Here is a 72,089-nt window from a genome sequence, read left to right as displayed (position 1 = left end):
AAATGCCTCAGCAGAGAGTTTTGGCATGGCCACTGGCACAGAACTAATCATCAAACTTGGGAAGCTACAAAACCTGCTAGAAATTATGATTTATCTAAAAAGGTGGCTTGACCTGTAAGGTGGACACATTTCAGGCTTTCTAAGCCAAATACTAATTTTAAATTTATTTTATTTTATTTTAATGTTGAAGAGAGTAGGATGGATCAAGAACAAAAGCACCACAGCCCTAGTGAGTCGATGGAAGCTTTGGCTGGCGTCCATAAATGCTTATTGTAGAGAGCATTTTAAAAGCAATCTTACATTTGTTTGAATGCTTACATTTGCAGAATGCTTAGAATGTTGATTTCTTTTATCTCTATATCTATTGGAATGAGAGAACAGAACTAAGGGGGAAAACTAATTTTACTTTCAAATATGTATTATTCTGCAAATTAGTTTTAAAACTACAAATAAATACTGGTTTGGAATGAGAAGTTTGAAAGAATGAAGAACTCTTCACTTCTAGACTGTAAATTCCTTTAGGGCAGGGTCTGTACCACATTCATCTTTGAATCCTCGGAACTGAGCATAGATCCTGACAATAATAATTATCCAGAATTATTGTTTTTAAAAATTTATTTTAATTAATTTATTTTTCTAGAGATGGTGTCTCGCTACATTGCATGGCCTGAAGTGCAGTGGCTATTCATAGGTGCAATTGTAGTGTTCTATAGCCTTGAACTCCTGGGCTCAAGAAATCCTCCTGCCTCAGCCTCCTGAGTATCTGGGACTACAGGTGTGGGCCACCATGCCCAGCTCATATTGTTTTTTTTTTTTTTGTCATGAATTAAGAAATACAGTCTCTTGAGTAAGAAAAACATCAAATAGCTTATTTTAGTAAAGAGACCAAAAATAATTAATTAGCTAAAGCTTTCATTTTTATAGATTATTTTGATATTGTAGATATAACCAGGAAAAGTCAACCAAAATAAAATGAAAAAATTTTAATTAGATTGCATTATAATATATATTTACAGCTTGCCTACCTCTGTAAGAAAATCATGCAATAAAATAAAACATACAAAACAAAACCATAAAAGGGAAACTAGAGAAGAAAATTACATTAAGAAAACATCCTTGAGAAAAGTCATAGCAATTTAACATGACACTTGGCTCTGAGTTTCCTGTAAGCCACCGTGAAGAGGAAAACATGATGAAATACACACTTCTTATTGTCCAATAGAAGGAAAGATTGTAGTCCAACAGGAGAGACAAAGTTTTTCCTGGCCCTGAGATAATTTATCATATCTGTACTTATATAGATGACATGGAGAAAAATAGAAACAAGATCTTGAATGTCAATTTTACAAATAAAGATGAAAGACAAAATATATGTGAGACCATTTCTGTTTTCAGGAGTGAGTGAGAGATGAGGACGTAACATTCAGTCATGGTGCTACAAAAGCTGTTTCCTAAAGGTAAGATGGAGTAGTTTTGTTTCTTTGGAATGATACGATGTAAAACTTGGAGAAGATTAAGAACCAAATATTGGCCAGGCATGGCAGCATGTCCCTATAATCTCCACACTTTGGGAGGCTGAGGAGGGAGAATCACTTGAGGCCAAGAGTTCAAGATCAGTCTGGGCAACATAGCAAGACCCTGCCTCTCAATTAAAAAATTAGCCAGGCTTGGTGGCACACTCCTGTAATTCCAGCTACTCAGGAGGCTGAGGCAGGAGGATCCCTTGAGCCCAGGATTAGGAGGCTGCAGTGAGCTATGGTTGCACCAGTGCAACCATAGCCTGGGAGATAGAGTGAGATCCTGCTGCTTATAAAAAAGAAAGAAACACAATATTTTGTATCTTCCTTGGTTATGTGTATCTTGAAGTACCAGGGCCAGTCAAAGTGCATCAGAAGCTAGGGGTGGGGTGGTGCATGAGTTCGTAGAGGCTTGGAGGGTGTAGGGAGAAATAGGCCATGGGGCAGAGCTCTGAGCCTTCGTCTCTACTCCTGTCTCTGCTCCAACCAGTGATGTTTCTCTCTTCCAGGTTTTAAATTTTCAGGTCCTTGTAAGATTTCCTTTGAAAGGAAAGGTCTGCTGGAAGATGGGTGAATCTGCAGTATTAGACATGTTTATTGATGAAGCTTTCCCTGACCACCCTATTTAAAAAGCACCCACCTGCCCTGGTCCAGCACTCCTTATCTGCTTTCTCTGCTTTGTTTTTCTCAACAAAGCTTACCAACATTCAATTTACTATATAATTTACTTCTTTATTTTGTGTATGGGTCAGGGTTAGAACAGGAAACAGTACCCTCAAACTGGATGACTTGGGATAGTGTAATAAAAGAGTGGTTAACAAAGGTGTGGGCAAGGTTTAGGGAAGCTTCAGAGGGCTGCGGTAATGTGATGGGACCAGCAACTATGATGGTGGTGGTGAGAGAACAGTTAGTTACCAGGACAGAGAGAGGCACCTAGAAAGGATAGCAATGTGGAGCGGGCTGCCTCTGGGAGAAGGATGCAGCCATCCCTTGATGAGTCAACTCAACTTGTCAACTCCTCTTGTTCTCTGATCTCTTGCAAGTTCCTCCCATTGGCTAAATCTACCTGGAGGCAGAAGAGAAAGTGAGCTTATGGATGCAGTCTATACAGATGGGCCACGCAGGGCACAGATCAGAGTGGAGAGTGGACCAGGAGGTGCAAACAGACGATGTCTTCTATATTTCATATGTCTTTTTCCTCCCACTAAAACATAATTTCTATGAAGGATGGGATTTTTTTTTTTTTAGATGGGGTCTCGCTCTTGTTGCCTAGGCTAGAGTGTGGTGGCAGTCATAGTTCACTGCAGCCTCAAACTCCTGGGCTCAAACAATCCTCCCACCTCGGCTTCCCAAAGCACTGGGATTACAGGTTATCTGCTTCCATCTCTTGCATACCTTGTGCTTGGATGAGTGCCTGGCTCAGAGTTGGCGCTTGATAAATATTTCTTCAGTAAAGGAATATCAGTTGTTGTCATGTGAGTTTCAAAACTCAACTACAGTAGTGTAGTCACCACAGTCTATTTATATCACCACAGGAGACACTTTTTTAATTTGTTCTGTCTCCCTGATTTATATGAGTAATGGTTAACACTCTCTTCCCTCTCTCTCTCTCTCTATATATATATATATATACACACACACACAGATATATATACTTATATATGTATGTATGTATATAGTTTGTGTGTGTGCTTGTAGCCCCCAAATTAGTGTATATAAAATTATTATATTATTAGCTCTTTTGAAATGGTCTTCAGCTAGATTTTGAGTAACCATATTTAGAAGAAAAACCTCCTACACAGGTATTTTCTGTTTATTAACATAATTCAAGTCATTAAATCATCTTTATTTCACATGTTTCTCATGCTGCCAAGGACAGCATTATCTTCTTAAGTCCTATGCCTTTCAATACAGAAATAATCATAGCATAAAACATCAAGTACAACAACATTTATCCTATTAAACTCTTAAAGATTTATCACAGAAACAGCTGTTTTGAACATCCTTCTGCTAGGGCAAAAAACAAAAAATAAAAACAAAGGTCAGTGATTTATTTGAATGGACAGATGGGTCATAGTGTATTCCTTCACAGTGATCTAATTTGGTCTGTGACAGGCTGTAAAAAGAAGTGACTCGGAATACAACGTCCTTCATTGACAGAAATGTGGGGCTCCAGGGGACAGGCTTCTCTACCTACCCTGCCCCAGGGGCTGGGCAAGTGATGAGGTCTCCCTCTTTAGATACAAATATCAGACAGTCTGGGAATTATAAAGACCAGGAGCAACACCTTGAGTCACCTCAGGGAGTCTCTAGGAAACCAGTGGCATCTGTCAGTGTCAGAGAGGCTCAATTCAATATGGCAGGCATGGCTGAGAAAATGAGCAGGTGTCTGCTGCTCTGGCAGAATCTGCGGAAGAGTCTCGAGACTGGGGCTCCATAGATGGCACTCCCTCTAAGGCAATTTGGGAATATCATGACAGGTCTCTATCAAAGTGAGTGTGGTAGATTGTATTATTGTTCTAAATGTGTGCTGCCTCTCAATGGGGTACTGCCCCCCAACACTGCCTCTCGATGGGGTACTGCTCCCCAAAGGAGGATTTCACATTCTCTCTCTGTTGATATCAGGAATGATCATGTGACTTGTGTTGCTGGTGAAGTGGGGACAGATGTTTCTGTTCTGCGTGCTTCATTTTGTTACTGAAACACCAGGGGTTTGATCTAGGTCCTGCTGCTTGCCTCACAGAAAGCCAATCATTGAGACAATGAGTATTGTCAGGGAAGAAGGTTTTGAGTGCTGCAGCCGAGGAGATGGGAGATCACTCTAAAATACATCTCCCTGACTAAGATCAGGGATTTATATAGCAGGAAAGAAATGTAATTACATGCAGGAAAACAAGGATTAAGGAGGGGTAAGAAAGAGGAGTTGGTCAACAGGAAACAGGTAGTTGGTTAGGTGATCATGACGGTGAAATGTCTGGTGTCTCATTGTCCAGATGTGGTGATCTGGTGAGTTTCAGTTCCCCGATACTATCTGAGAGGCCTGATGGTTGGTTTCCTGAGAAAGGAACTCAAATAAGACAATTGTGACTTTCTCAAATTTGAAGGCTGGGAGGGTCAATTTCTATGTTTATTCAAAAGAAACCATAAACATTAGTTTGATGGAACAATTGTCCAGTTTCAATTTGCCTCTGCCAAAGACAATGTTCCTCAGGGAGTTTGTTTTATTAGCTGAGGTCCTGAAGTAAAGACACATGCCCACCCACAATGAACATATAATATGAATGGGAAATAAACCTTTATCGTTGTAAGACACTGAGATTTTGGGGGTCAGTTGTTGCCACAGCATAACTTAGGCTATGCTGACTGATACAAGGAAGTCACGTCTCTCTCTGTCCCTATTTGTTCATCCTCTGGCAGGTAACGGTTATCATGGGTAAATAACTTGTGGAGCTCACTAGCCATATAAAATGATAACACAATGAAGGCTGAGGAAGATGAAGCAGGAACTGTCAGGTTAATGGAGAGTTAGCAAGACACAATCATTTCCTACCAAGAAATAATTTTAACTTGAAAGTAGCCTGAGCCAGGGTATGTTGCTTGCTTCAGAGGCTGTAATTGGTTCCTGCTGATCATTTGAGGTTTTTGGATGATGCATTGAAAGGAGGACAGCAGGGAACTGTTACAGCAGTCTATGCCCAAGACATGGAAAGCACTAGCATTCTTGGGCAATAAGTACTGGCACAATGTAACAATAACATCTGGAATGGGCACTTCAGAAGCACAAACACTGGAAGCTGCAGGAGGTGGAAGCATTAAAAACTGTCAAGTACAGGTAAGACAGGATAGCTTAATAGGTGAGCTCAGTCCTCTCCGGGGCTGATAAGTCCTATCACTCTCCCTTTCTACAGTCACTCCTCCTAAGAGACATATAAATCCTATCCAATGACCTAATACAATAATAAGATTTGTCTGAGTTTTGACAACAGAAAATAATAGAGGACCTCAAATTCAGAGGGAGAGAAATAGGAGGCATTTTAAAACTGCTGTCTCACCAGAATAGGGGAAATCTAGAGATGGACAAAAAGTTATCCTCTATCCACAAGTTGTCAGTTTTCTGAAAATACCTACAAATCTGTGATACTTCATAGAAGATACAGAAAAGAGGTTCAGTGAGATTGCTTTGCTGCTATACATTGTTTCTGTGAGGTGCTTGAATGGTCTTTTTCTGGTATGAGATTAATTTATTGGAGATTAAACTTTCTTTCTTTCTTTTTCTCTCTCTTTCTTTCCTTTTCTCTCTCTTTCTTTCCTTGCTTTTTTTTTTTTTTTTTGCATTGTGGCATGTGGAAAGAGTGGGTTTTTAAGTGAAGCCATCTGAGTTTGAATCCCAGCTCTGCTTTCTAGGCCCATGACATTGGCAAGGTACTTAATTTCCCTGAGTCAGTTTCTTCAATAGTGTTGTTATGAGCAATTCAATGAAACAATGTAGTAAGGTACTTTGCAAAGAGCCTGACACTTAAGAGCTCAATCCTTGTTGGTTTCCTTCTTTAGTCTTTTAGCAATATTTAAAGATCAGAGAGGATTTATATTGCTAGTATATGTTACTCCTGGTATGTTGACTGTAAGGTGCATTTGGTAATCATTAGAATTAAAAGAATAGGTGACTACTGAGTATACTGATTGCTCCATTAGTTTATCTACATGACCCACCCAGTCCAGTGCTCTGTTGCCAGATATGATGTGTTACAATGATACCTGTTGTTACTCACTAGGAGCTGGAAGTTTGTGTCACTAGTTAACATCTATCAAGTTCAATAAGTAGTTGAGTCCCTATTAGAGGCAAGGCATTGGGATAATTTAACCCACTGTCTCTGATCCCAGTTCTCCTGCCATCTTCTCTCCAGTTAATAGAAGAGAAAGCGTTGCTATTCCTGTTCTACTTGTGTTCACAATTCTATTTTTCCAGACCCTTGGGGAACTTGCTTTATCAGTGATTTCTTCCTTACTGTCAATTTCTTCCCTTCTGATGGTTCCTTCTCCTCTGCTGGGATGAGAAAAGAATAAACAATACTCAAAATACTCTTAGGAGCACTCTTACCCAGGAGTAAGACAGCCTTAGAATACTTCAGCTCAGTGCATGAGAATGAAGCGGGGATAAGTATTTAGAGCAGTTATCAGGATAAATTACTGCATTCAAAGGAGCTGGGCAAGTTGGCCCCTCTTCTCCATACTGAGCAGCTGGGAGCAAGAAAGCTGGTTGCCTCCAGATTAAAGCTGTAACAATTTCTTCTTAAATAAAGTGAATTAAATTTGTGGTGTTATTAGAGGAAAAAAATCAGAGTCATCTAGAACTGTACAATAATTAGAGGGAGGAAAGAGGAAAAAGGAAAAGAGACTTCAGCATGTTCTTCTAGCATAAAATCATAATGGAGTTCAGTAAGCGTTCTGACATGGGGGATACCCAGGGGGACCAAAGAAGAACAAGGACTCAAACTTTTAGTGGACCAGCCACCAGTGGACTCTGCCATTTTGGAGGTTGGACTCCTGTTAAATCACAGGAGGTGAAGAGAGTTGTGACTTTTGAATGCAAGTTTAAAAATAGATCTAGTAGTGCCATTTTTCTTGACAAGTTAAGAAAATTATTGCTGCTATGGTCCGAATGTTTGTGCACCTCCAAATATTCTCATATGTTGAAACCTAATGCTCAGGGTGATAGTATTAGGAGGTAAGGCCTCTAGGAGGTGATTACATCATGAGGGTAGAGGCCTCATAAATGGGATGAGTGCCCTTATTAAAAACCCCAGCGAGCTGCCTCACCCCTTCCACCATGTGAAGATATCATGTGCCTCACCCCTTCCACCATGTGAAGACATCACGTGCCTTGCCCCTTCCACCATGTGAAGGAACTGCCTTGCCCTTCAACCACATGAATTCTGGAGGTACACAAACATTCAGACCATAGCAGGAATAATTTTCTTCACTTGTCCAAAAAAATGGAACTACTAGATCTATTTTTAAAATTTCATCCAAATGTTACAACTCTCTCCAACTCCTGTGATTTAAGAGAGGTCCAGCCTCCAAAATGGCAGAGTACACTGGTGGCTGGTCTACTGAAAGTGAGAGTTCCCTGTTCTTCTTTGTTCTTTCTCATGGTCCCACCATGACAAGGCACCATCTATGAACCAGGAAATGGGCTCTCACTAGAGACATCTGTTAGCACCTTAATAGTGGCTTCCAAGCCTCCAGAACTATGAGAAATAAAATTTGTTGTTTGTAACTTATACAGTTTATGGTGTTTTTTTAGTTATAGCAGCCCAAATAGACTAAGACAGTTGCCAATTTTCCACAATTCCCATTCATATTTTGAAGCTGCAGCCCCCAATGTGATGATGGGATTTGGAAATGGGACATTGGGAAGTAATTAGGTTTAGATGAGGTCATGATGGCAGGGCCCTCACAATGGAATTAGTGCACTTATAAGAAGAGACTCCAGGGAGCTTGTTTTCTCTCTCTCCACCATGGGAGAATACAAGGAGAAGGTGGCCATCTGCAAGCCAGAAAGAGACCCTTACCAGAACCTGACCATGTTGGCACCCTGATCTCAGACTTTGATCCCCCAAAACTGTGAGAACATAAGTTTCTGTTGTTTAAGTCATCCAGACTGTGGTAATCCATTACGGCAGCCTGAGTAGACTAAGACAATGATCAAGTGGGAAAGGGTCAAGTGTTCTACCATTGTGCTATTGGCTTCATCTTATTAAAAATTCTAATATCTTATTTTTCATATTAAGTCCTAAAGTAATAGGTTCGGGATATTCAAGATACTACATATATCACACAAGCCATTCAAAATAATAAACGATGGTTTTTAAAATTCATAAAATCAATTCCATCCTTTACTCAAGATAGTTTTGAGTATCCTAGATCCTTTGCATTTCCATATAGATCTAAGAATCAGTTTATCAATTACCACTCTTACTCTTTAATGGAACACTCTTGACCCACTGATCCATTTTGTTGAACTTGAGCTATAATATGAATAGCAAAATGAAAATATGGAAAATGTAAACAATGAAATATACATAGCGCAAATATGTGAATAATGTGCAAATAATGTGGACATCCGCAAATCTCCATAGGTAGAAAACACAGGAATAACACAGATAGAAGTTGTCACCACTTTATTCTGGAGGCAAATGGGCTGTCTAGTATGCAGGAGAGAAAAGGTACAAATTGTCTAGCTCCTTTGGATGCAGTCCTTTAATTCAGAGGTTCCCAACTCAGGGGCCAGGGACCAGTCTGTGGCCTGTTAGGAATGGGGCCGCACAGCAGGAGGTGTGTGGCTGGCAAGCGAACATTACCACCTGAGCTCCACCTCCTGTCAGATCAGCGGAGGCTGACCGGCGCGGTGGCTCACGCTGGTAATCCCAGCACTTTGGGAGGCCGAAGCGAGTGGATCGTCTGAGGTCAGGAGTAGGAGAACAGCCTGGCCAACATAGCGAAACCCCGTCTCTACTAAAAATACAAAAATTAGCCGGGAGTGGTGGCGTGCCCCTGTAATCCCAGCTACTCCAGAGGCTGAGGTAGGAGAATTGCTTGAACCCAGGAGGTGGAGGTTGCAGTGAGCCGAGATGGCGCCACTGCACTTCAGCCTGGGTGACAGAGCAAGAGTCCGTCTCAAAAAAAAAAAAAAAAAATCAGCGGAGGCATTAGATTCTCATAGGAGCTTGGACTCTATTGTGAATTGCATATTGGAAGGATCTAGGTTGTGTACTCTGCATGAGAATCTAATCGTCCCTCCCCGGTCCATTGAAAAATGGTCTTCCATTAAACCAGTCCCTGGTGGCAAAGAGGTGGGGACTGCAGCTTTAATTAATAAAAATGTGCAAATCTGCAAATAACTGAGAACTTTGTGCTATTAACTTAGTGTTAACCGAAATGAATTCACTTATGTCCTTTCACTACTTGCACAAACTTTGAAAAACTCATGGTTGTTAGAATGTGATGGGATTTCTGTGAAAATGTCTTAGTCTCGGCTGCTATAACAAAATACCTTAGAATGGGTAATTCATAAACAACAGAAATTTATTGCACACAGTTCTAGAGACTGGGATGTCCAAGATCAAGACACCCGCAGATTTGGTGTCTGCTGAGGGCCTATTCCTCATAGATGGCACCTTCTAGAGGACACAATGTGTCTTCGCATGGTGGAAGGAGCAAACGGCCCTTGCACTGCTTTCATAAGGCCACTAATCCCTTTTATGAGGGCTCTGCCCTTGCAACTTCATCACTTCCTAAAAGACCCCACCTCTTAATACTATCACATTGGCAATTAAGTTTCAAATTTGAATTTTGAGAGGATTCATTATTAACCTAACATTTCAAATTGGGGAAATGTATGTGAACAAAATGGTTTCAACCCCTTTTCCTCTAAAATTGTCAAACTCCTAGCAGACCATTTGATAGATCCCTGGAGACCACCAATTATCAATGAACTGTAACAAACTCCAAAAGTCAAGGTGACAATGTTAATTTCAGACAAGGTAGAATTTAAGGTTGAGAAATGCTATGCTGGAAGAATAAAGATATGTAACTTTCAGCCCATTAGAGGAAATAAATTTGAATAAAGAAAACAACATAAGCATTTTCTCATGTCATAAAAATCTCTTCAGAACCTTTCCTTTAATTGGCTGCTTAATATTCCATTGTGTTGTTGACCAGCAAACTGAATTCAAAAGTATAGTAAAAGATTTCTCCGCCATAACAACACAACAGTGATTTATTATTAGGACTTTTATTAACACTATAAATCAAATCAATAGGTTCAAGGAAAAATAACAATAATGGATAACAAAAAGGCACTTTAAAAAATCAACATCAAATTCATATTTTGCTATTTTCTTTAATAATTTTCTATAGCATGGAGATTTCTGTTTCTTTGAAAATATGTAAGAGCTAACTAATAAATCCTTTCAAAAGCCTTTTATTTTTAAGATAATTATTTGATAACTTGCATTTCTTGGTTATTGATGATTATTAATCTATTCAGATTTTGTTGAGCTTTATAAGTCCATTTTATTCTTTTAAGTTTTCAGAGAAGATTGTCTATTTTTTAATACTAAAATGTATGGGCACGGAATTAGGAATAGTCCTCTACTATCATTTATTATTCTCCTTTCTAGCTTTTATAATAGTTTCCTTTTTGTCTCTATTTTTGTTTGTGATTTTCTACTTTCATTGGTCGGGTTTACCAGAAGTTTGTCTGTTGTATTTTTTCATCAAAATTTTCTTCATATATTTATAAAAGGTACTTTAAAAAATTCATTAATTTCTGTTTTTATCTTTATTATTTTTCTGTCTGTATTATTTAGGAATTTTATTCATTTGTTTGTTTGCCTGATTGCTGTTTACGTCTTTCAACTTGAGTTGGATTATAATATTTTGTTTTAAAAATGTTAATAATAAAAGTTAAAATTATATATTTGCCTTTTAGGGCAATTATTAGTTTATTCAACAGTCTTACTGAATGTTGGCTGGGGGCCAGGCAGTATTTCAGGTGCTGGGGATAGAACAGTGAACAAAACAGACAAAAATCCCTAGCTTCATGGAGCTTATATTCTAGTAGGAGATGGTGAAAATTAAATTAAAGATGTAGTACATTATGTAGTATATGAGAAAGTGATAAATTCTAGGAAAATAATAACAGCAGAAATGGGAGATAAGGAATTCTGGAGAGTACAATTTTAACATAATTAATGCTATAATTTTATTTTTGTCTAAATAGTATGAATTTGCATTTTTTGCTTCTCCTTTGCCAATATTTATTGAAAAGAATGCTTTAAATTTTCTAAATGGATTTTAAAACTCTTATGATTTATTTCTAGCTTTGTTGAATTGTGGTTGGAGGATGTGGCTTGTGCAGATTTTGCGTTGGTGTATTTATTAGTGTTTTCTTTGTGGCTGGGCTGTGTCAGTTTGCGTTGTTCTCAGTGCAAGTGCCTGAAAACCCAGCTGAGGGGCTTGAATGACTAAGGGGCTGATTTGTGCCCTAAGACAAGTCCACAGGAGAAAGCCCAGGACTGCCTTGGAGGAAGCAGGCTCTTTCTGTTTTCCTGCTCTGCCAACTTATGGAGATGGTGCTGCTGCATCTTGGGCATCCTGTGTATGGTCCAAGCAGGAAGGAAGAGGAACAGGAAGAGGAGGCACATGTAGATTTGTGTTTCTGTCTCTTTGGCAAGAACTGAACCACATGGGCACTGCCAGCCACAAGGCAGCCTAGCTGGGCTTGTTTTCAGTTTTCTAATCTCTATCTTAGAGCATAAAATTTATAATGATTGTTAGATAGGCCAACCTAATGAATCTAGTACAATATCAATTTTCATATATGTAACAAAGATACAGAAACTATATATTTTTTGTAGGGGGTCCTTTGCTCTCCTATATTAAAAACTATTTATGTCATTGTTTATTTTTTGCATACTTGACCTGTCAAAAGCTAAAAATGGTCTAATAAAGTCTTGTGGAATAAACATATTTTTGTTTCTGCTTTTATTTTAAATAATTCTTACTTCCTATATTTTAACACCATTTTATTGAGTGCTTAAAGGCCAATGGTAGCTCTTTATTGTGGACTGATGCCTTTTATCCTATTTCTTTGTTTTTGACTTGAATACTCTTTTATGCAATTTATGGCATAAAATAAATTGTGCTTTATTTTAATTTGCACTGGGCTGGGACATCTTGGCCCATTCTTTAATTGTGTTTAGTTAATTGTCTTTAATTGATTTTCATATTTCCAACTAAACTTTTTACCTCTTATTTTCATCATATACTTCCTCATTTATTTATTCACTCATCCATCATAAATATTTGCTGAGAAACTATGATGTGCCAAGCAGTTATTGATGTTGGAGATACAATAGGAAAAAAAACCAAAGACTATAATTGTGAGACTATTACATTACATTGAACAAGTATGATCTAAGGAAAGTAATAATTAAATAACTTTATGAAGTTGAATGGACACCATTCAACTTCATAACTATGGGCCTAGTTTTATCCTGGCCCATTTCATCTTCTCCTTCCCCTGGCTCCAACATAATTGAGTCAAAAGAACTAGCTTAGCAGATGGGGAGGGGCAGTAGCAGTGTCAGGAAAGAGACAAGAAGCCAGGGAAGCAGGATAAATTGTGTAAAGGAGCATCACGTCAAAAAGAAAGAAAGAGGATAAAAGGCATCAGTCCACAATAAAGAGCTACCATTGGCCTTTAAGCACTCAATAAATGCCATGAGAGAAAGGAGGAGGAAAGGGCTAGGTTATGTTTGTCCTGTTTCATTTCAAACTCACCAAGCAGATACGTTTCTACACTTCTTTGGTGGAGGAGTTAAAGGAGAGAGCAAAGGGAGACCAGGAGTGTTATTTTAGAAAAACAAGGAAGGAACCATGGGGAGTGAGAAGTGCTTTTTCTTATGCAATTCATCTTTGTAAGGCTGTTTCCCACATTTCCTTTTCTCTCTCCAATCTTCTGGCATGTGCTCATAGCTTAGCTTTCACCTGGGGCAGACCAATCAGGTCTTTTGCTTTTCAGATCATTCCCAGATGGCTTTCATCTACCACCAGGCTGGATCTCTATTGAACCTGTACGTTGTAATCTTGTGTTTTTATTCTCATTTGCTGTGGACTTGAGGCCTTGTGGGTGTGCATACCAGAAAAGTTGAGAGAGAGAGTGTCTGCAGTGCAAATTATGGTCAAAAGTAAACACTTCAAAAATCAATTACTCTATCCATTCAGGAAATTTAAGTGACTTGTCCTCAACCCCACAACTCAAAAGTGGAAGAATCAGAATTCTAAGAAAGAGTTTCTTACTTTTGGTTTTGTGCTCAGTCTACAAGCAATATCTCATTTTTTAGTGTTTCTTTTTAAACATTTCCTCCTTTTTTTCAATGTTTCTTGATTTCCTAGCCTATTTCTCTTTAGCCTGCAGATGAGATTAGAGAATGCCAGAGGAATTCTAGAGGACAGACATAGTTGAGAATGGCTTTTCTTGTATGTTTGAGAGAATTTGTATAAAAGTACTTTGATGGTTGTGTGCACATTCCTTGTTTGATAGGTGCTGTTATCTTCTAAATGCACAGTCCCTGATAGTTCACACTGGAGTGTGGACAAGTGGGTTGGAACAGAAAGAAGCAGTCTATTTCCTGAAGATTCTTTTTTAACTGGTAAATCTCCCCATGAGGACAGACATTTTTTTTCCACCTTCTTTTGGGTAGATTCATTGGCCAATACAGTTGACCCTTGAACAATAGGGTTTGAAATGCATGGGTCCAATTATATGCAGATTTTTTTTTCAGCTAAACATGGATGGAAATACAGTCTTGTAGGCTATGACATGCACTTATACCAAGGACCGACTGTAAGACTTGAGTATGTGAGGACTTTGGATTGTCCTGGACCCAATCCTCCTTGAACGATGAGGCATGACTGTAATACTTTTTCCAGCTGGAGGGTCTTAGTACTAACTTCTGCTTCATTTCCTCGTCATCCACACCCTCACCTGAACCCACCTCCCTTAGTTTCAGGCTCAGTCTTGCCCAGTTCCAGAATTTTTTTTTTAAACCATTAACTTTTGAGAAAAAAGTACTATAAAACATTTCTTTTTTTTAATACTTTAAATTCTGGGGTACATGTGCAGAACATGCAGGTTTGTTACATAGGTATACATGTGCCATGGGGATTTGCTGTACCCATCAACCCATCATCTACATTAGGTATTTCTGCTAATGCTATCCCTCCTGTAGACCCCTAGCCCCCAACAGGCCCCGGTGTGTGATGTCCCCCTCCCTGTGTCCATGTGTTTTCATTGTTCAACTCCCACTTATGAGTGAGAACATGTGGTGTTTGGTTTTCTGTTCTTGTATTAGTTTGCTGAGAATGATGATTTCCAGTGTCATTCATGTCCCTGCAAAGGACATGAACTCACACCTATTGCTTGTTTTTCTCAGGTTTGTCAAAGATCAGATGGTTGTAGATGTGTGGCGTTATTTCTGAGGCCTCTGTTCTGTTCCATTGGTCTATATATCTGTTTTGGTACCAGTACCATGCTGTTTTGGTTACTGTAGCCTTGTGGTATAGTTTGAAGTCAGGTAGCGTGATGCCTCCAGCTTTGTTCTTTTGGCTTAGGATTGTCTTGGCTACGCAGGCTCTTTTTTGGTTCCATATGAAATTTAAAGTAGTTTTTCCAATTCTTTGAAGAAAGTCAATGGTAGCTTGATCGGGATAGCATTGAATCTATGAATCACTTTGGGCAGTATGGCCATTTTGAGGATATTGATTCTTCCTATCCATAAGCATGGAGTGTTTTTCCATTTGTTTGTGTCCTCTCTTATTTCCTTGAGCAGTGGTTTGTAGTTCTCCTTGAAGAGGTCCTTCACATCCCTTGTGAATTGGATTCCTAGGTATTTTATTCTTTTTGTAGCAATTGTGAATGGGAGTTCAGTCATGATTTGGATCTCTGTTTTTCTGTTATTGGTGTATAGGAATGCTTGTGGTTTTTCACATTGATTTTGTATCCTGAAACTTTGCTGAATTTACTTATCAGCTTAAGGAGATTTTGGGCTGAGACAACGGGGTTTTCTAAATATATAATCATGTCATCTGCAAATGGAGACAATTTGACTTCCTCTTTTCCTACTTGCATACCCTTTATTTCTTTCTCTTGCCTGATTGCCCTGGCCAGAAATTCCAATACTACGTTGAATAGGAGCAGTGAGAGAGGGCATCCTTGTCTTGTGCCGGTTTTCAAAGGGAATGCTTCCAGTTTTTGGCCATTTAGTATTATATTGGCTGTGGGTTTGTCATAAATAGCTCATTATTTTGAGATACGTTCCATCAATGCCTAGTTTATTGAGAGTTTTTTAGCATGAAGGGGTGTTGAATTTTATTGAAGGCCTTTTCTGCATCTATTGAGATAATCATGTGGTTTTTGTCATTGGTTCTGTTTGTGTGATGGATTACGTTTATTGATTTGTGTATGTTGAACCAGCCTTGCATCCCAGGGATGAAGCTCACTTGATCATGCTGGATAAGCTCTTTGATGTGCTGCTGGATTCAGTTTGCCAGTATTTTATTGAGGATTTTTGCATTGATGTTCATCAGGGATATTTGCCTGAAATTTTCTTTCTTTGTTGTGTCTCTGCCAGGTTTTGGTATCAGGGTGATGCTAGCCTCATCAAATGAGTTAGGGAGGATTCCCTCTTTTTCTATTCTTTGGAATAGTTTCAGAAGGAATGGTACCAGATCCTCTTTGTACCTCTGATAGAATTTGGCTGTGAATCCATCTGGTCTTGGACTTTTCTTGATTGGTAGGGTATTAATTGCTGCCTCAATTTCAGAACTTGTTGTTGGTCTATTCAGGGATTCAACTTCTTCCTGGTTAGTCTTCGGAGGGTGTCTGTGTCCAGGAATTTATCCATTTGTTGTAGATTTTCTAGTTTATTTGCGTAGAGGTGTTTATAGTATTCTCTGATGGTAGTTTGTATTTCTGTGAGATTGGTGGTGATATCCCCTTTATCATTTCTTACTGTGTCTATTTGATTCTTCTCTCTTTTCTTCTTTATTAGTCTGGCTAGCAGTCTATCTATTTTGTTGGTCTTTTCAAAAATCCAGCTCCTGGATTCATTGATTTTTTGAAGGGTTTTTCATGTCTCTATCTCCTTCAGTTCTGCTCTGATCTTAGTTGTTTCTTGCCTTCTGCTAGCTTTTGAATTTGTTTGCTCTTGCTTCTTTAGTTATTTTAATTGTGATGTTAGGGTGTTGATTTTAGATCTTTCCTGCTTTCTCTTGTGGGCATTTAGTGCTATAAATTTCCCTCTGCACACCGCTTTAAATGTGTCCCAGAGATTCTGGTATGTTGTGTCTTTTTTCTCATTGGTTTCAAAGAACATCTTTATTTCTGCCTTCATTTCATTATGTACCCAGTAGTCATTCAGGAGCAAGTTGTTCAGTTTCCACGTAGTTGTGTGGTTTTGAATGAGTTTCTTAATTCTGAGTTCTAATTTGATTGCACTGTGGTCTGAGAGACTGTTGTGATTTCCATTCTTTTGCATTTGCTGAGGAGTGTTTTATTTCCAATTATGTGGTGAATTTTAGAATAAGTGCAATGTGGTACTGAGAAGAATGTATATTCTGTTGATTTGGGGTGGAGAGCTCTGTAGATGTCTATTAGATTTGCTTGGTCCAGAGCTGAGTTCAGGTCCTGGATATCCTTGTTAATTTTCTGTCTCGTTGAACTGTCAAATATTGACAGTGGGGTATTAAAATCTCCCACTATTATTGTGTGGGAGTCTAAGTCTGTTTGTAGGCCTCAAATAACTTGCTTTATGAATGTGGGTGCTTTTGTATTGGGTGCATATATATATTTAGGGTAGTTAGCTCTTTTTGTTGCATTGATCCCTTTACCATTATGTAATGCCCTTCTTTGTCTCTTTTTATCTCTGTTGGTTTAAAGTCTGTTTTATCAGAGACTAGGATTGCAACACCTGCTTTTTTTTTCTTTCCATTTGCTTGGTAAATATTCCTCCATCCCTTTATTTTGAGCCTATTTTTGTCTCTGCACATGAGATGGATCTCCTGAATACAGCACACCAATGAGTCTTGACTCTTTATCCAATTTGCTACTCTGTCTTTTAATTGGTGCATTTATCCCATTTACATTTAAGGTTAATATTGTTATGTGTGAATTTGATCCTGTCATTATGATGCTAGATGATTATTTTGCACATTAGTTGATGTAGTTTCTTCATAGCATCAATGGTCTTTACAATTTGGTATGTTTTTGCAGTGGCTGGTACCAGTTATTCCTTTTCATGTTCAGTGCTTCCTTCAGGAGCTCTTGTAGCGAAGGCCTGGTGGTGACAAAATCTCTCAGCATTTCCTTGTCTATAAAAGATTTTATTTCTCCTTTGCTTATGAAGCTTAGTTTGGCTGGATATGAAATTCTGGGTTGAAAATTCTTTTCTTTAAGAATATTAGATATTGGCCCCCACTCTCTTCTGGCTTGTAGGTTTTCTGCCCAGAGATCCACTGTTAGTCTGATGGGCTTCCCTTTGTGGGTAACCTGACCTTTCTTTCTGACTGCCCTTAACATTTTTTCCTTCATTTCAACCTTGGTGAATCTGATGATTATGTGTCTTGGGATTGCTCTTCTCAAGGAGTATCTTTGTGGTATTCTCTGTATTTCCTGAATTTGAATGTTGGCCTGCCTTGCTAGGTTGGGGAAGTTCTCCTGGATAATATCCTGAAGAGCATTTTCCAACTTGGTTCAATTCTCCCTGTCACTTTCAGGTACACCAATCAAACATAGAGTTGGTCTTTTCACATAGTCCCATACTTCTTGGAGGCTTTGTTCGTTTCTTTTCACTCTTTCTTCTCTAATCTTGTTTTCTCACTTTATTTCATTGAGTTGATCTTCAATCCCTGAGATCTTTTCTTCCACTTGATCAATTTGGTTATTGATACTTGTGTATGCTTCATGAAGTTCTCGTGCTGCGTTTTTCAGCTCCATCAGGTCATTTATGTTCTTCTCTAAACTAGTTAGCAATTCATCTAACCTTTTTTCAAGGTTCTTAGCTTCCTTGCTTTGGGTTAGAACATGCTCCTTTGGCTCAGAGGAGTTTGTTATTACCCACTTTCTGAAGCCTACTTCTGTCAATTCGTCAAACTCATTCTCTGTCCAGTTTTGTTCCCTTGCTGGCGAGGAGTTGTGATCCTTTGGAGGAGAAGAGGCATTCTAAGTTTTGGAATTTTCAGCATTTTTGCCCTGGTTTCTCTCCATCTTTGTGGATTTATCTACCTTTGGTCTTTGAAGTTGGTGACCTTTGGATGAGGTCTCTGAGTGGACGTCCTTTTTGTTGATGTTGATACTATTCCTTTCTGTTAGTTAGTTTTCCTTCTAACAGTCGGGCCCCTCTGCTGCAGGTCTGCTGGAGTTTGCTATCTCCGGCAGAGGCTGTAGACCAGCAAAGATTGCTGCCTGTTCCTTCCTCTGGAAGCTTCCTCCCTGAGGGGCACCCGCCACATGCCAGCCAGGGCTCTTCTGTATGAGGTGTCTGTCTGCCCCTACTGGGAGGTGTCTCCTAGTCAGGATACATGGGGGTCAGGGATCAAATTGAGGAGGCAGTCTGTCTCTTATCAGAGCTCAAACACTGTGCTGGTAGATCCATTGTTGTCTTCAGAGCTACCAGGTAGGGATGTTTAAGTCTGCTGAAGCTGCACCCACAACCGTCCCTTCCCCCAGTCCCTGACTGGGGCTGCTGCTTTTTTTTTTCAGAGATGCCTTGCCCAGAGAGGAGACAGTCTGGCCACAGCTGACTTGCTGAGCTTGGGTGGGCTTTGCCGAGTTCAAACTTTCTGGTGGCTTTGTTTACACTGTGAGGGTGAAACTGCCTACTCAAGCCTCAGCAATGGTGGATTCCCCTCCCCCTACCAAGCTCAAGCATCCCAGGTTGAGCTTGGACTGTTGGGCACAGCTCTGCTGTGCTGGCAGGCAGAATTTCAAGCCAGTGGATCGTAGCTTGCTGGACTCCATGGGGGTGGGACCTGCCAAGCCAGACTTCTTGGCTCCCGGGCTTCAGCCCCCTTTGCAGGGGAGTGAATGGTTCTGTCTTGTTGGTGTTCCAGGCGCCACTGGGGTATGAAGAAAGACTCCTGCGGCTAGCCCGATGTCTGCCCAAATGGCCTCCCAGTTTTGTGCTGGAAACCCAGGGCCCTGGTGGCGTAGGCACCAGAAGTAATCTCCTGGTCTGGAGTTGCCAAGACTGTAGGGAAAGTGCAGTATCTGTGTGGGAGTGCACGGTATAGTCCCTAATGGCTTCCCTTGGCTGGGAGAGGGAGTTCCCGGACCCCTTGCACTTCCCCACCCTGCTTTCACTTGCCCTCCTTGGGCTGCACCACTGTCCAACCAGTTCCAATGAGACGAACCAGGTAACTCAGCTAGAAATGCAGAAATCACCTGCCTTCTGCGTCGATCTCGCTGGGAGCTGCAGACCTGAGCTCTTCCTGTTCGACCATCTTGCCAGCAACCCCCAAGTACTATAAAACATTTCAAATGCACATAACAACAGAATAGTACAATAATCCTCACATACTCATCAGCCGGAATCAACAATTATTAAAACCGTGGCACACTGCACTATGTACTTTTTTCTTTGTTGAAATATTTTAAAAAGCATATCCTACACTTAAAATCATTTTGCTTCTACATGCTTCAATATGAATTGAGGGACAAGCTATTAAATGCCATCAACATTCTTCTAAGAGGTGTAGAATGTATTCTCCAGGTTCCTCACTTTTCAAATTCATTTATACACATCCCACACATTTAGTGTCTAAATGTTGAACTCAACTATATAAATTACAAATTAAATCAATCGATTGTGTTCACTCTAATATCTGGAAGAAAAAAGTCAACATAATTTAAAAATCAATCCATGAGTCAACAGATTTATTGAGTAGTGAATCAGTTGGATGGAGGGGCTGGGAAACCCAGCTGGGATGGCTGCTGCTTCTCCAGTAGGCTGCTACAGAGCAGGAGACTCTGACTTCCTCATTCCCCAACCATGCCACCAGAGTGACTGTGATGGAAGCCCTGGTCCCTCCTGCACTGTTTCTACTCAGCTGTGCAGGAATCTGCTGCCTTCCACAATGAAACCATTCTCTAAGACCAGCCAGAGTCCCACCTGCTGAAAGACTGCAGTGAAGTCATTCATAATTATGGCTTCTAGTTAGCACTGTCTTCAGCACACAATTGAGCAATTACTGCTTCATGCATATGTCTCACCTTCCTGGGTGGACTGCAAGACATCAAGGGTAAGAACTATGTTTTGCCTTCTATAATGTAACTTAAAGTGCCCAATAATGATGGCATAGCAGGCACTCAATATATATTAACGGGCAAATGCAGCTCAGCTTGAACTTTCACTGGGCTGAAGTTGCTTAGTGTCATTTTTTTTTTGCTTAGAATCAACTCATAAGAGAGAGAAAAGAAAAAAAAAAAAACCCTGCAGAGGCATTTTTGCCTAAGAATGTGGATAAAAAGACATGCTGCACTGTCTTTCATCCATCTACTTGTGCAGCCTGCCCTACAAGTCCACTTAAACCCTGTCCATTTTGCCTTTGCTTGAACAATGTAAAATGTCTTTTTCTTTTTCTCCCCTTGTGCAAATGACTAAGGCAATTGTTTGTTGTTGGCAGGTACTGCGGTATGACCACATGTTTAAGAGTCCTAAAACCCTATGTAAGAAGTCAGTCCCTAACTGAACCCATACCCAAATCAACAGGCTCATTCCTGCAGCAGCACCATGGTGCCACCAAGTGGACAGCTTTTGAACAACTCAACTCATTGTGAACTGGCAAATCATTTTGGAAATGGAGCATTTGTGGCCCACTCACTTAAGTAAGTGAGTTGTAAATTTTATACTCTTTAATCTTATACCTTGTATGTTTGATGAATTCTAACAATTGCTTCACATGTGCTTCTTGAAATTTTATTCTCTTTAACTCCTATTTGTGATTTAAGAAAATTCTTAGTGAAAACATTTATGATGTACAATAACATGGGCACTTACCTTTCATTTCACTATATTTTGAGAGAAAATTATCTGGGTCAGTTTTTAAAAGATTAATTATATTTCCTAGGAAAGTCTACTTAAAGGGGAAGAATGCTTGCTTATATGATATATATGTTGGCTATGTGCAGTTTCATTGTTTGACACTTTCTGCAGTTAATCTTACATCTTGCTGTTCAGAAAATCAAACAAATGGTGCTGGTGCAATTGAACATCCATCTACAAAAAATAAACCCAACTGTTACCTTGAGCCATAAACAAAAATTAACTTGAAAAGGATCTGATTGTCACAAACACTTTAAGCCCCAGCTGACTGCCCACTTTGAGAAAATCCTTGAAGAAACAAAGGCAGTTCTAGCACACTTTACTCTCTTTTACTTACCTGAAGCTAAAAATATCTCACCTACATTTTCCTCAGTGGAGACCCCATATGATGAATTTTCTTTTTTAAAAAATAAAAAGGTATTTGTTTATTTCAATATTAAATATTTCTTTCTCTCTTTTTTTTTATTTTTTTTTTCTGAGACAGAGTTTACTCTTGTTGCCCAAGCTGGAGTGCAACAGCATGATCTTGGCTCACTGCAGCCTCTGCCTCCCAGGTTCAAGTGATTCTCCTGCCTCAGCCTCCCAAGTAGTTGGAATTACAGGTGCATGCCACCACACCTGGCTAATTTTTTTTTTTTTTGGTATTTTTAGTAGAGACGGGGTTTCACCATGTTGGTCAGGCTGGTCTCGAACTCCTGACCTCAAGTGATCCACCCACCTTGGCCTCCCAAAGTGCTGGGATTACAGGCATGAGCCACCGTAACTGGCCACTTATTAAATATTTCTGAAAGTCTATCTTGGCTCTATATAACTAAGGGAAGTATATAGTTTTATCTTATGTGGGAGGATTGAAAAAAATTTAATTTATATCTCATAAAACATTCATAAAATGTAGGCAAGTGCATTGGACTAGCAGCTGTGAGATACAAAGTCTGCTCTCAGGGATGGATGTTTCTTTCTTTCTCTTTCTTTTTCTTTCTTTTCTTTTCTATTCTTTCTCTTTCTCTCTCTCTCTCTCTCTCTTTCTTTCTTTCTTCTTCTGTCTCTCTCTCCCTCCCTCCCTCCCTTCCTTCCTTTCTTCCCTCCCTCCTTCCTTCCTTCTTTTCTTTTCTTTTCTCTCTCTTTTTTTTTTTTTTTTTTTGAGACAAAGTCTCCCTGTGTCGCCCAAGCTGGAGTGCAGTGACGCAATCTCAGCTCACTGCAAGCTCCGCCTCGCAAGTTCACACCATTCCCGAGTAGCTGGGACTACAGGCGCCTGCCACCACGCCCAGCTAATTTTTTTGTATTTTTAGTAGAGACGGAGTTTCACTGTGTGTTAGCCGGGATGGTCTTGATCTCCTGACCTCATGATCTGCCCGCCTCGGCCTCCAAAATTGCTGGGATTACAGGCGTGAGCCACGGCGCCCGACCTCCTTTTCTCTTTTCTTTGCTTTTTTTTTTTTTTTTCTTTTCTTTTCTTTTGATAGAGGTCTTGTTGTGTTGCCTAGGCTGGTCTCCTGGGCTCAAGCAATCCTCTTGCCTCAGCCTCCCTCCCACCTCAGCCTCCCCAGTAGCTGAGATTACAGGTGCACCCAGCTCCAGGGCTGTTTCAAACCACTAGTGTGGCCACATATAAGACACTTAAGACTCTCTCTTAGTTTCCACTTTTGTAAAATTAGGTAGTTAATGCCCCCCTCTAAAAAAAATTTGTGTATTCCTAAGAGCATTTGTTAAGCTGTTAATAAGGAGGCCAGGCAGGATCTTTTAAATTCTTTCCTTGTCTCCTGTTTGTTTTTCATGACTGTGCATATTTGCAAGTTGTTATCCTTACAAAATGAACTCTTTACTTAAAAGCTGTTATTCTTGAGACCTGAAACTAATTTTGATGGACACTTGTGGAACATTTCTCAGAGCTATATATCTCTTTCACATTTTCTAAATGCATATTACAACAAATGTATTTCTATATTTTTGCCAAATTTCAAATATGTTTAAATAATAGCTTCAGAACCATATATCCGAAATGTACTATTTAAAAATACCTCCACTATTTTCCATAAAAGGAAAGGCACAGATTGACCTCAGTGCATTGCATCTTGAACCAACATGCCAGGGTGAATGCCACCACACACAAGATCTGCAGGTATAAAAGAGGCATGAAGATGTAGTTAGCATGCATTGGACAAGCAACAAGAAGACTTGGATTTCATTCTAAGGATACATCTAAGCACCTGAGCTTGCGGAAAATCACTTGATGGGTTTGAGCCTCTGTTTCCTTATGTGCAAAATGGTGATAATAAATCCTACCTAATACATTTGGTTGTTCTAAGGGTCAAATGAAATAAGGTTCAAGGAAGTGTGCTGAAACTCTGAAGGGCAACTGTGATGGGAATCTTTTGTTTAGTAGGAGGAAATTAAAAAGGATTAGGAACGTGGGGGAATACCATGATCAAGGATGATTTAGAACCATTAGCAAAAAGTAATTGTGTTCTCTTGTGGAACTGTCAGAGCCATGAGCTCTTCCTCATCCCTTTCTCCTTCTTATGTGAATGATGGGAGCAGACATGACCTTCTGTCCATGATCCATTTAGTTCAGATAATAGGAAAGGATGTTGCAGTCTAAGGATCAACAGAACAATAGAAGAACAAGGGGAAGAAAGAGGGCAGAAGAGGAGGGGGACAGAAATCAACATTACATTATCATGGAGGCGAGTGAGACATGGTGGCAACCACTGTGTGTACTGTTTTTTTGTTTTTGTTTTTGTTTTTTTCATGCAGAGATGGCTTTTGGATTCCCAGTGGTAGGAAGAGAAGCTTAAATGGATGAATACAAAATAATCATTAAAAAATGAAATAGAGAATTATTAGGAATTTTCTGTTTTAAAAAAGAGGAGGTCTGTAGTCTTTAAAAATGTCAACATCATAAAAGATGAAGAAAGGCTGTGGAAGTGTTCTAGAGAAAAGGAGACTAAAGATACATAACAAATAAATACAATACCTGATCTAGGCTGAGATCTGTACTGGAGGAGAAAAAAATGCTATAAAGGACATTACTATCTCAATTGACAAAATTGGAATATGGATGGCAAATTAGATAAAAGTACTGTATCAATGCCAAATTTACTAAAGTTGAAAATTGTACTATAGTTATGTAAGCAAGTACTCCTATTGTTAGGAAACACACTGAATTATTTAGGAATGATGGGCCATGATGATGTAACTAATCTTTAAACTGTTCAGGAATAAAAATATTGAGAGAGAGGGAGAGAGAAAGCAAAAGGGTGAGAAAATGGGGTAAAAATGGGTATAAAAAATGTTATAATAACATTTAACATCTATATGGCTCTTAGTCATTTATGAAGTACTTTGACATACTTTGTTTTCTTTAATCCTCATTAAGAAAGCCCCATTTTACCAATAAGGAAACTGACAATCAGAGATTTCTTGTGAGACTTTGGCTAAATCATGTTTGTGTCTTCATTGCCTCTCTTAGTGAATGAATGAAGGAAGGAAGGCAGGGATGATGAATTGACTTGTCCCAAATCACAAACCTAGACCCAGAGTTGCAAAGATAGGACTGAGAACTACGGTTCAATAGCTTTTTACTGCTTTGTGGCTGTTAAGTACCACAGAACACACTCAAATCTTTGCAGCTGTTAAATACCACACAACATACTCAAATCGTAGATCAGGATTAGCCATTATTTAGTTACTCTTTGGTGATTCACAAGTCATATAATCTTACAGTGCCTTAAGCTTTAACTTTTTGTAGGCCAGTTATCTCCCTGTAGCTAAGGGAAATGCTAGTTGAAAAAATGTTAAATTCTGGAAGAGTGAGACTTATCTTGTAGTAAACCTCAATACATTGCTTTTGCAGGAGATGCTATTTAATCCAACAAGGTAAAATTATTTTATACAGACATTTTGCCTAAACATAGGAATGAAAAAGATGTTATCAAGGTATCTATACTGCTTATTTTGGTGGTACACCTTACCCCTAGTATGAAATATTGTGTACTGTTATGTTGAGCACTTCAAATCTTTTTTTATTTTTTATTCTCAGCATTTGAATGAAAATCCTAGATAGCGAAAGGATTTTTTTCTCACAGGTGAAGAAGCAGTGCATTATCAGCAGCAGAAATGGTTTCTGGGAATTTGTTATCAGTCATCTTTGTTTTAATCAGTGCCAAGTATTTTTTGACATTTGCTGAACTTGGTTTCCTTTTAAAGTGCAAGAAGTTGTCATAATTAAAAGCAATGGCAGCACATAAATGAATGGAAGTATTCAAAATGAGAATGGAATCCTAGGCTGCAGGTGCTGGGAAAGACTGCCTAGTCTAAGCACACATACCTGGGTGATGAAGAAAATCAGGTATCAGTGACAGCTGTGAGAATATGTCATGACTCAGTCTACATTCATGGGTAAGTCTTTAGTCAACCTGTTGACCCGCCTTTTTTTTTTATTGAGTAATGAATCCACTTCTGGATACTCATGTGGAGATGTGTTACAGTTGGGAGATGACAGAAATGTCATCGTGGAAAAATAGCTGGGCATTTGACAAGGCTTGAAATATGATTATCCCAACTGACTGCTGCTTGGTAATCAAACTTCAAATGAGCAGTACTTTGGGGCAAACAGACATGGCTCATGACTCCCCAGTCTGCATTCAGCTCTCCATCCCTCCTCTTATATATTGTATTGCTCTGCTTGCCAGGAAATTAAAAATCAGAGGCCAGTTGATTCTTCTTACTTTTTTTTGAGACAGGGGTCTTTCTATGTTGCCCAGGCTGGTTTCAACTCCTGGGCTCAAGCCTCTACCTTCTGAGTAGCTAGGATTACAGATGCCCACTAGTGTGCCCAGAGCAAGAGAATTCTTAATGCTTAGCCAAGCAAATGTTTTAAGCAGTATTTTTATATACATTCCTATTTGAGTAATTAATAGCAAGATAATCTTCTCTGGCAAGTTATCCATCCTTCATGAGTGTTCAGCTTGTAATTAGAAGCTGTGCCAATGTGAGCAGACAAGCCTATAGGGCTCATTTTCAGGAGAGAAAATTTATTCCTTAATTCAGTATACCTTATTCAGTGTATTTTTATTATTCAGTAAACATGGTACCTACTGCATGCCATGGATTAAAGATTCAAAGTGAATAAACTGACTCCCTGCTTTTTATAATTGGAAGGACAGATAATTAAACATGATTACATATGGACACGAAACATTATATACACTAAGATAGGATAGAGTGAGCACATGTTTCTATGGGAGAATTTTTGATACGCACCTAACCTACCCTTTAATAGTCACTTGACCCCTTTGCAGATGAGAGAAAGGTCTGGGGGTGAAGATAGTTAAGCAGAGCATTGAAGCGCACATATAAGCCAGAAAAGGGGAACAGAAGAGAAGAAAAAAATCCAAGCAGAAGGGCTAAAATGTGCAAAGGTCAGGAGGCAAAACAAAGAGCATGGTAGATTTTTGGAACTGCAAGAAATTTGTACAGCTGGAGCTAAGGAAGGGCCAGATCATGAAGGTCTTCAAATGCTGTTCCAAGAAGTTTGGATTTTACTCTAATGGTTGTAAGGCAATGCTGAAGGGTTTTTAACAGGAAGGAGAATGGTTGAAAGCACGGAGAATGCATTGGCATGTGGGTGAGCCTGGAGGCATGGATTCTAGTTGGGAAGCTATTGTGACAATGCCAGCTGAGGAAGCAAAGTGCCTGAAGGACTACAGTTCAAATCCCCAATGTGACAGCCTTCCTACAGCTGTGTGCTGTGAATTGAAAGTTTGTGAGGAAAGAAGAGATGAGGATGGAGGAATTTTGAGCTCTTCTGTGCTCTTTGCCCTTTTAAGAGTTGTTAAATCATGGCATCTTCATTTTTAAAGACTCATGCACTCAGAATAGTGTGGTCTGAATACTGTAATTTGATAGAAGAAAAAAATTCATGTTACTCAACACTGAAATAGAGTAGTGACACTTGAGTACCTAATAGGCAGATCAAACATGTTAGGGAAATTAACAGAGTTGTCAAATTTCACCAGTTGTTACTAATATACTCTTTTGTGTTTATCTTATGACTTGTTCATGAAATCCTTACAAATAAATTCATCCATAGGTTAGAGATTAAAATTTTTCCTTCATGAATTCTTAGTTTTAGAGTGAAGAAGACTGTATCTTGTTCACCCAATACCTCAGACAGGAACTAGCATATAGTAAGTGCTTAATAGGAGGTTGAAAGTCAAGGATTAAAAACATACTCCCTGAAATTAATTTTCTGGGACTTTTAATAATTCTTATAAAAATTATAAGGAATTTAACATCAAACAAATATTAATTGGATATAAAATAAGCAAACACCGTATTCATTTGGTATAAATGTAGCTTCAGTTTTATTTGTACGACTTGCAAAAACTCAGTGGGAAATGTGTGGGTGCACTTGAGTGAAGAATTTGGTATTTCGAAACTTTGAACTATTTGAAATGAAAAAAGTTGAGTGGTTAAAATAATAGATGAGATGAACTGGGGGTTTAATGGTGACTCACAATTTTCTTCTCAAGGCTGTGACTCCAGAAAAACCATGTTGTAGCTTCCTCTAATGCCTACAGAGATGATTCTAGATCAAGGACTGGAAAGCTTTTGAATATAAGAATTGGGAAAGCCTATGTGTATATATATACCTAACCATCAATTGTGTCCAAATCTTCAGACACAATTATAATATTTGTATAATATATACTTATAATTTGTCATTATAAAAACCTCTTAGATTTAAGAAAAATCATATACTTAAAAAATGTTAGTATTGCATTTTCCTGGTCATTTTGAGTGATGCTCTTGAAACATGAAACCTTTATTTTTTCTTTCTTTCCTTTTTTTTTTTTTTTTTTTTGAGACAGAGTCTTGCTCTGTCGCCCAGGCTGGAGTGCAGTGGCACGATCTCGGCTCACTGCAAGCTCCGCCTCCCGGGTTCACCCCATTCTCCTGCCTCAGCCTCCCGAGTAGCTGGGACTACAGGCGCCCGCCACCACGCCGGGCTAATTTTTTGTATTTTTAGTAGAGACGGGATTTCACCGTGTGTTAGCCAGGATGGTCTCGATCTTCTGACCTCGTGATCCTCCCGCCTCGGCCTCCTAAAGTGCTGGGATTACAGGCATGAGCCACTGCGCCTAGCCGAAACCTTTATTTTTTCAATAGAAAAACAATATTGCAGCATTTTATATATCTGCGCTCTTATATAACAGTACAGGCATGAAACTCTACTACACTAAACAAATTATGTACTGAATGCATGCTACCATTTTCTTTAAAATGTTCTTTGTATTTTAGGCATGACAGCGCTGCATACAGGAATAATATTTTCATGGCGACTCCTTACTAGATATTTAATAAAGGTCAGTCACTACCAATGATGTTCGTAACACCTTGCCCCAAGAAAATTTGCCTTTGAGTATATTATTCTAGATGCCTTTTTTCTTACTGATACAGGATGTAATTTTATTTAGTTTTAAATTTAAGTTATATGCATCCAAGGAGCTTTTCCATTTTTCTTTGCTATTGCCTATACGATGCCTTAGTTTATTTAACAAGAGTTCCAAGTGGGGAACGGAGAATTTTGGTATAAGTGGAAATACTGGGACTTGCATTTTCCTGTTGGTGGCAGCACTTCCTTTGGTTTCTGTGTCCGGGACAGGAAGAGTTTGAATTGAAAGTAATCAGATCAAATTGAGCATTCAGGAAGGGGATCTTTGAGTACAGAATGTCTTGAATCAATTAGGTGAATAATAATGAAACGATTATGTATGTACAGTAAAGCAACTTCATTTTTAAAAAACAAATTCACAAAAACAAATTGATTTAGAGATGATATATTTACAGGACAAGAAAAGGCAAAATCTTTCAGCTAGTGAGCTTCTCTATTGAATTTAAAGTTTGATACTGGCATTAAAATTTTTTAATTTTATCAGTTCATTATGTCCTATTTTCTTTCAAGGAATGGAAAATGTTAACAGTAAGAGAAGTTTGTGGACACACCACAGTAAAGTACACTAATTTTGTACGATATAGAATGCTTTGCATTTGACAGCTTTTTGCAGTTCCATAGGCCTATTACTATGCCTCATCTCATTTTCATCTTCTATCAACTATGTGTAACGTCCCCAGCACAGGAAACAAAAGGTTATAAAGGTACAGCAAACTCAAGGTCATAACCTGGTGTAGAACCCAGGACTTGTATCATCTAATCCAGCATCATTCCACAAACCTTCATTCTTAGGAGGTTTTTTGTTTTTATTTTTTAGTGGAGGCATATGTCTATTACAAATTGTTTTGGACACCTGGCTGTATTAAAATATTGTTGCAGAATATTGAGAAATGTCTTTTAAATTTGGAAATAATAGACATTTTTTGTATCACATTTAAAAATATTCCTTTCATTTAAAAATGTTTCAGTAAATTTACTATACCCACATATAAATTTAGGATAGATGCTAATCTTCTTAATAAGTTAATGAATATGTGACTGATATTTTACCCTACATTCTGAAATAATAATTTGACATTACTTTTCTTTATCATGAAAACTATTCACTCATCAGTTTACATCATGCCCTGATTTCATTTGAGGAAATATTTTAAATGTGCCTTTGATCCAATGATTTAAAGAAATATACATAAAACATAAGCCGAATAAGTAGAAAATTTATGTGCAACATCACCACCTTGATTTAATAAGAAGGGCAGAATCTAATTTTATTCTGTCCAGAACAAAAAAAGGATGGAGATGTGCAGAAGCATTGGGCATCCAGGTGATGCATACTCAATATCAGTCTGTTAAACTGAGTAATTTTTAAGACTACATTTAACCAGTACATAGCTGATGCTCCATAGTACTGAGTGGTTAATTAACTGACTTTGGTAACTTATTGATCTGACTGGCTTTTTTCTTATCTGTTTTCCTATTTGCTGCCTAGTGGCTCCATCTCTTGTCAATTCGTTTCCAGCTTCAGGCAAGGCTTTTCCCTTAAAACTGATTTTCTTGTTGTTCTTTGGTTTAGCTTTGGAAATGTTCTGAAAAGGACATTGTTTTTGAGCAGGAGTGATGGCAAATGGTGACTGGACTTCCTGTTAAGTGAAGTGGCTCCTCTGAGCATGGGAGGGATACAACTGCTGTCAATATAGAAAGACACCTGATTTTGTAGAGATGATTTGCTCCATTTGTCACCTAGTGGTGGCTGAACAGAAGTTCTTTTTTCATGTTTTGTTTTGAACAAAAAAGTTCTTAGCCCAAAGGAAAGTGTGAAATAACTGGAGCGGCTCCGTGGCTCTTACTCTCCTGTATTGCCCAGCTCTGGGATCCTCTGAGCTTGTCAAGTCCCTCCACCTTTCCAGCTTCCCCATATCTCTCAGCAATCTGTTCAGCCTAAGCTACTCTGAAGTGGCGTCCCATTTTCTAAAACCATTCTCCGTGCCCCACCCCTCCAAGAGAAACATTTTAATTTCAATAGGGACTTTGCCAGCTGGTTCTTAAAAGAGCAGCAATTAAACTAATTCACACCAATATGTGTAGTAATCTTTATAATAATATTTACATTTTAGAAGAATACACTTTTAAACCAAGAAATTAATTTATAATGACAGAAATTCATATAGGTAAGGATAGGTTTGAGCCAAGAGTGTACCAGATACTTATTAAGTGGAAATTTATTCTCATTCTTATTAAATCTAGATATTTTGAAGAATGAGAATTTATTTGGATGAAAGCTGGCAATTTGCATATAAACTGGTGCCATTCTTGGTCAAGTTCTGCTTGCATCTGACTGCCCTGTAAATGGCTAAGCTGCCATGTAGTTTAGTCAACGACAATCTCAGTAATTTAGTCAAGGACAATCTCACTGCAACCTCTGCCTCCTGGGTTCAAGCAATTCTCCTGCCTCAGCCTCCCAAGTAGCTGGGATTACAGGTACCCACCACCACACCCAGCTAATTTTTGTATTTTTAGTAGAGACAGGGTTTCACCATGTTGGCCAGGCTGGTCTGGAACTCCTGACCTCAGATGATACAACCTTCCTTCTCAGATATGAACGAAAGGGTTACTAATGTTGTAAAATTTGCAACAGAGGGATATTAAAGGCAATTTCTGTCTTTAGCTGGCTTTGCGGCTTTGGAAGGCAAGGTATATAACCTTTCTAAACCACAGCTTTCATATTGACTTCATGTGGCCCATGTGTATTATTCCTGGATAGGGAATATCATTAATATTCCCACATTTGTATGTAAACTTAAAACAATTATTAGAATTTCATTGCTGTTATTTATTTACTTTATTTATTTATTTATTTTGACGTAGTTTTGCTCTTGTCACCCAGGCTGGAGTGCAATGGTGTGATCTTGGCTCACTGCAACGTCTGCCTCCTGGGTTTAAGCAATTCTCCTGCCTCAGCCTCCCGAGTAGCTGGGATTACAGGCACCCACCACCACACCCGGCTAATTTTTGTATTTTTAGTAGAGACGGGGTTTCACCATGTTAGCCAGTTTGGTCTAGAACTCCTGACCTCAGGTGATCCACACACCTCGGCCTCCCAGAGTGCTGGGATTATAGGCGTGAGTCACTGCGGCCGACCATTGTTGTTGTTTTTAACTTATCAAAATAAAGCTAATGTGAAAGAATAAGCATAGAAATACTGTCAAGAAAACTGTGAAAGAAAACAAATAGTAAAGGGGAGCTTACCATACAGATTTTATTAAGTTGGTGCAAAAGTAACTGCAGGTTTTGCAATTACTGGTGTGCAGTAATTTGCCAATGGCAAAACCTGCAGTTACTTTTGCACCAACCTAATAAAACTCCCTATATGGCTACTGCAATCAAAATAATATGAATATTGGCTCAAGAATGAACAAATCAATCAGTGGAACAGAACAGAGAGCACAGAAACTGATTCAGGTATTCTTCAAAATAAGTACTTAATATATGATGATGCTGACATTTCAATTTAGTGGGAAAAGGAAGAATTACCTTATAAATAGTGTTAACATAATGGAATATTCACCTGAAAGGAAAAAAATAGATTTGGAACTAACAGCAAATACAAAGACAAATTCCAGCTGTATAAATGACCTAGGTAGAAAGATATATAACTACAAAACATCAAACTATAATGAAAGAGACTATGAATGATCTCGGGAGTAGGATAGGGACCCTCATAGGCAAGGCAGAAAAATCCAGAAACCATTAGAAAAAATGGATAGACTTGACTACATAATGACATAACATTTCTGAATGGCAAAAGACACCATTATAAAGTTGAAAGACAAATGATAGATTAGGAAAGAATATTTGCCATATATGTGACAAGGTGTTAATTTTCCTTATAACAGTGACTCTTGCAAATGGATAAAAGAAAATAAATATAATAGAAAAATATGTACACAATTTGATCTAGCAATTCTCAGAAGAGGAATAGGAATACAAATAGCCAAGAAATATATGTAAAGATGCTGTACCTCAGTGTAGTCAGGGATATGTATATTAGAGAAGTAAAGAGATATCATTTTTCATGTATCAGAGATGTAGAAGATTTAAAAAATGGATCAAATTCACTTTGACAAAAGTGTGGGGAAAACGAATAATTATTAAGCACTATTGGTGAGTATGTGACTTGCTAAAACATTTTTGAAAGTGATCGGATAATATTAAATTTAAATTTGCATATATTTGACCTAGAAGTGATATTTCTCAGAATGTAGCTTATATAAATAAAAGCACTAGTTTTTGAGGAAAAAGACATGTAAAACTATATTTTTGCATTAAAAAAGACACGCCCCAAACCCTAGATACATCCTGCTTTGCTTAGAATGTGTCCCCCCAAATTCCTGGATTGGAAACTTAATTCCCAAGGCAACAGCGTTGGGAGGCGTGACCTTTAACAGGTGATTAGGTCACGAGGACTCTCATGAGTGGATTAATGCCATCATCAAAGGAGTGGGTTAGTTATGTGGGACTGGGTTCCTGATAAAAGGATGAATTTGGCCCTCTTGTCTCTCTCTCATTGCTCTTTTGCTCTTCCACCCTTCTGCCATGGAATGGTGATGCAGAAGGTCCTTGCTAGATGTGGCCCCTTGGTCATGGACTTCCCAGACTCCAGAACAATGAGTCAAATAAATTTCTGTTAATTATAAATTACCCAGTCTCAGGTATTCTGTAATCACAGCACAAAACAGACTAAGACAGACCCTGAATACCTGCCCATAGGAAAAGAATTGAATAGATTATGGCTTATTTATACTATAGAATATTATGCAAATATTTACATAAGTCTATGCTCATTGACTTAGAAAAATATTCATGATTTAAGGCTGGGCGCGGTGGCTCAGGCCTGTAATCCCAGCACTTTGGGAGGCCAAGGCGGGTGGATCACGAGGTCAGGAGATCGAGACCATCCTAGCTAACACGGTGAAACCCCATCTCTACTAAAAATATAAAAAATTAGCCGGGCATGGTGGCAGGTGCCTGTAGTCCCAGCTACTCGGGAGGCTGAGGAAGGAGAATGGCGTGAACCCGGGAGGCGGAGCTTGCAGTGAGCCGAGATCGCGCCACTGCACTCCAGCCTGGGGGACAGAGCGAGACTCCATCTCAAAATAAAAAAGACAAAAAAAAAATTCATGATTTATTGTGAATTAAAAAAGCAAGGAGTTAAATAGTATGTATACCATGATTTAATTTTATTTATTTTAAAAATATTTTGCATATTTTTCTTAAGCCTACGGCACTTAGTATTCCAAGGAGGTCTCCCATCTAAGTACTAACCAGGCTTGACCCTGCTTAGCTTTTGAGATCAGATGAGACAGGGATGTTCAGGATGGTATGGCTGTAGATGATTTAATTTTGATAAAAATAAAAAAGACTATAAATATATTTAAAGATAAGACTGTATATACGTGTTGTGTGTGCCTGTGTATGTGTGCATGCATGTGTGTGTGTGTGTGTCTGTGTATGTGTGTGTATGTGGGTGGGTGAGTGTGCAGACATAAGAAAGACAGAAAGATACATTCCAAAGCAGGATTCATCTAGGGTTTGGGGACGTCAACACTTCCAAAGTGTTAAAATTGATCAAAGCAGAGGAATGAGATTGGATTGGAGGAGGAGACTATTTTTTTTTAAGCTTAATCTCTCTTTTTTAAAAAAAAAAATTATGTCCATAGGTTACTGGTGAACAGGTGGTGTTTGGTTACATGAGTAAGTTCTTTAGTGGTGATTTGTGAGATTTTGGTGCATCCATCACCTGAGGAGTATACACTGTACACAATTTCTAGTCTTTTATCCCTCAACCCCTTCCCACTCTTTCTCCATGAGTTCCCAAAGTCCATGTGCCATTCTTATGCCTTTGCATCCTCATATCTTAGTTCCCACTTATGAGTGAGAACATGTAACATTTGGTTTTCTATTCCTGAGTTACTTCACTTAGGATCATAGGAGAATAATATTAATTTTTTTTATTTTTTTATTTTTTTATTTTTGAGACAGCGTCTCCCTCCATCGCCCAGGCTGGAGTGCAGTGGCGCGATCTTGGCTCACTGCAAGCTCCGCCTCCTGGGTTCAGGCCATTCTCCTGCCTCAGTCTCCCGAGTAGCTGGGACTACAGGCGCCCGCCACCGCGCCCGGCTAATTTTTTTGTATTTTTAGTAGATATGGGGTTTCACCGTGTTAGCCAGGATGGAAGTCCCGATCTCCTGACCTCGTGATCCGCCCGCCTCGGCCTCCCAAAGTGCTGGGATTACAGGCGTGAGCCACCGCGCCCAGCCAATATTAATTTTTTATATCCCTATATAGCTTGAAATATTACAGAGAGCCTTTATTACTGTTATAGATTGAAATTCATCCCCCAAAATTTATATGTTCAAGTCCTAACCCCCAGTACTTCAGAATTTGACCTATTTGGAAACAGGGTTATTGCAGATACAATTAGTTCTGATGAGATAATATTGGAATAGGTGCCCTTCTGACTGGTATCCTATAAAAAGGGGAAATATGGATACAGAGTCAGATGTACATAGAGGAAAGACAATGTAAAGAGACACAGTGAGAAGGTAGCCATTTATAAGCCACAGAGAGAGGCCTGGAAGAGATCCTTCTCTCTCAGCTCTCCGAAGGAACCAACCCTGCCAACACCTTGATTTTGGACTTCCAGCCTCCAGAACTGTGAGACAATACATTACTGTTGTTTAAACTACCCAATTTGTGGTACTTTGTTATGGCAACCATAGCAGACAAATACAATTACTGTTGTAATGAAAAACCAATGAAGTATTTTTCAAAAAGCTGATGAATGAAAATAACTTTATTCATTCAAGAAACATTCATTAACTCTCTACAATGTACAAGTGTTCTATTACAAATTTTACTTGATATTCCAGAAATGGTAGAGGGTAAGAATTAGTATCTGCATTTTACAAATGAAGTTCACAGTTCAGTAACTTTTCCATTGTCACACAGCAAATAAGCAGTGGAGTAGGAGTTGGATCCAGGGTTGGTTAACTTCAGGACTGGTGCTATAGCTGCTTTTCTATGCTAAATTCTGTTGCTGAATGCTTGATCTCATCATTGTTCATTTCAAATATTTAGTGAGCATTCCTTAAGAAGATAGCTCTCTCCCTCCCTCAAGTCGATAATGTCAACATGAGGCACAGAATGAAAATGCCAGAATGAGATTGCCCACAATGCATGGTATCAAAGTGAAATTATTTTATGGAATCTCCTTTTATTTTATTGTGCTGAAAGGAAAGACAGTGAACAATGGTTATAGCCTTTTCTTGGTGGTTGTTCTCAACATTTCATGTTCATTTTTATCTTGCCAGTTGTTCAAGTTAGAAAGCTAAAAAATAGGAAAACAGAAAAAAAAGTATTTCAGAAGGCATTTAACTTAAGGGTGGTTTGGCTTAATGACACATTTCAGAGTTTTATCAAGGATAAATCAAATAGAAAATAACAATGACCTTGTGATATAAATGTTATACTTTCCAAATCTTTTACTATAGTCAGAAGGTTTCTTTGTTGTTCTAACTACTTGAAAAGGGCACTCTGATTGCCTTGTCTAGTAAGTCTAGTGATGGCAATTAGGCATGTTGGATGCTAATTATTTTATGCTGCTATTTATGAATAAACACTTATTCATTCTTAACATCCAGCTCAATTATCACTTTCCATCATATCTCTCAGGTGAGTTTCTCACATGCTGTTCTTTGCACCAATAACATTTTTATATATAGAATGTATAATACATTCTTAACAGCATGTATATTCTTAATAACATATGATTTACATACCAAAATTTCCTGCTAAATTATAAATTTGTGAAATTTTGAGATCACTCTTGTTCATCAGCATCTCAAAACCTGACATATAATAAATGATCAGGAGAGCAGAGAGAATTAGAGGTAGAGGGTACACTAGGAATGGAATGACAGAAAAGCAACTTTGCCATCAAACCTAAGACTGCCTCATTGTTTATCTCTCCCAAATGCACTACACTTACAGTTGGCATGGTTTGCAGGTCATTCCCTCTTGGAAATGCATTCTCCTCTTCCCATCCTTCTTCTGTCTCTCTCCCTGGCAAAATACAGTTATCAGTATTAGTAGTAGTACTAGTTCTATTACTAGTACTGGTAATAGCTATGCTGGTAATAGCCAAGACTTATACAACATTTATTGTATCAGGTGTTGTTTCAAGTTCTTTATATATACTAACTAATTTAATCTTTAAGATAAATCTCTTAGAAAAACTATATTATTAGCCCCCTTCAACAAGTGATAAAACTAAGGTACAAAGAGATTAACTTGACTACTTGCCTGAGGCAACATAGCTCATAAGTGGTGGAACCAGAATTTGACCTATGCAATCTGGTTCCAGAGTCTGTGCTCTTAACCACTATGTCTTCTTAACCAAGGAAATTGGATCTGTAATTGATAGAGTGATCTAATTATCAATTATCTATCATCTGTCTATTTATTTTATTAATTACCTTTTTCTATATATAAAAATTATTTTTAATTAGGGTCAGACACTGCATGACAATGCTCTGGCCAATGATGAAGCACATATATATGATGGTGATCCCTCAAGAGTATAATGGAACTGAAAAATTCCTATTGGCTAGTGATGTTGTAATGTCACAGCACAATGCATTACCTTTTCTATGTTTCAATATATAAATACTTACCATTGTGTTACAATTGCCTGCGGTATTTTGTACAGCAACATGCTGTACAGGATTGTAGCCTAGGAGCAATGGGCTATACCATATAGCCTACATGTGTAGGCTTGTGTAAGTACACTGTGATGTTCACACAATGACAAAATTATCTAACAACACACTTCTCAGGATGTATCCCTGTTATTAAGTGATGCATGACCATAGGTTTTTTTTTCTTTTTTTTTTTCTTTTGACAGAGTCTTACTCTGTCACCCAAGTTGGAGTGCAGTGACACAATCTTGGCTCACTGCAACCTCTGCCTCTTGGGTTCAAGCAATTCTCCCACCTCAGCCTCCTGAGTAGGTGGGATTACAGGCACCCGCCAACAAGCCCAGCTAATTTTTGTATTTTTAGTAAAGACTAGGGGGTTTTCACCATGTTGGCCAGTCAAACTCCTGACCTCAAATGATTTGCCCGCCTTGGCATCCCAAAGTGCTGGGATTACAGGTGTAAGCCACTGCGCATGGCCTAGTTTTTAATTGTTTTAAATTAAAATGTATAAATATATCATTTCATTGTCAAACTTTCAATGTGGAGCCAAGGCTTTTTCTTTGCTGATGAACATTTCTGATATGGTTTGGCTGTGTCCCCACCCAAATCTCATCTTGAATTATACTTCCATAATTCCCACATGTTGTGGGAGGGACTTAGTGGGAGATAATTTGAATCATAGGGGCAGTTTCCCCCATGCTGTTCTTGTGGTAGTGAATAAGTCTCATGCGATGTGATAGTTTTATCAGGGGTTTTTGCTTTTGCATCTTCCTCATTTTCCCATGTCGCCTCCATGTCAGAAGTGCCTTTCACCTCCTGCCATGATTCTGAGGCCTCCCCAGCCATGTGGAACTGTAAGTCCAGTTAAACCTCTTTTTCTTCCCCGTCTCAGGTATGTCTTTATCATCAGCATGAAAACAGACTAATACAATTTCTTATAGTTCGTATTGCATTATCTGTGTCCTTTTTGCATCATTTTACATTTTTTAGTTTTGATTTCATTTGATTTTAAGATGAGTAGAAATTTAATGCCCTTGCAAAGTAATATGAGTGCAAAATCAATCTAGGTGTTTATAATTTTCTTCCAGGTACTTACAGGTGTCTTACCTATCCCTGATGTAACCACAATTTCAATTTTTTTATAATGACTATTATATGAAGTCTTTCCAAAGCATTAGCTTTTATAGACCTTCAGTTCTCTTCATTTTCATGCTGAAATAGAGCTGGCTTGTATAATATTTAAATACATTGAGTAACTACAATAGTAAGTACAACTGGCATAAACACTGGGGAATCAACACTCTTGACTCTTGAAAAGCATACAAATGCTCAAGTGAGAGAAGTTTGACGCATACCAGTGGGTGGGGTCCTACACAAGCAACCACTAGCCATGCTTATCAGGCAGTCTGTTTATAGAGGTGCCAGAGATTCGGTTAGTCTGGTGTCAAGTGGAGTTGATTGAGTGTTAATGTATTTTGTATCCACTGAGGCCAGTTATCTATTTCCTCCTGTGTAAGCCTTCTTTGGCCAACTTCCTTCTCTATAGAGAGGTAATCACTTCCTTTTCTGTGACTCTACAGTAGTTTAAAATGTTTCTATTGTATACTTATCATTTTTAAATGTAATTAAAAAAATGTAGCTCTTCCCCACTAGAATGTGAACTAAATTTTACATCTCCAGTGGATAGCACATCTCCTGACACATCATAATTTAATGAAGACTTGTTAAAGAAAACGTGCTCCACAGGTAACTAAGAAAGACCTAGAGCTATGATTACTAATTGTGTGTAATTTTTACCCTAAGAACTTCTCAAACCTCAAGTAAAGTTGCTTTGTGAATTTCACAAAGTTCTTGCCCTCCAACATCACAATTCTATGACTAAGATATCCCTCCCTCCTTTTTCCATAGATAATTGTATGTAAATTGTACGACATATTTTCTCTCTGTAGCTATGAAGTCTATTTCATTTTCCTAACTATAGATTCCCATATTTAAATTCTAGGTGGCAGAGTTTTCCTAGAAAACTACAAATTACTATCAGTTCTTGCTGTCTATTTATAAAGGAGTCCAAGTCTTTAGAATAAAACATGAAATATCATATTTTTATTTAGCCTTTGATGGAAATATTGTGGGTAGCTACTGAATGTTTATGTCAACTAACTGATTGTTACTGCCATTTAAAATATTCAATTTCCAAAAGAGTAATAGATTGTATAAAACTTCCGTAGGGAGAGCATATGTTTTAAGGTGTTTTTTTTTTTTGTTTTTTTTTTTTTAAGAAAATGCTTTGAAGCCATTGGCATAGGCACACCACAAACAATTTAGTGAAGAAACATTTCAATAGAGAAAAAGGAAGCAAACTTTGATGAGGTTGACCCCTATTTCAGCTAAACTGCTGACTTAGTGAAGTCTGTATTATTAGTGAAGTATCATTAATAAGTTTTTTAATGGGATGAGTCCTACATTTTTTCTCTTTCACTGGTATTATGAAGAAACTACGTATGTTTGGCTTTGGTCATGATATAGTAACTCTTTTTACAATGACTTCCTTTATATACCTTATTGCTGGTATAATCTACAATTGATGGTTTGAGAGAAAGAGAGTAAATAAATGAAAAAGACAAAAAAGCTTAGGAAATACAGTAACATAATATTTATGAGAATTCTTTACCAACAAAATTATTTTTTGTTTTCAATTATAGTAGTAATCTTGCTGATTGTTTTTCCATTTTAGTTTTATTGGGCTAAGACAACACCCTTTTCTTTAAAACTTTACATTTTTTTTTGAGATAGTCTCACACTGTCCCCCAGGCTAAAGTACAGTGGCACAGTCATGGCTCACTGCAGCCTCAACCTCTCCAGGCTCAGGTAATCCTCCCCACTCAGCCTCCCAAGTAGCTGGGACTACAGGTGTGTGCCACCACACCTGGCTAATAGTATTTTTTATAGAGATGGCAGTTCGTCAGGTTGCCCAGGCCAGTCTTGAACTCCTGGGCTCAAGTGATCTGCCTGCCTTGGCCTCCCAAAGTGCTAGGATTACAGTGTGATATAACTTGACATTTTAATATTCAGTAAATAATACTCTCACATGTATACATATTTGTAAAGGTTAAGAGTCTCATTTTGGTAACGTGGTGATGAGAGAGTTCTCTAGAGGGACAAAACAAAGGGGAGTTTATTAAGGAGTATTAACTCACATGATCACAAGGTCCCACAAAGTCTGCAAGCTCAGGAGCAAGGAAGCCAGTCTGAACCCCAAAGCTGAAGAACTTGGAGTCTGATGTTCGAGGGCAGGAAGCATCCAGCACGGGAGAAAGATGTAGGCTAGGAGGCTAAGCCAGTCCGGTCTTTTCATGTTCTTCTGCCTGATTTTTATTCTGGCCTCAATTGAAGCTGATTAGATTTTGCCCTCCCAGATTAAGAGTGGGTCCTCCTTTCCCAGCCCACAGACTTAAACGTTAATTTCCTTTGGCAACACCCTTGCAGACACACCCAGGAACAATACTTCGCATCCTTCAATCCAATCAAGTTGACACTCAGTATTAGCCATCACATGACCTCATTCAAGAAAACAAGTGAAGGTGGACCACAGACGGTGAGGAAGCCTTCTGAGAGACCCATCAAGTTCTCATTACAGAAAACTGAAGAGAACTGTCTGCAAATATAGTCTTAATTTCTTAGCTTCCAAACCAAAACCTTATGAGAAGATTCCTTTTGTTTCAAGGATAAACATACAAATCTGGAAAACAGTATTTTTTGGTGTTTGTCCAAACTATCTCTGGGCAATGGCAAATTGGGTCATTTTCCTGGATTCCTTGCATTACCTTCTTGCTGATGCTCCCATTCCCACCTCCCTAAACACAGGTACACAATGCCTGGAATGAGCTGGAGTGGAAGGATAAATTTACAGACTGTTTATTTACAGAGCTTGTATTCTAGCTGGGGAGATAGCCAAAAAAAAATTAATATATGACATATATCAGGTAGGAATCAGTGCTCTGAAGAAAATTAAATAGGAAGAGGGACTAGACAGTCATAGGGCACATGTCTGTATAGATAAGCATTTATATGTGCATGCCTGCATACGTATGTGTCTTTGTGCATGTGTGTGTGTGTGTGTGTGTGTGCACGGGGGGTGGCAGTATCTTGTAAGGTGACATTTGAGCCAAGACCTGAAAGAATGAAAGGAGTGAGCTTTGTAATACCACACTCAGACTCAGGCAAGAGGGCAGCTTCCCTGGGCTCAGCACACTAGAGGTCCCCACCTATCACAAACACACACAAACACATTTATTAAAGAATGCATGGCACTTCTGTTACCCAGGGTCAGGCATAGGTGCTTGCATAGCACAGTTCATGACCTTAAACATCTCTTCTTGTGAATAAAACTCCTCAGGCCCCAGGGAAACTCTTGTCAAAAATCTGTTGTTCTGTGACTTTATAACAAAAGGCAATAGTGTCCTAATGCCATAAGGACAAGTGAGTTGTGCTGAGGTGCTAAAATTAAAAAAAAAATTAATGTAATTGTTAACTCCTTCCTCTTAGAAAGGAATAGATTCTTGCAAAATGACAAATTAGTTCCCAGTAGTGCTAAGCACATGTCCATTTCCTTCCTGCCTTTCCCTTGTATTCTGGTTTGTGGTTTTGAAGAAATTAATTAATTTCACTTAATTCCAAATTAAATTAATTATAATTAATCCTATTTTCTACATTAAATGGACATTGAATATTACAACTGTATGTAATTTATACATATAAAAATATTTAGTACATTTTAAGTAAATTTTCAAAAAATGAAATAAAATTTTACCTTTATTTAAATAATTTTATTAAGATTTTGATGTTCATTTGTTATCATTGATAATGTACTTCCTAGTTTTAATAAATAATTTAACATTTAAAAAATAACTTCTTTGAAAGCCTGAAGAATAATTTCAATGTTTTTACATTTAATTTGCCTTTTTTATTAAAATTTATTCAAATTTTGTGCATTTTGAATATAATTACATTATTTTTCATCCTTTAGATCAGTATGGTCAACAAAACATGGATTGTTGTGAAAATTTTGATTATAAAACACAGTGATTTTGCTGAAATGAAAGGAAGAAAGAAGTTTAATGGATAAAACATATAATAATTTCTGAATTATGTAGGTCTTTATCTTATTAAGTCTCTAAACATTGCTGTTCCATCAATAGAACACCTAGAGATGCACAAGAATTATTAAAATTAATGAACATTGATGTTTGGCCTACTATATTATATAATAGCCATAGCTTTACCCTTAAAAAATTGTCATCATGAACATTTGTCAAGGCAGGAGAATAAAGTACACTCTATTTGGCAGTTTGTTATCTTGCCTTATCATTTTAAACATAAAATAAAGAGCCTTTTTTTTCACTTTTTCCCTGGGCCCTGCAAAGGCGAGGAGCAAGTCTAGAACCCTGCAAAGGTCTGAGGAAAGAATGTTCTGGATTGAGGAAAGAGCAAGCACAAAGTCCCCATCAGTCCACTTGAGCAGCTGTAACAAAACACCATACACTGGGTGCTTCCACAACAGAAAGTTACTTTCTCCCAGTTCTGGAGGCTGGAAGTCTGTGATCAAGGTGCCAGCATGGCTGGGCTTCAGGGACGGCCGCCTTCCTTGCTTGCAGATGGCCATCTTGCTTTGTCCTTGCATGGCAGAGAGAGTGGGAGCAAGCAAGCTCTCTGGTGTTTCTTCTCGTAAGGGCTCTAGCCCCATCACAAGGGCTCCACCCTCATGATCTCATGTAACTCTAAGACCTTCCAAGGACCCCATCTCCAAATAATATTGCATTGGAGGTTAGGGTTTTAACATATAAACTTGAGTTGGGGGCAGGTGGGTACAAAATTCAGTCCCTAGCAGGCCCTGATGTAAAAACAAGCATGGCATCTTTGAGGATCAGCAAAATGGCCAATTTCAGCCAGAGTTAGATGAGCAAAAGATGGTATGAAACAAACCAGATGAGCAGGAGGCCACAAATCCAAGAGGCAGGCAGTGCCAGGTGATGTAGGAGTGCCATTGTAAGAAATCCAGATTTAGTTCCAGTGTGATGGGAAGCCGTTGGAGAATTGAGAGCTGGGAAGTGACAATAATTATATTTTAAAGAAAATCACTTAGGTTGCTACAGAAAGACAAAACTGGAAATGAAAGGAGTCAGTAGTCTGTTATAATAATCCAGACAAGAGATGTTGGTGGCTTGAACTAGGGACATAGTGGTAGAGGAACCAAGAAACAGCCCAAATAGCCAAAGCAATGCTAAGCAAAAATAACAGAGACATCACACTACCTGACTTTCAACTATACTACAAAGCCACAGTAACCAAAACAGCTTGGTACTAGTACAGAAACAGACACATTGACCAATGGTACAGAATAGAAAACTCAGAAATAAAGCCACACACCTACAGCCACCTGATCTTTGAGAAGGTCAACAAAACAATGGGGAAAGGACTACCTATTCAATAAATGGTGCTGAGATAACTGGTTAGCCATATGCAGTAGATTGAAGCTGAACCCCTACCATTCACCATATACAAAAATTAGCTATAATACTTATATAATGTGATACAAGACCTCAAACTATAAAAAGCCTGGAAGACAACCTAGGAAATACTCTTCTCAACATTGGCCTTGGCAAAGAATTTTTGGGTGAGTCCCCAAAAGCAATGGCAACAAAACCAAAAATAGACAAGTGAGATCTAATTAAACTAAAGTGCTTCTGCACAGCAAAAGATACTATCAGCAGAGCAAACAGATAACCTAGAGCATGGAAGAAGATATCTGCAAACCATGTGTCTGACAAAGGCCTAATATCCAGAATTTATAGGGAACTTAAACAAATCAACAAGGAAAAATACCCCAAATAACCCCATTAAAAAATGGGTGAAGGGCATGAAGAGACACCTCTCAAAAGGAAACATACAAGTGGCCAACAGACATATGAAAAAATGCTTAGCATCACTAATCATCAGAAAGATGCAAATCAAAACCACAATGAGATACAATTTCACACCACTCAGAGTGGCTATTACTAAAAAGTCAAAAAACCACAGATGCTGGAGAGGCTGCAGTTAAAAGGGAACACTTCTACACTGTTGGTGGGAATGTAAATTAGTCCGACCACTGTGGAAAGCAGTCTGGAGATTTCTCAAAGAACTTAAAACAGAGCTACCATTTGACTCAACAATCCCATTTCTGGGTAGATATCCAAAGGAAGATACATTATTCTACCCAAAAGATACATGTACTCATATGTTCATTGCTGTGCTATTCACAATAGCAAAGACTTGGAATCAACCCAGGTGCCCATCAATGGTAGATTGGATAAAGAAAATGTGGTACATGTATACCATGGAATACTATGCATCCATAAAAAGTGAAATCATGTCCTTTGCAGCAACATGGATGGAGCTGGAAACTATAATCCTAAGCAAATTTATGCAGAAACAGAAAACCAACTACTACATGTTCTCACTTATAAATGGGAGACAAACACTGAGCATACATGGACATAAATTTGAGAACAATAGACACTGTGGACTGCTAGAGGGTGGAGGGAAGGAGAGAGGGCTGGGTTAAAAACTACTTACTGGATACTATGCTCACTACCTGGGTGATGGGATCCATACCGCAAACCTCAGCATCATGCAATATTCCCATGTAACAAACCTGCACATGGACCCACCTGTATCTAAAATAAAAGTTGAAATTAAAAACAAAACAAAACCAAAAACTCCTAGAAGATAACACAGGAGAAAATCTAGATGCTTTTGGGCAAGGTGATGACTTTTTAGCTCCAGGAAAGAAATAATTGATAAATTGGACTTCATTAAAATTAAATTTTTGTTCTGTGAAAAACACTGTCAACAGAATGAGAGGTTAAACCACAGACTAGGAGAAAACATTTGCAAAGGATATACCAGATAAAGAATTCAAGAGAATACATTCGAGATATACAGATAACTTTTAGAATGCAATGAGAAATGAACAAACTAATGAAGAAATGGGCAAAAGATCTGAACAGGCTAGGCACAGTAGCTCACACCCATAATCGTAGCACTTTGGGAGGCCAACGCGGGTGAATCACTTGAGGTCAGCAGTTTGAGACCAGCCTGGCAAACATGGTGAAACCCCGTCTCTACTAAAATTAGCCGTGCATGGTGGTGCGTGCCTGTAGCTCCAGCTACTTGGATGGCTGAGGCAGGAGAATTGCTTGAACCTGGGAGGCAGAGGTTACAGAGAGCTGAGATTACACCACTGTGCTCCAGCCTGGGGGACAGAGTAAGACTCTGTCTTAAAAAAAAAAAAAGATCTGATCAGACACCTCACAAAAGAAGATACACAGATGGCAAATAAGGATATGAAATGATACTCAATATCATATGTCATTAGAGAATTGCAAATTTGAACAACAAGATACTGCTACATATCTATTAGAATAGCAAAAGTCCAACACACTGACAACATCTAATTCTTACGAGGGTGTGGAACATCAGGAACTCTCAGTCATTGCTGATGGAAATGCAAAATGGTACAACCATGATTGAAGAAACAGTTTGGTGGTTTCTTACAAAACTAAACATGCTCTTACCATATGATCCGACAATTGCATTCCTTGTTATTCACTCAAATGAATCAAAAAGTTAAGCCCACACAAAAACCTGCACCCAAATGTTTATAGCAGCTTTATTCATAATTGCCAGAACTTGGAAGTATGTCCTTCAGTAGGTGAATAAATAAATAAACTGTAGTACATTTAGACAATGGACTATTATTCAGCACTAAGAGGAAATGAGTTATCAAGCCATGAAAAGACATGGAGGAACCTAAAATACATACTATTAAGTGAAGAAGCCAATCTGAAAAGGCTACATACTGTATGATTCCAACTATATAACATTCTGGAAAAGGCAAAATCATAAAGACAAGTAAAAAGATCAGTGGTTGCCAGGGGCTGGGGAAAGGGATGATTTTTAGGGCAGTGAAACTATTCTCAGTGATACTGTTATAGTGGATACATGTCATTAATACATTTTTCAAAATTCTTAGAATATAAAACACCAAGAGTGAACTCTAATGTGAACTGTGGACTCTGATTTATAATGATGTGTCAGTGTAGGTTCATTGTTTGTAATAAATGTACCACTCTGGTTTGGGATGTTGACAGTGTGTGTCTGTCAGGGGCGAGGTGGGGGAAAGTGGAGGGTATATGGAACTCTGTACTTTCAGTTTTGCTGTGAACCTAAAACTGCTCTAAAAATAAACTCTGCTAAAAATCATTTCAGTCATCACTGTCCTTCATTTCCTAAAGTTAAATGTCTTGAAAATCATTGTTTCATATGTGTGTGTGTATGTGTGTGTGCCTGATGGAAGGATAAATCTGGTCCCTATTACTCCATCTTAGCTGGAAATGAGAGTACCTCTTTTCTAACATCTGTGTAGGTCTCACTTCTAAAAGTATATGAGAAGAAATGAATCACACACTTCTTTTAGAATAAAACTGCCCTCTGTATGTTTAAGCCAGGAAGTATAAATCTAAATTCCTTAAAGAGCTGCTAATTGTAGGGAAACATTTAGAAACAGTTTACTAATAGGCATAACCAGGTGTTGTGGCCAATTTCAAAGAAGGCAAAGTCTTCAGTACAACCCTACTCTCCTAGGTTGGGTCTTCCTCCCCACAGCCATTGTCTTTGGGGCCTCCTGGCTCTCCAGAATTCCTTTCACATCCTACTTTACTCAAGACTCTACTCTCTTTTGGTTCAAGCAATTTGCTCTGGACCATGTCTTGCTCTTGGCTAATACATATCGGAGAGAAGATGGATCTTATTGGGTACATGTATTGTGTCAGCATTTTCATGGGCATCTGTTAAAAACTGTCTTTTTTTTTTTTTTTTTTTTGAGACAGAGTCTCCCTCTGTCGCACAGGCTACAGTGCAGTGGCATGATTTTGGCTCACTGCAATCTCTGCCTCCTGGGTTCAAGAGACTCTCGTGCCTCAGCCTCCAGAGTAGCTGGGACTACAGGCCCCCACCACCATGCCTGACTAATTTTTGTATTTTTAGTAGAGACAGGATTTCACCATGTTGGCCAGGCTGGTATCAAACTCCTGTCCTCAATAATTTGCCTACCTCGGCCTCCTAAAGTTCTGGGATTACAGGCGTGAGCCACCACGCCTGACCAAAAACTGTCTTAATGCGCAGCCATGACTCCAATTACAGAAGTTCTAGACATTCTGGCAGGCTGGTGGAAATTATATTTTTAGGTAGCTAAGAGTTTTTATGTTCCTGTATTACACACATTGGGCTAGGTCCTAGGGTCCTTTCTTTAGGGTCAACCACATCAACAGATAACCTGCTTTTGGTTTCTCTTCATTATTAAAAATTAATTGGCTTCCATTTCTAAATTTCTCTGTATTTCTTTGGAAATGACAACAAGTAAAGTAAAATAATGTCATTTTTCCCCCATCTTTATTAGTCAAAGAGAAATGATGGCAGTTAACCACAGCACTTAAGAGCTTTGGTGTAGTTTTTGGTTTGTAAATATCCTGGCTTTATGTATCTCAATGTTGAAAGTAGTTATCTGAAACCTGTGAGGTTTTTCAACTAATTGAACCTAGTCTAATTTTACAAATATGAAAGTGACATTCCACTAACCTCCAAAAATTTGTGGATGGGGCAGACTGCTGGAAATCAAATCAATAATGCAAAGTGAAATGGAAGTTAGCAGTTAGTAATCTACTGAAAGTTCGTGAGAATATATATTAGCTTACCAATTTGACAATGTCCTGCCTGAAATTTATGAGTAAATGCCAATTTTTCACTTTTGTGACAATCAAGTCATAGAAAAAGAGGGGAGTTGGGAAGTTATGACTAACATTTCCTAAACATATCCCTCAGGTGTGGAGTACGTAGAGAATACTGTGGCTGTGTCTTTGGTGTTGGGGAATAGAAATGTAAAACAGCAGAAGTAGAGACACAGTCCTGTTCTCAAATAATTTATAACCTATTTCAGTCAGTTCCAAAGAAAAGTATTTCATTAACCCAGCAAGAAAATAAAAACATGAAAAGTGAAGCAGCATACAATATTTTTACTGGTTCATACCCCTAGGTCTTCCCATTCTTACCCATGAGAGAGTGAGTGATGATGTCGTTAATGTTAATTTACAAATCAAACCATGGAGTGCAAATTTTTCAGATCCCAGGTCTGCAGCTTTCATTGCATCATCTGAACTGAAGTTCCACTGTAATAAAAGACAAGGGTTGTTGTGATGAGCCAACAACTCCATGGATGAGGGAGTCTGGTGAAAGAGTCCTATATTTACACAAGTGGTTCTGCCTTATGATCTCATCTTCAGTGTGGTGATGTTTTGCTTATTTCAAAGCAAGAATATCTGTCTTATCCAATAAAAGAAAAATCTCTGTTTCATTTTGAGAAAATGTTCATTTAAGTATATATACTGTATAACCAATATGAAGAATACAATGCATTTCTCTTATATGAGTATTAGATACTAATGGTATCCTAATTATTTATATGGGCAAGAGATTTTCAATACCTAAAACTAACTATAGATTTACAGATAGTCACACAGTTGCATAACTTTCTATTGTAATTTATTATTTGCTGTTGGAAAGCAAATTCATTTATTGTAACCAAAAGACGTGTTACAGGGTTATTTCATACATGGGAGATTTTCAAAGTCCTGCAATGATGACATTGATATAGTGCCACTACTCTGTTATAACCTTTGTATATTATTTAAGTGTAACAAATACTTCATTCATTGCTTGCCCTAAACTTTGCATTTGGTGACATTCTTGCTGCTGTGTTAATATCAGGTCTATTAAGCTGGACCTCATGGTCCATTACCCTTTCTTTAGATTTGACCCCATGAAGTTTAGGGGTCTTGAGCACAGTGTGAAAAAGCAAAGGGTTTCACTCTCACCCAAGGAGCTCATTAGGACTTTATAGAAACACAATAAATACTCACACAGTACTAACATTTGCACTGAGGGATGCTCACCAGACACACAGCCTGGTGTCAGAAGGTGTCCATTGTTCCCTTTATTTAGGCCTGCACACTGATTTAGCCTGCTAACTAAAGAGAGTGCTCATTTGTAAGCTGGCATTTTTTTTCTTTGTAAGAAAGATTCATTTACTGGTATCTTAGCTTTGTGGGATTTTTTTCCACCTTTCTCTGTCTTGATCCATTTCTTAATCCTTCTACTTAAATTTTGAATTGCATAATTTAAATCAACCTCCACAATCCATGAAGGAATTCCAGTGAGAACTGCTGACAGCAATATCTGTACTGGAGACCTTTATTCTCTCATAAACTACAATGTATTATAATTCATCAATCCCATTTGCCTTATTAAATACAGTCTTATAATGCAAGTAAATATTACTAGGTTGGTTTAGAGGAGAACTGCCACCAACAGAGCTACTTTAGCTTTAATTTTAAAGCCCAGTATGCATTAAGCCTCTGCTACCCAAAATTTTTATATTTGATAGTAAAAAGTTATGTCATTACATAGACCAAGGAAATTTTTATTATATTATTATGCTCAACCACTACCATAACAAAGGTTTCCCTCTTTAAAATATATTTCCTTCTGACAGTGTCGTGATTTTCTTCCAGGGTTGGGTAGACAGCATGAAATTGGATTTGTCTCCAGAAGTAGAAGCACCTTGTGAGTGTGAAGTCTTTTTTTCTAGGGATGGCTTTTATGGGTAAGGTTGGAGACTAACTCTACTATTCAAATTAATCAGATTTTCTTGGGAAGAATGCTTCTGGAACCCCCTGCAAAGGCTCTTTTCCTCCTCAGCAAATTACTTAAGGAAAATACCAGATTACACAAAACAAAAGGATTTTTCCCATTTATGTCAATCAAGCTTTGATGGTTTTGTTTTTATTTCTACAACAAGAAAATAATGGGACAATTTTGTTTTACAAAGTCTAGATTCATTGCCTCACCTGTGCATAACTTTCCAAGAAAATTTCACTGGAGGTTTGAGAAAAGTATTAGCAACTCAACAATTTCCAGTTAAAGACTCATCCAGTGATGATACTCAAATACAAGCTCAATACAAACTCAAATACAAACTCAAATACAATGAGACTCAAATACAAGATAAAATAATCATCGTATTTTACCAACTAGCTACTCTTCAAAGAGAAAAGTGACTTAGAATATAGGGTGTGCTTCTCTATGGCATATGCCAAGAACATTTACTGATCCTTTACTATGTGTTAGAACTCTGCAATTCATATTATGGATCCAAAAATGAACAAGACTACTCTAGCTGTCACCAGCCTGGTGGGTAGACCCAACAGACCATCATATGACAAAGCAACATAGGCCGTTAATGGAGACTGGGCTGGAGGTGGAGAGAGGTAAAGGGGATGGAAGAAGAAGGGGAGAGCTAGGCGTTGAAAGAGAATTTCCCCAACAGTTAGTGGGGAAAAACATTCTGAGCAGATGATACAGCAGGAGGAAAGACACACAGGTATGAAAGTTCATGATGTATTTAGGGAGTAGCTTGTACGGTATGCTGAAGCAGAAAGCTGGGAATTGGAGAAGTGATGAGAAGTGTACTTGGAAAAGTAGTTGGGGCCAGAGTGCGAAGGGCTCTGGATACCACGCTAAAAAGGAATTTGGTATTTCTTCTTGATGGCACTTAAGAATTTTGTGGATCCATGAAAGGGAATGAAAAAACCACTACCATGGCCAGATGGATGCTTTAGGAAGAGAATTGATGGCAAAGAAGAGGATAATTTGGAGAGAAGAGTGATTCATTTATGGAGAATGACAGACTCTTGCAAGAATCCATGTAGGCAATCCATGAAGGTCTAAAAGGAGGAAGTGGAAAAGGATAAGAAACTGTATATTTAAAAGGCATTTATGAAGTGGAATTAATATAACCTACAATCAACTGCATATGGAGATGGGCAGCAAGAGAGAAAAGAAAGTGGAGATAAGTCTGAAGTCTCTAGGCTGAGTGATTATGTAAATAGTAATACCTAAGGCTAGGTTTTATGGGGTATATGGTAAGTAGGGTTTTTGACAAAGCTGAGTTTGAGAAAGTAAGTGGAAAAAGTCTACAGGTTACGGGAAACATGTATCTAGAATTCAGGAGAAATGTCAGGCTGCTGGTAGAGTTTGGGAATCATCTTCACAGAAGTATTAAAACTGAAAGTCATAGTAGATGAAATCATCCAGGGAGAGAGGAACAGGGATCACAGAAAGATTTTATGTTGCTTATCATCTCCAAATGATTGATAGCTTTCTCAGGTGCTGTGTTGGGAAAGAATTTAAGGCTACCATCAGGCAGAGTGGGAAGGAGTTCCATGAATGATGAGTAGTATCTGCCATTGGCTCCAGAGAGGGAAGTGATTGCACCTGTATCAGATGTTAGATGTTGGAAGAAACTTCAGAGCAAACTTCCGGAAAACACCAATCCTTAAGGGATGGTGGGAAAGTTGTGCTGGCAAAAGAGAATAAAAAGAGCAGTCTGAGTCAGCAGGGAAACAGACCAGTATATGGTTCCTGTGGATCTCATATTCAGTAAATATTTACTAAAGGAATGGATGAGTTAATAAAATCAAGTGTTGACAGTTGTACTGCAATTGGAGCAACAGAATAACCCAGCAGCATGATTCATAACAACCAGCAATTACTTAAAGAGTGTAATTGGATTGTTTGTAACTCAAAGGATAAATGCTTGAGGGGATGGATACCCCATTCTCCATGATGTGCTTATTTCACATTGCATGCCTGTATCAAAACATCTCATATGCCCCATAAATATATACACTTGCTATGTACCCACAAAAAAATTTTAAAAAGTAACATAAAATAAAATATCCAGTAATTATAATAAATATGGTGAGATAAGAAAGTCCAGAGAAGGAAGAAATCACATCTATTTTTATTGCAGAAGGGAATATCAGAAAGGCCTCTTTGGTAAAAGGTAGGATTTACATTGAGCCTTAAAGGAAAAACACATACAATTTTAGTCAGCCAGTGGGCAGTAGAAGTTAGGCAGTACAGATAACTTGAACAAGGGTGAAGGAGGGAAAGTTGTGGCAGATTCTGGGACAGAATATGAACCAATTGTATCATAGAAGACACTTGGGGAATCTTGAGTCTCTGACTCTGCTTGTCACCACCCTGTCTTACTCAACCTCACCCCTCTGTGTCTCCTTGGCTTTGGGTCAGGCATTGGCCACTTGGAGTTCGGCCAACAGAGAAAGAAGCATCCCAGCGCCCCCTGTGTCTGTTTCTATCTCTTATGCTTCATAATGCTCTATGATGATGCAGCAAGAGGTTTAGGAAGCCAGCTTCACCTAGCTGTTTGAAGGAAGAATTTGCTGATGTAAGTCTGAAAACCTCAGAGGACCTGAAACAAAAGAATGATCACTAAAAATGGGAAGGCAGAAATTAGTTATTTAGCCTGTGTTGTGAGGAGGTGCTCAGGAAGGACTCCAGTATCGATTTCTGGTCTTTTGGTAGCTTTAAGGATGGAAAACCATGATTTATCTTTGGATAAAGTTTTCTCTTTTTTTTCTAGGAAGAGTACTTTTTTTTTTTTTTGGTAAGAATTTTAATCATGCAGATGTGATGATTCTACTTATTGTTCTAGCAGAAGCCCTGAGTTGGTAACATAAACTCAGCTTAGTAGCCTTGCTTGTGAGGAAATGCTGGACTTTTGACTTTCATATCCCAGAATTTGGTATAAGCTTCTTGATGGCAAGATTTACATTTTATGCTTCTTTTTATCTAGCATTTTACTTTGCTCAATACATTATTCTGTGTCGACTGAATATTGCCTGGCCATCTACTTTACTCAGCATTATTTGACCACGTAACATTGAAGTAGATAAGGCTCTTGTATTAGTCTGTTCTCATGCTACTAATAAAAACATACCCAAGACTGCGTAAGTTATAAAGGAAATAAGTTTAATTGACTCACAGTCCCACATGGCAGGGTGGAATTCAAGATGAGACTTGGGTGGGGATACAGCAAGACATATCAGCTCTGAAAAAGGTTTACATCATCTCCTGGGGATAATGGTTTAAATAATACTTTTTTTTGTTTGTTTTGTTTTTTTTTTGTTGTTTTTTTTGTTTGTTTGTTTGTTTGTTTTTTCTTTTATTATTATTATTATTATTATTATACTTTAGGTTTTATGGTACATGTGCGCAATGTGCAGGTAAGTTACATATGTATACATGTGCCATGCTGGTGCGCTGCACCCACCAACTCGTCATCTAGCATTAGGTATATCTCCCAATGCTATCCCTCCCCCCTCCCCCCACCCCACAACAGTCCCCAGAGTGTGATGTTCCCCTTCCTGTGTCCATGTGTTCTCATTGTTCAATTCCCACCTATGAGTGAGAATATGCGGTGTTTGGTTTTTTGTTCTTGCGATAGTTTACTGAGAATGATGATTTCCAATTTCATCCATGTCCCTACAAAGGGCGTGAACTCATCATTTTTTATGGCTGCATAGTATTCCATGGTGTATATGTGCCACATTTTCTTAATCCAGTCTATCATTGTTGGACATTTGGGTTGGTTCCAAGTCTTTGCTATTGTGAATGATGCCGCAATAAACATACGTGTGCATGTGTCTTTATAGCAGCATGATTTATAGTCCTTTGGGTATATACCCAGTAATGGGATGGCTGGGTCGAATGCAATTTCTAGTTCTAGATCCCTGAGGAATCGCCACACTGACTTCCACAATGGTTGAACTAGTTTACAGTCCCACCAACAGTGTAAAAGTGTTCCTATTTCTCCACATCCTCTCCAGCACCTGTTGTTTCCTGACTTTTTAATGATTGCCATTCTAACTGGTGTGAGATGGTATCTCATTGTGGTTTTGATTTGCATTTCTCTGATGGCCAGTGATGGTGAGCATTTTTTCATGTGTTTTTTGGCTGCATAAATGTCTTCTTTTGAGAAGTGTCTGTTCATGTCCTTTGCCCACTTTTTGATGGGGTTGTTTGTTTTTTTCTTGTAAATTTGTTGGAGTTCATTGTAGATTCTGGATATTAGCCCTTTGTCAGATGAGTAGGTTGCGAAAATTTTCTCCCATTTTGTAGGTTGCCTGTTCACTCTGATGGTGGTTTCTTTTGCTGTGCAGAAGCTCTTGAGTTTAATTAGATCCCATTTGTCAATTTTGGCTTTTGTTGCCATTGCTTTTGGTGTTTTAGACATGAAGTCCTTGCCCATGCCTATGTCCTGAATGGTAATGCCTAGGTTTTCTTCTAGGGTTTTTATGGTTTTAGGTCTAACATTTAAGTCTTTAATCCATCTTGAATTGATTTTTGTATAAGGTGTAAGGAAGGGATCCAGTTTCAGCTTTCTACATATGGCTAGCCAGTTTTCCCAGCACCATTTATTAAATAGGGAATCCTTTCCCCATTTCTTGTTTTTGTCAGGTTTGTCAAAGATCAGATACTTGTAGATATGTGGCATTATTTCTGACGGCTCTGTTCTGTTCCATTGATCTATATCTCTGTTTTGGTACCAGTACCATGCTGTTTTGGTTACTGTAGCCTTGTAGTATAGTTTGAAGTCAGGTAGTGTGATGCCTCCAGCTTTGTTCTTTTGGCTTAGGATTGACTTGGCGATGCGGGCTCTTTTTTGGTTCCATATGAACTTTAAAGTAGTTTTTTCCAATTCTGAGAAGAAAGTCATTGGTAGCTTGATGGGGATGGCATTGAATCTGTAAATTACCTTGGGAAGGATGGCCATTTTCATGATATTGATTCTTCCTACCCATGAGCATGGAATGTTCTTCCATTTGTTTGTATCCTCTTTTATTTCCTTGAGCAGTGGTTTGTAGTTCTCCTTGAAGAGGTCTTTCACATCCCTTGTAAGTTGGATTCCTAGGTATTTTATTCTCCTTGAAGCAATTGTGAATGGGAGTTCACTCATGATTTGGCTCTCTGTTTGTCTGTTATTGATGTATAAGAATGCTTGTGATTTTTGCACGTTGATTTTGTATCCTGAGACTTTGCTGAAGTTGCTTATCAGCTTAAGGAGATTTTGGGCTGAGACAATGGGGTTTTCTAGATATACTATCATGTCATCTGCAAACAGGGACAATTTGATTTCCTCTTTTCCTAATTGAATACCCTTGATTTCCTTCTCCTGCCTAATTGCCCTGGCCAGAACTTCCAACACTATGTTGAATAGAAGTGGTGAGAGAGGGCATCCCTGTCTTGTGCCAGTTTTCAAAGGGAATGCTTCCAGTTTTTGCCCATTCAGTATGATATTGGCTGTGGGTTTGTCATAAATAGCTCTTATTATTTTGAGATACGTCCCATCAATTCCTAATTTATTGAGAGTTTTTAGCATGAAGGGTTGTTGAATTTTGTCAAAGGCCTTTTCTGCATCTATTGAGATAATCATGTGGTTTTTGTCTTTGGTTCTGTTTATATGCTGGATTACATTTATTGATTTGCGTATATTGAACCAGCCTTGCATCCCAGGGATGAAGCCCACTTGATCATGGTGGATAAGCTTTTTGATGTGCTGCTGGATTCTGTTTGCCAGTATTTTATTGAGGATTTTTGCATCGATGTTCATCAAGGATATTGGTCTAAAATTCTCTTTTTTTGTTGTGTCTCTGCCAGGCTTTGGTATCAGGATGATGCTGGCCTCATAAAATGAGTTAGGGAGGATTCCCTCTTTTTCTATTGATTGGAATAGTTTCAGAAGGAATGGTACCAGCTCCTCCTTGTACCTCTGGTAGAATTCGGCTGTGAATCCATCTGGACCTGGACTTTTTTTGGTTGGTAAGCTATTGATTATTGCCACAATTTCAGCTCCTGTTATTGGTCTATTCAGAGATTCAACTTCTTCCTGGTTTAGTCTTGGGAGGGTGTATGTGTCGAGGAATTTATCCATTTCTTCTAGATTTTCTAGTTTATTTGCGTAGAGGTGTTTGTAATATTCTCTGATGGTAGTTTGTATTTCTGTGGGATCGGTGGTGATATCCCCTTTATCATTTTTTATTGCATCTATTTGATTCTTCTCTCTTTTTTTCTTTATTAATCTTGCTAGCGGTCTATCAATTTTGTTGATCCTTTCAAAAAACCAGCTCCTGCATTCATTTATTTTTTGAAGGGTTTTTTGTGTCTCTATTTCCTTCAGTTCTGCTCTGATTTTAGTTATTTCTTGCCTTCTGCTAGCTTTTGAATGTGTTTGCTCTTGCTTTTCTAGTTCTTTTAATTGTGATGTTAGGGTGTCAATTTTGGATCTTTCCTGCTTTCTCTTGTGGGCATTTAGTGCTATAAATTTCCCTCTACACACTGCTTTGAATGCATCCCAGAGATTCTGGTATGTTGTGTCTTGGTTCTCGTTGGTTTCAAAGAACATCTTTATTTCTGCCTTCATTTCGTTATGTACCCAGTAGTCATTCAGGAGCAGGTTGTTCAGTTTCCACGTAGTTGAGCGGTTTTGAGTGAGATTCTTAATCCTGAGTTCTAGCTTGATTGCACTGTGATCTGAGAGACAGTTTGTTACAATTTCTGTTCTTTTACATTTATTGAGGAGAGCTTTACTTCCAAGTATATGGTCAATTTTGGAATAGGTGTGGTGTGGTGCTGAAAAAAATGTATAGTCTGTTGATTTGGGGTGGAGAGTTCTGTAGATGTCTATTAGGTCCGCTTGGTGCAGAGCTGAGTTCAATTCCTGGGTATCCTTGTTGACTTTCTGTCTCGTTGATCTGTCTAATGTTGATAGTGGGGTGTTAAAGTCTCCCATTATTAATGTGTGGGAGTCTAAGTCTCTTTGTAGGTCACTCAGGACTTGCTTTATGAATCTGGGTGCTCCTGTATTGGGTGCATATATATTTAGGATAGTTAGCTCTTCTTGTTGAATTAATCCCTTTACCATTATGTAATGGCCTTCTTTGTCTCTTTTGATCTTTGTTGGTTTAAAGTCTGTTTTATCAGAGACTAGGATTGCAACCCCTGCCTTTTTTTGTTTTCCATTTGCTTGGTAGATCTTCCTCCATCCTTTTATTTTGAGCCTATGTGTGTCTCTGCACGTGAGATGGGTTTCCTGAATACAGCACACTGATGGGTCTTGAGTCTTTATCCAGTTTGCTAGTCTGTGTCTTTTAATTGGAGCATTTAGTCCATTTACATTTAAAGTTAATATTGTTATGTGTGAATTTGATCCTGTCATTATGATGTTAGCTGGATATTTTGCTCGTTAGTTGATGCAGTCTCTTCCTAGTCTCGATGTTCTTTACATTTCGGTATGATTTTGCAGTGGCTGGTACCGGTTGTGCCTTTCCATGTTTAGCGCTTCCTTCAGGAGCTCTTTTAGGGCAGGCCTGGTGGTGACAAAATCTCTCAGCATTTGCTTGTCTGTAAAGTATTTTATTTCTCCTTCACTTATGAAGCTTAGTTTGGCAGGATATGAAATTCTGGGTTGAAAATTCTTTTCTTTAAGAATGTTGAATATTGGCCCCCACTCTCTTCTGGCTTGTAGGGTTTCTGCCGAGAGATCCGCTGTTAGTCTGATGGGCTTCCCTTTGATGGTAACCCGACCTTTCTCTCTGGCTGCCCTTAACATTTTTTCCTTCATTTCAACTTTGGTGAATCTGACAATTATGTGTCTTGGAGTTGCTCTTCTCGAGGAGTATCTTTGTGGCGTTCTCTGTATTTCCTGAATCTGAATGTTGGCCTGCCTTGCTAGATTGGGGAAGTTCTCCTGGATAATATCCTGCAGAGTGTTTTCCAACTTGGTTCCATTCTCCCCGTCACTTTCAGGTACACCAATCAGACGTAGATTTGGTCTTTTCACATAGTCCCACATTTCTTGGAGGCTTTGCTCGTTTCTTTTTATTCTTTTTTCTCTAAACTTCCCTTCTCGCTTCATTTCATTCATTTCATCTTCCAGGGCTGATACCCTTTCTTCCATTTGATCGCATCGGCTCCTGAGGCTTCTGCATTCTTCACGTAGTTCTCGAGCCTTGGTTTTCAGCTCCATCAGCTCCTTTAAGCACTTCTCTGTATTGGTTATTCTAGTTATACATTCTTCTAAATTTTTTTCAAAGTTTTCAACTTCTTTGCCTTTGGTTTGAATATCCTCCCGTAGCTCGGAGTAATTTGATCGTCTGAAGCCTTCTTCTCTCAGCTCGTCAAAGTCATTCTCTGTCCAGCTTTGTTCCGTTGCTGGTGAGGAACTGCGTTCCTTTGGAGGAGGAGAGGTACTCTGGTTTTTAGAGTTTCCAGTTTTTCTGCTCTGTTTTTTCCCCATCTTTGTGGTTTTATCTACTTTTGGTCTTTGATGATGGTGATGTACAGATGGGTTTTTGGTGTGGATGTCCTTTCTGTTAGTTTTCCTTCTAACAGACAGAACCCTCAGCTGCAGGTCTGTTGGAGTACCTGGCCGGCCGTGTGAGGTGTCAGTCTGCCCCTGCTGGGGGGTGCCTCCCAGTTAGGCTGCTCGGGGGTCAGGGGTCAGGGACCCACTTGAGGAGGCAGTCAGCCCGTTCTCAGATCTCCAGCTGCGTGCTGGGAGAACCACTGCTCTCCTCACAGCTGTCAGACAGGGACATTTAAGTCTGCAGAGGTTACTGCTGTCTTTTTGTTTGTCTGTGTCCTGCCCCCAGAGGTGGAGCCTACAGAGGCAGGCAGGCCTCCTTGAGCTGTGGTGGGCTCCACCCAGTTCAAGCTTCCAGGCTGCTTTGTTTACCTAAGCGAGCCCGGGCAATGGCGGGCGCCCCTCCCCCAGCCTCGCTGCCGACTTGCTGTTTAATCTCAGACTGCTGTGCTAGCAATCAGCGAGACTCCGTGGGCGTAGGACCCTCTGAGCCAGGTGCGGGCTATACTCTCCTGGGGCACCGTTTCCTAAGCCGTTCGGAAAAGCACAGTATTCGGGTGGGAGTGGCCCGATTTTCCAGGTGCCGTCTGTCACCCCTGGAAGGGGAACTCCCTGACCCCTTGCGCTTCCCGAGTGAGGCAATGCCTCGCCCCTGCTTCGGCTGGCGCACGGTGCGCTCACCGACTGACCTGCGCCCACTGTCTGGCACTCCCTAGTGAGATGAACACGGTACCTCAGATGGAAATGCAGAAATCACCCGTCTTCTGCGTCGCTCGCGCTGGGAGCTGTAGACCGGAGCTGTTCCTATTCGGCCATCTTGGCTCCTCCCCCCAATAATACTTATTTTTAAAGGTATAAAATTAATACATATTTCACAACAGCCAAAAGTTGGAAATAACTCAATGTCCATCAATAGATAAATGGATAAACAAAATGTGATAGATACATACAATGGACAGTTATTCAGCCATAAAAGGAAATGGCATTCTAATACATGCTATAACATGAATAAACCTTAAAAACATTATTCTAAGTCAAAGAAGCCAGACATAAAAGACTGCATCTTTTATGATTCCATATATATACATAAAATATACAGGCAAATCCATAGAGACAGAAAGCAGATTAGTGGTTGCCAGGAACTGGAGAGAATGGAGAATGGGAAGTAAATTCATATTGTACAAGGAGTTTTCCTTTTGAGGTGATGAAGAATTTCTGGAACTAAATAGTAGTGATGCTTGCACAAGATCATGAATGAACTTAATACACTGAACTGTACATTTAAAAATGGTTAAAATGGCATATTTTATGTTATGTGTATCTTACTAAAATAAAAAATAAACTATAAAAGTTAGTTTCATGTTCATTTAGAAAATTTATCTCCCCCAAAATTACATTCCTTGAGAGTTAGGGTTGCCAGATAAAATACTATACATATAATAAAACCTATTCATTGTTTACCTGAAATTCAAATTTAACTGGATGTACTGTTTTTATTTGCTAAATCTGGCAACCCTATGGAAAGCAGAAATTTTGTTTTTATCATTACTTTATCTAAGCTCTTAGGACAGTGTCTGGAAAATTGTAGTTCCTCAATAATAGTTACATGGATATAAATTTGAAGAGACATCTAAAAATAGAAACTATAGAAAGGAACTAAAAGCATTCATAGATCTGTAAACCAAGGAAAATAACTCAGAATTTTTGTTTATTTCCACCTAGAGCCTTTTTCTGTGTTTTTCTTTCCCTCTTGGTTGTTGTCATTACTATAGTATAACTGCACATCCCACTTTTTTCGCTGGTGACTTTAACATAAACAATCATCATAGCACCAAGCTCTCCTAATAAACATAAAATCGTAAAGCTGAACAATAATGTATTTTGTAGATATATTGTAATTTATTTTTACATTGTCAAATCTGTTTTAAAAATTGTCAATGCTTTATACAGTGTGCCAATAAACATGTTGGTCTCTAAATCTTTCTTTTCTATTTCTGTAAGATAAGTTAACAGAAGATAATTTAGTTAGGGATAAAACCAAGATTTTACTAGATCAAGGAAAATATACATCTTTTGGTATTGCAAAATTACTTTCCAAAGGGTCAAGTTAATATACAAGTCTACCTGTGATGAATTCAGTGCTCATTTTACCACATTCTGGCTAGACTATTTGATAGTTTACAATCTTTGATAATTTGACAGAGAAAAAATAGTATCTTGTTGTTTTAACTCAGGACATTTTAAAAAGTAAAGAACGAACATTTACCTACATATTGGCCAATCAATCATTTATTCTCTGGTGACTAGCTTTTGCCAATTTATTAGTGGAAGGTCTTTCTGATCTCATTCATTTGTATGCCCTTATTACAGATCAGAGGTATGAATCCTTCGTCTGCCATTCTTTGAATAAATGTTTTCAGTTCACTTTTTAAATTTTGGCATGCCTTTTGTGACAAGGGCTTTATTAAAGGATAAGATTGCTAGTTTATTGTTAACCATGTCTTATGATTTCCTTTGGTCTGAAACACTGGCAGGGTCAGAATAACCTCAGGGCCTGGGTGTCTGGGGGAAGACAGAGGGAATGACATGGAAAAAAAATAACAGAATTTGGTCATTTGGTCATTGGAGAGAGTCACTATCTAAATTGGCTTTCTTTCTTCCCTTCTAGGTTTTTTGTTTGTTTTTTGAGACGGGAGTCTCACTCTGTCACTCAGGCTGGAGTGCAGTGCCACCATCTTGCCTCCGCCTCCCAGGTTCAAAGGATTTTCCTGCCTTCGCCTCCCGAGTAGCTGAGATGACAGGCGTGGGCCACCATGCCTGGCTAATTTTTTTGTATTTTTAGTAGAGAGGGGGTTTTGTCATGTTGGCCAGGCTGGTCTCAAACTTCTGACCTTAAGTGACCCGCCCACCTCAGCCTCCCAAAGTGCTGGGATTACAGATGTGAACCATGGTGCCCGGCGCTTTCTAGGGTTTTGTTAGTCCAAGTCAGCCACAGCCTGACTCTGCTCCACCTACTTAATGTGTATAGCCTTACTGTTAAGAGCCCACCTGTGCCAGCATGTTTGACTTTTTCAAAGATTTTTGTTGTTGTTGTTAAGAAATTCACTTTGCCTAGTTGAGGCTGGTCACTTTTATACTCGTGTGTGTGTGTGTTCATTACAAATCAATTTTCAGGGCACTTATACAATTAAAAGTTTAGCCTTGGAAAATTCATTTTAAAATATGGTTACCAGGAACATCTTAGACTAAAAGTCCAGGACTGCCCTTTGGGACAATAAAAATGATACACTAAGGAAAACTGGACTCAGATGAACTGACTATTCTGTGACAATAGATTAGTGCACAATATGACCTATTAGGGCTTGGGAAGAAAAAATTAGAATGTCTGCTTACATTTTATTTATTTATTTATTTATTTAGAGATAGAGTCTCACTCTGTTGCCCAGGCTGGGTGCAGTGGCATGATCTTGGCTCCCTGCAACCTTCTCCTCCCAGGTTCAAGTGATTCTCATGCCTCAGCCTCCTGAGTAGCTGGGATTACAGGCGCATGCCATCACACCTGGCTAATTTTTGTATTTTTTAGTAGAGATGTAGTTTCACCATTCTATTTATTTTAGCTCATTCTTTAAAGTGTTTATTATTTATCTGCTTCATAATATACATATTTTAGTAAATAAATAAACATAAATTGAAGGAATGTATTAATTTTAAGCATAAGGATGCACAATAAAATGCTTACTTTGGAGATGACTATAAGAGATAACTATAAAGTATAACCATTCAGTGAAAGGGGTACCAAAGAAAAGAGGAAAAATGAGAAGAAAAAGTAAGTAAAGCTTCATTCACTTTATTAGTTATTAGAGCTGAATGGCATCCCAAAGTTACTTTTTGTAAGATGACCTTCACTTCTTTTGAAATGAAACTGGAATGCATCGAGGAAACTTTGGAGGTCCAAACTCTGCAAGTCGTAAACCATCAGTAATTTTAGAGCAAAAGCCTTTATGAGCTAAAATAGACTGATGTTATTTTAAATCAATTCAGCTGAGTTTTACTTCTAACCTCTCACCTGCTTAGTTACAAAGGAAGACAAACCAAGGAATAGTTAGGGTTTATGGGAGGGGAGTTTCTGTTATATACTCTAACACATTTCATTTTATGAATTAAACTGTTTTTAGTATACTTTCTTATTATTCTTAATTTGCTTGATGACAAATTTAACATCAGTGTATGACCAGATATCTAGCATCTCTACTATTTCCTATTCTAAGTTTGTATTAGTCAAAGGGAAACTAGAGAAATGGTAGCTGTGACCACCTGTAGTCTATACAGTTTTTTTTTTCAACTTGGAGGTGACCAAGATGAAAGTAGTCTATACTTTTTGTGGCATCTGCCAAGCTCACAGTGACCCTTACTTTCCTTCCATTCCACTGAGGCTGGGCCCCTGGATGCCATTTGGATAAATATGGCTTGAAGGGTTCCCCCACCCCACCTCAAGAAGAGCTTTCAGTCTCTTTGTGGGGCTGAACCCAATATGGTGAGAGAACATATTCCTCCATGAAGATGAGGGAGCAGAGAAAGCTCGTGGGGAAAGAGAGAAAAAAAAAAAAAGAATGAAACAACACACAGAGGGAAGGAGAGCTTAGATTTGCTGGAGATTCCCATTTTCATGTGCCTCTTCTTTCTTTGAATCATGAGACATCACTATGTCATTGTAATAAATTCTTCATTTTCATTTCTTAAAGCTAGGCTTGGCTAGCCACAGTGGCTCATGCTTGTAATCCCAGCATTTTGGGAGGCCAAGGAAAGAGGATCGCTTGAGGCCAGGAGTTCAAGACTAGATTGGGTAAGATGTTGAGACCCATGCTCTACAAATTAATAAATAAGTAAATGCATAAAGCTAGCTTCAGCTGGTTTCAATTACTAGCAGCCATAGTCCTAATGAGTGCACGACTTACATCTGGGGCTTCACAGCTTTTGAGTATGGAGCAATATTCTGGCAAATGGAAGGCTGTGCACTCTTCTAACAGAAAGTCCAGGCAGTCTCTGTTCTCCTTAATTCAGTGTCACAGTTTCCCTCCAGGTTCCATCACATGTCTGCTAATAGTTTGTGTGATTGACTAAACTGCAGTTGCTAAGGTGGCTGAAGTCATTGGCTTAATCCTAATGACATTTATCTTTTCAATATGTTGCATGGCCAGAAACTTACTTCCTGCAATTAGTCAATTACATTACTTTGAATGTGTCTGTGGTTCTGTGGGAGTATTTTTCTGGAGAGGCTGTGGTCTCATGGGAGTCTGTCTGCAGAAGTAAAGGAATAGAGATTTGACAGGCCAGTCTGGAATATCTTATGGGGTTTCTTCTCTAATGGCCTGAAAGAGGATGCGGACAGCACCCTTCTGAGGAGCAATATGTTCCTTATGGGCAACTGGGAGCTCAGCTTATGTGGCATTTGGATAAATATGAAATTATTTTTTTAGTCAGAATGGTGAGGTCTGAACATACTACACTTCTACAAATAAGAGATTCTGCTGAACTCATCAGCTGATAGCTGCTCACATAATTTGAATTGAAGAATACTGTAAGGCTTCTCTTCAAGAAACAATTCTCTCACGAAGCACATCACCCACTCCTACAGGAAATTCCAACCCTTTTTGATCAGACAACGAAGGAGGAGCCAGGAATTATCCCCAGAAGGTTAGTGTTAAACTGCAGATGTTATCTAGGAGCAAAGGAGAATCCTGGGGATTCTATTGATCTCTCATTTTAAGTTGGCAAGCATTGTGGTTTATTATTAGACTAGCAAACTGTTGCCTAGGAAACTGGAAAAGAGAAGAGCTGGGGTTGAGAGGTACGTGTGAGTGGGGAATAAGGTTAGGAGACGTTATTAAATAGCTTGGGGTAGACATGGGTCCTCAGGGATGAGCATGGAAGGTTGGCACAACCAGTGCCCACACAATGACCTTGTTGTGGCTGGATGCCAGAAAGGCAATAAAAAAGTTCAAGGAAAGTGGGAAGAAATGTCCTGGTTGATGATTTAAAAGCAGAATGTTTCAACGACCTCAAAGGTTTACCTTGGCTATCTTGCTGATCAGAACAACTATCTATTAGGAGCTATCATTCCAGAGTACCTCAAATATCTACTATGTACCTGTGAGAATATGAGAATCAAGTTAGAAACAACTGCCTTTGTTCTTCTGCTCATTTTTCCCTTTGCATTCCCCTTACATGAAGGAATTCATGGTTGCTATACACACATTGCTATAGCAGAATTGGATGGGAACAGATTTATGCCTACATGAATTCACTGTTGTCCAGAAGTTATCCCTGACAGTTGTGAAACTGACATGTCTTTGGACTAGGGTTGCCAGATTTATCAAAATAAAACAAAACAAAAGAGAATGTCCACTTGAATTTGAATTTCATATTCAAAATTTTACTGAGTGACTATATTTTATCTGATAACCTTACTTTGGAACCAGTGAGGAATACCTTTTTCTCATCAAGGAACTTGTCATATTTATATAGAAAGCAACTAAAATTGATCTCTGCATATTCAATTCATGAAACAATTACTGAGCACTTTCTTTTTTGTGAAATATTGTGCAAGCTGTGGGGAAGCTGAGCATGATTAAAATATGGTCACTATTTCATAGTCTCCTAATCTAGTGGGAAGGGCATTTATGTAAATAGCAATAGAATGAAGCAGAAGGGAATGAGTCAAGTAGGTTGTTTTAAGACTACAGAGGAAGGAGTGATTACATTTGATGGAAAGAATCTGGGTAGGATTTTGAAGAATAAGTGGGATCTCTGTCAAGCGAGAGGGGAGGAAGGACATTTGAGGCTCAGGGAACAGTAATTATGAGCAAAGCTTGGAGAAATGAATGCTCACAGCCCATGTTTGAGCTAAGTAGACTAGTATTTGGAGTAGAAAATGTACAGAGAAATGTAGTGGAGTTAACGCTGTAAAAGGTAGGTTACAGCTAGGTGGAGAAGGATCTTGAATATCACGCTAATTGTGAAAACTTTATTTAATGAGGAAAGATGTGAATAAGTAGGAAGAGCCTAAAATAATTCTATTATGTGAAGAGCATAATCCATCCTGTGTTTGAGGATGACAACTCCGTAGCAATGTAATGATGGATTGGTGAGGCAAGAGTCTAGAGGCAGGGAGTCAGCTAAGTAGGATGATGGCAATTATTGCCAAAGAGGAACTGTGCTCATGATTTTAATAAAAATTAACCACTGTCTCTTTAATGTATTGAACATCCTACTTTCTGGTTTTGAAGTGGAGTCAGAGCCACTTCAACACCCCTTCTGTTTTTGATCCTAGCCACTGCGGTCACATTGGCCCAAGCCTGCATTTCTCTCCCTGTAGCTGGCTGCTCTGTGGATTGCAGGCTACAACATTCTCCTACATGTCTAAGAAGTGCACAGGATGCTTCTTGGGATACCAAATATCCCTGTACCCATATAGATTGAGAACTTGAACTTACCACTATGTTCCCAAAGTAAAAGGAAGTGCATGATTGTGATGCTTACAGGAACTGGAGGAAGCATGAATAAATTAATCACCAAGAACATGCATCTGTAGATTTTTGATTTGGGGTTTTTGCTAGAAATGACAATTTTATGTTACTATTAAAAATATAACCTCAGGTCATGAGCGGTGGCGCATGCCTGTAATCCCAGGACTTTGGGAGGCCAAGGCGGGCAAATTGCTTGAGGCCAGGAGTTTGAGACAAGCCTGGCCAATGTGGTGAAACCCCTGTCTCTACTAAAAATACAAAAAATTAGGTGCGATGGCACATGCCTGTAATCCCAGCTATTTGGGTGGCTGAGGCACGAGAATCGCTTGAACCTGGGAGGCAGCGCTTGCAGTGAGCCGAGATCATGCCACTGCACTCCAGCCTGGGTGACACAGCAAGATTCCGTCTCAAAAAAAAAAAAAAAAAGAAGATAACCTCAGAGTAATGGTAATATTGTCCTTATTTAAACTGAGTTTCTTTGTTGACCACATTTGTATCTGTAATTCAGAGAGCTAAAACAAATCAATACCCATAATTATAACTAAAATTCATTAACTGTTATGTAATACTGAAGATTTTCTAGTCAGTGTATTCAGCATTTTATGTGACTTATTTAATTTTTCCATTGACCCTATGAAAGGATTAGAGATGTTATTAAGAGGCAATACATAAAGAAGAACAATGAAAGAATCATAAACATTATTAAAATTATAAAATGTGTTAAAAGCATGCCCATTATTTTTAAAAGATGCCATTTTTACATAGTAATTTTGTACAGATTAACAAGTGATAACATCAAATATTAGTTCTTATATAGTCCCATATACTTCTGGGAAGATAAAAATTAGCAAGACTTCTGGAAGGTCATTTTTAAAATAAGTTAAATGTTCATGCCCCAATGATCTAGAAATTATTTGTGAGGGAATTTGTACCAGAGAAATAATTAGAAATGTACACATAGATTCTTATCTAAGGATGTTGATTATAATATTATTGGGAAATAAAAAAGATCTGAATGTTTAACAATAAGAGATTTGTGAATCATGTTTTAATTTCATTTTGTAATCATTTGTGAAGATGACGATTTTATATTCATTCTTCACATTTCCTTGGAAAAATAATATTAAAACATTTTAAAAATGGTCTTCATGTAATTAAGACATTACAGAATATAATATAATATTTTAAAGAAATTATTCAAATTTCTTTGGTTTTTCTTTATACTCTATTATATCGATACATTGGAAGAATCAATATGGCTTAAAAGTTTAGCAGTTAACTTTTTGTCTCCTTAATTAGCAATAAATAGTCTTCACAACAAAACATATATTTAAATAATTATCATTACATAATAATCTCCGTATTTGTATCCAGGTAATTCAGCCCATCAGAAAAATGTTGTCATATTATTTCTGAATTTTCTCTTTGAGTATTTGTCCATAGGCTTGATTCAGGCTGTAGCAAGCCTGTGTTTGCTTTTTTCCTCCCCCCTTAACATCTGCTTTATTTTTGAGCGAGAAAAGAGAAGAGATTTGAGCACCTAGACAGCCCATCAAAAAATTTCCCCATTTAAATAAAATACAAAAGAAATAATCATCTTGAGGTCTCTTGCTGCTTTAATTTAATTTGCTCCTGTAAATTCTTTAGATTTTTACATGCAAACTTCGTTCCATTTTCTAAAGTCTAGTGGGCTCCCCGTCTAAATTTTTCTATCCACCTGACAGTCACAAGAACTCCTAGTTAGGATTAAGAACTCCTGGTAAGGATTAAGCCAGGAAGCAGTTTTTAACTACAACAAATTGAAACGTTTGCACAAGGAAGTGTTGCTTTTATAAGTGATGGGAAACTTCAAATTTGATTACAAGCAACCTTTGGCTTCCTATCTGTTCAACAATAGGCCATGTTGTTAAGGGCAATTTCCATGCACAGCATGTGGGTCCCATTTTTTCATCCTTAGACATGGTTGTTTACTGTTCAGCACTGTTTATGCATTTTAATCAGGCTTTTTCAGTCTCCCTTAATAAATCACTACAAAGTGAATGTACCAAAACACGAACTATTATGCAGTATTGGTTGCCCTTACGCATTATTTGCTGCCCTGGAGTTTTACTCAGTATCCACATTTTGAAAAATCTGTGACAGCAAGAAAAAAAATCCATATCCAAAGTGTTATATTTAGAATTGCAACATTTCTGGCTAAATGCCCTCTTTGAGCTCCGTTCTTTAACAGTAGGAGCCTGACTTTAAAATTCAGTTCAAGCAAGAATGACTTAACAATTGGAACCTGCCATCGGTCCTTGGGACTGAAAGTCTTTTTGATGGGATGAAGCTGACAGCCTAGTTCCTGCTTGGCAGGCATTCACATGAAATGAGCCTGTATTAGTATAGATAAATGTTTAGACATTCAGGTATCTTTCTGTCTGAGAACAGTATTATTGGTTAAGGCAATGGTAAGCAGAAGAAAGAGGGAGTTTTCAGGCACTTATGCCTGAATGAGAAAGGACAATGACTTGTTAGCATCATCTGGCAAGCAGGCAAAAGAAAGTTTGATCTCTTTTCCCTTCTTAAGGCTAAACTTTCATTAGCTTTCAAATGAACTAAGAATAAAGCACATTTTTTCCCTCCAAGGATTTTTTGTCATTAAATTAAATGCATTTTCTTAACTTTGGTCTCTATCATCAAAGTCTGATCATTACTAAGCTATATTTGAAAGCCCAGGCTAGAGGAAAGAATGCCCTGAAGTCTCGAGAAAGAAGGCAAGGGGTATTGTACAATGTAGATTTGCATTTTAAAACATGACTTGGCACTTAGAATTTAGATCCAGTGATCAACACTGGATCACTGGATCCAGTATTGTTGCAGTGATATATTAGAATAACTAGAAAATTAATAGCATATGTATGTATTATAACTTGAGGCTCGGGGGAGAGTTCAGCAAATACAGGAATTATAGGAAAATATTTTAAGTGAATGGATGGTTCCTAAACCAAGTAATTATTTGGAAATACCCATGCTAAACTGCATTGCAAAACATCTTGTATTACCCTTTGACATCACTATAAAATCCTCTGGAGGTGCTTTGCATAATTCTTCACAAACTCAGCTAGCCAAAGTGCTGTTTTGGATGTATCCTGGAAAAAATAATTCAGGAGTAAGAAACATATTGTTATGTGTTTAATTAAGAGGTAGATACAAGTGCTGGAGGACTTTTTTTCTGGAAGTATTTATCATGAAAGCAACAGGCACACTTTTGGAGGTGTTTTTATTTTAATTCCTACACAACTAATAGTGTAGCACAAAAATATTCCATCTGAAAAATATGAGCTTGGCATTTAATTTATAAGTTTTCTAAACTGTATCCAAATGTCCAGAAATTTACCCTTCACCCATTCCTTTTTGCCCACAAATTTATAGTTCTTTTTCTTTTTCATTTTTTTTTCTCCAATCCAGGCTCTCAAGCTTTGATTTCTTTCCTCATAATGCCTCCTAATGCTATTGGTTGCATTAGGATAAGGCATCCTAGTAAATGTAATCTTTGCACAACAACTTCATTTAGTCTTTCAATAAACTCACTATAATTCTCTTTATTTCTTAATCCATAGTCCTTTGAGGCATAAACTGTTATGTTAACTCCCAATATTGATTATCCCTTCCTCCTTAGTGAATAAACACTAATTTTAGCTGGGGACATTTTGCACAGGTAAAGAACTGCATTGACCAGCCTTTCTTGTGGCTAGACATGATGATGTGACTATGTTCCGGCCAATAAAATGTAAGTAGAAGTATTGTTTGGATCCTCCAAAAAGACTTTTTAAGAAGAAGGAGGAATGCTGTCTCTCCAACCCTTCCATTCACCCCCAAATCCAATTGCCTGGAATATAGGTGGGACGTTGGTCCCTCTAACAGCTGCAGGGACCTTGAGAATTAGGATGACATCCTATAGATGAAGGAATAGTAAGCTGTAAGAACCCTGACTCTCAGGGAACTTTATGTAGCTGTCATTCCAGTCCTGAGCTATGTTAGGTTTTCCTGTTATACACAACTGAAATAATCCTATACCCTAACCCGAGTATGAGAAAAAGTATGGAGGGTTTGACACGGGCTAGATTCTAGGACCTGTTGAGGCTCGGGGGCTCTGATAAACACTTTGAGTTGGGACTCTAAGGGGCTTTGCTTTAAAAAGAAAGGTGAGCCATAAATAATCCAGCACTCCCATTTAGGATCTAGAAATATTGAAATTGAATAAAGGTCATTCTGGATTGCTAGCATCTGCAAGTGCCTACAAAAGCAAATGAAAATCCTCACTAGAGAAAGTAACATTATCCTAGGTGTCAAATCATTTCACAAACAAATTTTTATATACAATTTGTGGTATGCAATCCAAGATAACCTGACGCATAAGTAGACTAGTTTGCATAAAGAGAATCACCAGAAACTACAAACAATAAAAATAGTACTGTAGGAGCTCCAGATATAAATTAATAATATATATATTTTTTGAGACAAAGTCTTGCTCTGTCACCCAGGCTGGAGTGCAATGGTGCAGTCTTGGCCCACTGCAACCTCTGCCTCCCAGGTTCAAACGATTCTCCCGCCTCAGCCTCCTGAGTAGCTGGGATTACAAGCACCTGCCACCACACGGGGCTAACTTTTGTATTTTTAGTAGAGACGGGGTTTCACCATGTTGGCCAGGCTGGTCTCGAACTCCTGACATCATTACCCACCCACCTTGGCCTCCCAAAGTGCTGGGATTACAGGCATGAGCCACCATGCCCGGCCAATAAGGTTGTTTTAAAATAACTTGCTTGCCAAGTACAAGGAGATAAAAATAATATTCAAAAATTTCAGTTGAAAGCTAGAAACAATAAAAAATGTTACAGCACATTTGATCCTACCAGAAGACCTTTATCCAAATAGAAATTTTAAAAGTAAGAAATATAATATAAAATATAATAATCAAAACTAAGGAATTAGTAGATAGATTAAATAGCATATTAGATATAGATGAAGAGAGAATTAGTGAACTGGAAAAGGGTTCAGGATAAAATATCCAGACTTATGATGGAGAGATAAGACAGAACATAGGGCAAAAGAGAAAGACAAACAAACCCCATAAAGGATAGAATATTAAGTGTAAAGATCTAATCTCCATTTAATTGGAGTGCCAGAAAGAAATAATAGAGAAAATGGGAAGAAGCAATGTTTGAAGAGAGAATGACCGAATTAAAAAAATACTGAAAGATGGCAGAGACACAACAAAAAAAGAGAATTTTAGACCAATATCCTTGATGAATATTGATGCAAAAATCCTCAATAAAATACTGGCACACCGAATCCAGCAACACATCAAAAAGCTTATCCACCATGATCAAGTGGGCTTCATCCCTGGGATGCAAGGCTGGTTCAACATATGCAAATCAATAAACGTAATCCAGCATATAAACAGAACCAAGGACAAAAACCACATGATTATATCAATAGATGCAGAAAAGGCCTTTGACGAAATTCAACAATGCTTCATGCTAAAAAGTCTCAAGAAATTAGGTATTGATGGGATGTATCTCAAAATAATAAGAGCTATTTATGACAAACCCACAGCCAATATCATACTGAATGGGCAAAAACTGGAAGCATTCCCTTTGAAAACTGGCACAAGACAGGGATGCTGTCTCTCACCACTCCTATTCAACATAGTGTTGGAAGTTCTGGCTAGGGCAATCAGGCAGGAGAAGGAAATAAAGGGCATTCAATTAGGAAAAGAGGAAGTCAAATTGTCCCTGTTTGC

General features: G+C 38.4%; 1 long non-coding RNA gene across 1 annotated transcript; it reads right to left on the bottom strand.

The window, feature by feature from the left end:
- Nucleotides 1–35,907: 35,907 nt before the first annotated feature.
- Nucleotides 35,908–59,601, bottom strand: LOC134740369 (uncharacterized). The gene is made up of 4 exons (XR_010127791.1): nt 59,512–59,601; nt 48,547–48,663; nt 36,691–36,764; nt 35,908–36,030 (listed from the first exon to the last, which is right to left on the bottom strand). It is a non-coding gene; the product is annotated as an uncharacterized LOC134740369 (long non-coding RNA).
- Nucleotides 59,602–72,089: the final 12,488 nt, after the last annotated feature.

The sequence above is a fragment of the Pongo pygmaeus genome, chromosome 10 (assembly GCF_028885625.2).
Source record: "Pongo pygmaeus isolate AG05252 chromosome 10, NHGRI_mPonPyg2-v2.0_pri, whole genome shotgun sequence".
NCBI lineage: Eukaryota > Metazoa > Chordata > Mammalia > Primates > Hominidae > Pongo > Pongo pygmaeus.
Note: the sequence above shows the minus strand (reverse complement) of the source record. Positions and strands in the feature narration are given on the sequence as shown.